The sequence below is a fragment of the Benincasa hispida genome, chromosome 6 (genome assembly GCF_027475165.1).
Source record: "Benincasa hispida cultivar pf3 chromosome 6, pf3_genome.v1.1, whole genome shotgun sequence".
Taxonomy (NCBI): Eukaryota; Viridiplantae; Streptophyta; class Magnoliopsida; order Cucurbitales; family Cucurbitaceae; genus Benincasa; species Benincasa hispida.
In genome coordinates this window covers 38,756,583-38,828,671 of record NC_143483.1, presented here as the reverse complement: position 1 = coordinate 38,828,671, position 72,089 = coordinate 38,756,583, and the positions used below count along the sequence as shown (strand labels likewise).

The 72,089-nt window shown below is 34.0% G+C and overlaps 1 protein-coding gene and 2 long non-coding RNA genes across 13 annotated transcripts; 1 reads left to right on the top strand and 2 right to left on the bottom strand.

Annotated features, from left to right (window-relative positions):
* The first annotated feature begins 2,978 nt into the window (after positions 1-2,978).
* On the top strand, positions 2,979-6,509 carry LOC120080312 (uncharacterized). Of its 7 annotated transcripts, none has more exons than XR_016530051.1 (8): positions 2,981-3,474; positions 3,925-4,119; positions 4,241-4,333; positions 4,538-4,627; positions 5,005-5,108; positions 5,396-5,465; positions 6,016-6,146; positions 6,232-6,509. It is a non-coding gene; the product is annotated as an uncharacterized LOC120080312 (long non-coding RNA). The 7 variants fall into 7 exon arrangements; XR_005482466.2 differs by having other exon boundaries at positions 2,982-3,474; positions 4,538-4,620; XR_016530050.1 differs by having other exon boundaries at positions 2,979-3,474; positions 5,005-5,465.
* A 4,376-nt stretch (positions 6,510-10,885) lies between these two features.
* On the bottom strand, positions 10,886-19,260 carry LOC120080270 (Protein kinase superfamily protein). Of its 2 annotated transcripts, none has more exons than XM_039034890.2 (10): positions 19,036-19,260; positions 18,823-18,950; positions 18,615-18,733; positions 18,392-18,516; positions 17,278-17,649; positions 15,557-15,811; positions 14,208-14,365; positions 12,892-13,107; positions 12,653-12,799; positions 10,886-11,184 (listed from the first exon to the last, which is right to left on the bottom strand). In XM_039034890.2, exons 1-10 carry the CDS (start codon positions 19,169-19,171, stop codon positions 11,029-11,031), a joined length of 1,812 nt encoding a protein of 603 aa, XP_038890818.2. In that variant the 5' UTR covers positions 19,172-19,260; the 3' UTR covers positions 10,886-11,028. The 2 variants fall into 2 exon arrangements, with proteins under 2 accessions (XP_038890818.2, XP_038890819.2); XM_039034891.2 differs by having other exon boundaries at positions 11,046-11,184; positions 12,896-13,107.
* Positions 19,261-40,717: 21,457 nt separating this feature from the next.
* Positions 40,718-53,124, bottom strand: LOC120080565 (uncharacterized). Of its 4 annotated transcripts, none has more exons than XR_016530269.1 (9): positions 53,041-53,124; positions 52,841-52,903; positions 52,534-52,587; positions 51,722-52,063; positions 51,465-51,560; positions 50,944-51,050; positions 50,777-50,862; positions 41,018-41,115; positions 40,718-40,933 (listed from the first exon to the last, which is right to left on the bottom strand). It is a non-coding gene; the product is annotated as an uncharacterized LOC120080565 (long non-coding RNA). The 4 variants fall into 4 exon arrangements; XR_016530267.1 differs by having other exon boundaries at positions 51,465-51,585; positions 53,041-53,121; XR_016530268.1 differs by having other exon boundaries at positions 51,465-51,585; positions 52,860-52,903; positions 53,041-53,101.
* Between the last annotated feature and the right edge of the window lie 18,965 nt (positions 53,125-72,089).

Genomic DNA, 72,089 nt, shown 5'->3' with positions numbered 1-72,089 from the left:
AATTAGCCTACCTTTAGAACTTTATTAGGTTTCTTGATCTAGTGGATAGAGAGAGGACCAATCTCGAGAGTCTAATCTTTATATAGACACTTCTCATCATGGTGTTTAACTAAGAAATTTACCTTCTACTTAATTAGTCCAATAAAATAATGAGTCTAAAAAATTAAAGAAGAGAATATATATAAGGACCGGTACCACATTAATGATAATATTAAATTTAAATTAAATATAATATCTTCACATAATCTAACCCTTTCGGATTCTGATATTTGTTGCTACTTTGTTTCCATTCATTACCAGAAAACTTTAAAACCAAACAATCATTCTTTGTTATTCTCTCAACGTTGAATGAAACATGAACTTAAAAATTGAATTATTACAAGAAAATATTCATAACTCGACATTGATATCTTATTGATATATTTTCATTGACATTTTCATAAAGATGAGACCCCTCAAATTTTTATCGATATCGACATTTAATAGTTTAGGATAAAATCTTAATTAATGATATTGAAAATGGGAGAGATATTTTTTCCCCTTAATCCACGTGGGTGGGACCAAAGACGAAAGAGACATAAGATTGAGAAAAATGTAAAATTGTTGGGTAGCATATGCACGTGAAGGGGAGGACCTCACCATGTCCTCTTCACGTGAACTTCCCTACTCTTATTGGTCCACTCACACCCCATGATAGTAAACTCTCATATCTCATTTTATCTACCAACTATATATATCTATATATAATATATACTCTTGATCGAATTCCAACCATATAATATAATTAATATATTTCTCATATCCATTACTTAAGTTTGGATGTAACTCTATGAAAATAAAATAAAATTGAGTGACGTGTAATCTATAAAAGAGATTGTATGGTGGTTGAAAAAGAAGCTACATTGTATACCATATAATATATAATGTTTGCCAACATTTGTTTGATGACATGATATATTATATATCGTATCGTTTAGTTAATAATATTAATTAAAAAGAGAAGGATATGCATATAATTATAATTAGGTTTAGGACCGATGTAACAAATTCTTATAAGGACTTAAGGAATACTAAATAGATATAACTATTAAAGCTAAAAGGAGCTCAATTTGTAGTTTTAACTTAAATAAAAATTAGATAAATGTGTAGAATACTCTAGGATTGGTGTTAGCTTTGTATGGCGACTTAAGAGCTGATAAAACAAATCTAATCAACTGAAATCGATCAATCCAAAGTCATTAGTCAACGAACCTAGAAAGATCAAATCTAATTAATCAAATTTAATTTTAAAATTAAAATAAATAGATACTTAATTATATTCAATTGATGTCAAACGTGTAATAAATTTTTTAAACTAAAATAAAGAGATACTACTGAAATAGGGTAAAATAAAAATAAAAATTAAAGAGAAAACTATATGGTATAATTTAATAACTTAAAAAATTCTTTGAAATAAATGTATAAAATTTAATATTTTAAAATATATGTTTTAAAAGGTGAAAAGAAAAATGAAAAGAAAAAATGAGAGAAAGAAAATAAGAGATTGATGGTTTGTTTCGAAGCAACCAATTAAAAATTCATTGGTGTCCATCCTACCAACCTTCTAAACCAAACCATCAATTTCAATTAGGTCGATTCGATATTGATTTTAATGTCAATCAGACTATAACTGATCAGTAGTCATCTCTATCACAATTACAATGATGATCTTAATCTCTTCTCTAGCAACATAAAACAAAAACAATCTTAACAACAAACATATATCCTACACATAGTAAGTATCCTCTAACCACATGCATTTAAGACACAATTTTGTGTTTTATGTTCATAATTGTTGCCTCTATAATTAATTACATTCAACAAGAAAACTTGAATTTACTTTTGAATGTCCACATAAGAAGAGTTATATAGGCACAAAGAGACAATGAATCAATATAGGTGGAGCCTCGTTATTGCCTCGTGTAGGTTAGATCTTTGGCACTCTATGAGGCCGACTACCTTGACTAAAAAAATTCAATGAATTGTCATTGACTAATGACTTGCTTACAAATAATATCTACTTTAATTTTATAATATTAATTTTTTATATACACATCGATCTACACATAGATGTGAGATGGTGCATAGATATTTTAGGAGACTAATCATATTTAACACTATTTGAACTTGTATGTGAAAACTAATCTATAGAACTTTTAACGCTTAAATTCCAAGTATATTCAATAATCAAACCGTGAGATATAAATTATCAAAGGTATTTAAAAAGTTAGAAGGGTTGATGGTAAAATTTAATATAGAAAACTCACTTGATATTCACGTGCTACTATAATAAATTTATATTTTAGAGAAAAGATCACATGAGAAATAATAACAATAACATATTAATGTGGTCCTTACCAAAGACACTCTAAAGTTTAACTTAGTTGTTTGCACAAGGTAAAGAACAAATTTTTAGGGAAGAAAGATAGACTTACATGATATAGAGTCAACATGTTCAATATTTAGTGGAGCTAAACCTACAGTATTCTCTATCATTTTACCAAAAAGATTTTGGAAGGCTGGATCAAACTTAAGCAGGGGGAACCAGTTGGGGCAAACTAGCCTTGACCTCGTCTTCAGAAGCTCGGACAAGCCTTTTGAGCTGAATGACTCAATCATACTGGCTTTATCTTCAAATTGTATTTTCTTCTCTTGGTCTTTCTCATAGGTACAAAATGACAGACAACAAGAAGAATTGTAATCACCTAAAAAAAGAGAGGGAAAAAAAAAAAAGAATAATTGTAATCATAGAACATTTTACTACTTAGGATTCACTACAAGAGTTTTGGACTTTAATGTCAGTTGGAAAAAGTGAAACTTGATGTATAATGTCGGTTAAAAAAAACGGATCTTTAATGTCGGCTTTAAAACAACATTGAAGATCAGTTTTAATGTCGGTTTAGGTCTCAATTTTTTTTCTTACTTTATTAAAAAAATTTCTTTCATTTTAAACAAATATTCTCCCTCCCTTTCACTCTCTCTTACCAAACCCTCTCTTCTCCAAATCTTCTCTTTTCCTTTCACTCTTTCTTACCAAACCCTCTCTTCTTCAACAATGTAGAGTCCGATCTTCAACAACGGATCTTTGATTTCGTGGGCGTTGTCATTGTCGTGGGTCTCTGTCCAGCGTCCAACGTCTCTTCTCGTCCGGCGTTCCGTCTGGCGTCTCTTTCCGTCCGGCCATACAGCTTTGTGGGCATTCTTTCTTTTCCGATTCAATGGGTCCAGCGTTCATGGCGTTCCATCCAACCGTCCATAGATCTATACATTCGATGGGTCTATAGATCTAGTGGATCCGGCGTTCGTGGCATTCCATCCGTAGATCTGTCCAGCTGTCCATATATACGACTTGCAAAAACAGTGACCACACCTTACACAGCGTCCGTAGATCTGGTGTTCCATCCGTAGATCTGTCCAGTCGTTCGTAGATCCTTGGTATATCTTCTCGCCGTCTGTAGATCTTCTCGCCATCCGTATATACGACTCGCCGTCCGTAAATCTTCTCGCCGTCTGTGGAGTACAATTACTTAGATTTTTGCATCTTTTTATTTGAAGAGTGATGCTTACTACAATGCTATATCTACTCAATAATTTTATTTGTTCTTTTAGCCACTTAATGTTCCGATCTACATTTTCCAAATTGTTGTGTTAATAGCAACAACTTTAAGCACTCATGGAGAGACTAAATTCTAAATGCTATATCTACTTTAAGCATTCACTTATTGGCTGTTTACTTGGTGAGGTTGATTTTAGTTTCCAACTAATGATTTATACATTAAAATGGGATTTTGTTGTTTCCCTATTTGAACTATATAAGCTTTTATAAGAATAAGTATATTCAAGAAGATTGTCCACTCATACTTTCATGGTTTACTATTTTTTTAGGTGAGAATCTTTGTGGCCTGAGTTGGATCAATTGCTTCGAAATGAGGATGATGTAACAATAGTGACCACACCTTACACGGCTGCCATATCAGAATATCGAGTGGTATTCTATGATCCTGTAGATGTGACTGATGACAACAAGAACTGGATGAATGCAAATGGTCATGTTGTACATGATGCTTAACTTCCATTCAGGTTCTGAGAATTTGATATATTGAGTTTTGAGTTTAACTTGCACCACCTTGCTCCATCTGCAAAATTTAAAAATATGGAAAAGAAGTAGAAAGAATCTAACTTATTGTTTTATTGCTTGAAGATCTAATGTGGTTGTGAGGAAGGAGCTCCATACACCTGCATCTGATCGTTCTTGTACTCATCTAAAGTTTGATATTTCTTGGTCTACACTCAAGTAAGCAGCCTCAATTGGTGTCTATGAGGGACTTTGGTGATACCATTTTCTTAAAAAAAAAAATAATTACTTTGATTATATACCCAAATTACATGGGGGTAGGCTGCATAGAATGAAATATACACTTAGTCAGGAAACGTGTTTTAAGAAGGGATTTTCACAATAACAAGTTGACTGGACCGATTCCTCCGCAAATTCTTGTAGTGAATGGACATGTTTTAAGAAGGTTAACAAGTGGAGAAGGTGCACCCAACACAAAAAGGACTTCATAACAACATTAATAATAGGTATAAGGTAATATTTATAATATGCTTATCTTAAAAGTCTATTTGTTCAAAAGTGTTGGATTAGATTCAGTGTTGGAATGCTATGACTATCCTGCAGTTATGGTAGTCATAGCTTAGTTGTTTATGACTTCCATTGAGTGGTTTATGGTAGTGAAACTTTTTAGGCATCATTTGGTAATTTATATTTATGCATTATTTGTCTAAATGAATCTGTTTGGTGTGCTTTTTAGTTGCTTGAAGTTTTGGTGTTGCTTTAGGGGTTTTTTTACTTTTTAGTTATATGGATAATGTAAAACTTTTTAGTTGGAGATGCTAATTTCCTCCTTTCCTATTATATGTTGAATTCTTATTATATGTTGTTTGCCCATTTTTCTCTGCTTGTAGGAAGTCATGCTTTCAATTTGGATCAAATCTATGGTGGATGGTGGAGAGAACATAACGAAGGAGTAATTGAAAGACTATTTGGAAAACACTATATAATGACTAGTGTGTGTGCAATTCTGTTTGTATTTTATAGTTTACAAGTTTTTGTTTGTATTCTATACTTTAAAAGTAAATTCTCACTCTTGTTTGGATCAAGATTTACAAGTTTTTGTTTTTTCTCATGGTTACATTTCCGTTTATGGAAGGGGGCCAACTTTAATAAAAGATTCTAATGGATAACATGCAATAACAATTCAAGCCTTCATGTTGATTGAAGTTTCCTCACATTTGTATTCTCTCAATCTCTTCCTCTACCATATACTTTTAATGGTATTGTTTGTGTGTTTTTTAGGTGTTTGGAAGGGGTGGGGAGGAGATGGATTTCTTGCAACAGCAAGGAATTCACGTAAAAATTGTCCAAGGTAAGTGCATTTTTTAATACTTGCAGTTTTAAGCACAGTTTCTAAGTATTTTCAAGTGACTCTAATGATATGGAAATTCCTGTTTGATAAGTTATGGTGTGCTTATTTCTCTTTGGACCATATTGGATTAGAATGTAACACCCATTTATGATTCATGGGTACTATTTATTTGTAGTTTAGATTTGATTCAAGGTGCTTGATTTTGTGGATTGCATTATGGTAGTTTGCAGGTTATTCATGCACTATGATAGTTTTTATTACAACTTTTGAGATTTGAAGTACATTGTGAGCTAAATTTGCTTATTGATGTATGTGTTCTTGAATATTCATTTTTTGGGAATTCTGATAGTTCTGTTGAGAACAAGTGATTGTGAAATATTTTTGGGAGTGTGTTTCTTTGAACAGGTTCAAGGTAAATTTTTGGTTTTGTTGTGGTAGAATCGTTATGCTGTCAAAAATTTTGAAAAAGAAGATTCTTGAAAAAGGATTAAAGATTTTGAAAAAGAAGATTCTCTCATTTATTCAACTATTGAGTTTTCTTGTTTTGCAGGTACAACAAAGAAGTTAAGATTTGGTATCGCAACCTCTTTATGCTTTTTCTTGGGGAACTCTAGATCCAACACATTCACTACAAGAATTTTGCCTTGAATGTACCATTTATGCACATTCCTAATAAACACGGTTAGTTGAATATAAATTCTGATCATATTTTCACTTTCAATCCTTTATTTTAAATCTTTTCTGTTTGTGATCCTTTGAACAATAGTGGTCAGACAAAGATGCCTATAACTAGACACTGCTGAAGCTGGAGGGGTCTGTTCAAGAAGAATTATGAAAGGATCCATACTTACCAAGTGGAGAGGGACAGTAAACTTATAGTGTTTGTAAAATCATAATGTTTGTATTACTTGTAATTTGTGTTTTTAAGGCCTGAATTATTGTACGGCCTTTTAAATTATAATGTTATAGCAGAATTTGTGGATTAAATGTAATATATTTACAATCCATACATGAATAATATATCATAGCCACAGCGTTCGATGATGATGTGTCATGTTATACTTTTTGACCAAAAAAATGGATTCGACAACGAAGTTTAAAAAAAAACGGACAGATTCGGGCTTTAATGTCGGTTAAGAATTAAAAAAAACACAGGCTTTAATGTCGGTTGAAAATTTCATTGAAGGTCTTTAATGTCGGTTGCAACTGATATTGAAGGTTGTGTTATTGAAGCCCTTTAATTTCGGTTTAAAACTGACATTAAAGGCAATCGACAATAAAGGGCTTTAATAACACTATCTTTAATGTTGGTTGTCAACTGATATTAAAGCCCGAATTTCTTCTAGTGATTTAATCAAATCTTAACATATACATACATGAAAGTTTCATAAAATATTAAATTAAGATTTAACATTATATGAGACTTAGTAAAAGAAGAAATACAAGTAAGCTGCATTCAATCCAAGATTCGATCTCAAACTAATTGACAATAAGAAGAGAATAACTCGTATATCTTATAAAAGTTGTCAAATCTCTCATCTTTTTGATGTGGGGATATCCTCAACATGTGTCATTAAGATGATGTCTCACTTTAAGTTTAATATTCTTGAACCGAACACATTTGAGTTCATGAACTTTGATATACCATATATATTTATATAGATATTTTTTTTCTAAGAACATGAGTTGGCATTGAGATGTAACCTATGTTTATCTAAAAATGATGGAACAGTAACAAGAAACTTAAGAAAATATAATTCTCCAATGCACAATCTTTATAATATATTTCATTGAACTAGAAATTATTCAAATTTTGTTGAAAAAAAAATAGAAAAAAAAAGTGTCATTCGAAAGATGAAAGGTACTAAAGTAGGATAGAGAGAATTGTTAAGAATTGCCGTGTGCAAATTAATGAGAGCTCTAATACATTTTCATGGAGATAGACAATGAAAAAAATCTTTCATTATCACCATAATTGTTACGTGCAAACAAGGGAAATTTCTCTCCAAGAGTTTTTCATTAGTGACAAAAATTAAAGTATATCTAGGGATAGCAATATATACATAAATTTCTCATTGGGGTATGTACCGACAAAATACTTCTTTTTATTCATTAATGACAAATTTGTTTCTATTACACCTCTGACTGATAATTCATGTTGTTCCTATCAGGTGTTATTGCGATTTTTTGAAACAAGTGAAAAATAAATGAATTTAATCTATTAAATTCATTCTTATATTATTAAAAACGGACATAGTTCAACTGATTACAGATGTGTTAGTGATCAAGAGGACTATGAATTGAATCTCCCTATCATTTATAGTACTAAAATAATCATTGTTATATTCAATTTGTTAATATTGAAAATTAATCATTGTCTATATATTTGGTCAAATAACTATTAAATTGAGTTATGTTTGACATATTATTCAATAGTTATTTTTATTTTATATTTTGAAGAGTTACGAAATTGTTAGTCTACAAATAGCAATCAGTTTCTTCTTTTTAAGTATCTCATTCCAATTTGAAGAGTTATCTTGTCCTCTTTTTTTCTTTCTTTTTGATATTGAGTTGAGTTCAGAGTAACTATTCAAAAACTCTGTTAGATTTGAGTCGTTTGAGATTGTTGACCTACCAGAATTAGTTGTTGAATCCTATAGAGATTTTCGATTTAGTATGCTTCCAACCGACATATGTTGAGTGAATAATCATCTTTAAAGCAATGCTTTCTAAACATGTCTTGATGATCTATTGACCTTTCACACGATCTTGAGGTTTTATTAGTTGTGGTTGTTGATGCCAAGTATTAGACAAGGTAAATATGTACCTAATCCTCTTATGGCAACAACCATGAATTTGTAATTCAGGTAAGATCATTACCTACAAGACAAGAAAAATATGCACATCAATGTGGTGTTTGCCACACAGGCTCTAATGATTAAGTTAGCAAAGAGATCTATGTAGCAAGTAGGAACTTTATGTATGTGAGGGGAATTACCCCTCTCTGGAGCTATTATGATATATCCATAGGTGTAGTTGGCCTAAGACTTTCCCTTTAAGGTTTCGAAGTTGCATTAGGATTGTCTTTTGGCTTTCTAGGCTAGAGTGTTGTTGAGGGGCATGCTCTATTTAATAGTTTTCTATAGTCAACCTCGACCTTAGTTGAGGCTGAACACTTTCTTTAGCCATTTTTCAAGCTTAGGATGATCCCTTAGGTCGTAGGGGTTTTGTGAAGCTCAGCTTCGGCCTTGGTCGAGGCCAAGCATGCTGGCTTAGGCTAGGTCCAAGACAACTCCCTTTCTTTAGGCCAATTTTTGTCCTAAGTGTCATTTTTGTCTCGAATTATATTATCTTGTTGATTTTGTTATTTCTGATTTTGTTAGGATGTCTTATAGGACATCTATGTTTTGTATGAGAAACCACATTCTATCATTACAGAAATTTAAGAGTGAAAAAATTTAGAGCTAAAGAAAAGTTTTTAGAAGAATGTGAGGCAGGGAGGGGCAAAATGGTTAGAGTGGAACAAAATTTAAAAGCTAAGGAGACAAAATTTTAGTCAAAGAAGCAAAAATTCAAATTAGATAAATAAACAAAGTTAGTGAGATACATATTGAGAAACTTCAGGAATACATACTTTAAAGAGAACAAATTAGAGACAAAATTTTGAGAGAAAAAAAGTGATCAAAGGAGTACATATAAAAAGAGGGAGAAAAAAGTAAGAGATATTTAAAAAAGGAAGTTATAGAGAGAAAAAAAAGTGAGGAAAAGAGATAGCATGCTAAAGTAGAGAGATTAAATAAAGTTGGAAATAGAGATTAGAGAGAAAAATTAGAGAATGAATATACATAATCTAAAGAAAAAATAAAGTGAAATAGGATAACATCATTTTTAATTTGAAATAATATTCATTTGAAAATAGAAAAACGTCCTATCTCCATTTTTAAATGGATCTAATTTTATAGACCTAAAAAAAATGAGTAACACCATTCTAAAATGATTATCAAACATGTCTTCATAAGTAGAATGTTGTAATGGGAATACAAAATAGCTATTGAAAAAGTTGTTTTTATATTAAAAACACTCAATATATGACATTGGGTGGGATTTTCTGTACATTTTCTTTACTTATTCCACTTCAACTCAATGTTAGCCACTTTTATGCTTTGCTGTTTTCTTCTAATGATTACATATGGACTATTATTTTTAGTTTTTTGTGGTTGGAAATTCAAAGGAAAGTTAGTTCAGATTTGGTAGGTAATCTAGATTAAGTTTTATATTTTTAGATCCATCAACAAATATGTTCGGTAAACATTTTCATCTTATTTTTAATTTTGTTATTCAAATAGTGTAGATTTTGAAAAGAAAAAAAAACAATATTTTTATGTTTTTCTCTATTCAGATTTTGAATTTTGAATTTCAAATGTATAATTATATTAAAATTGTTTTTTAAAAAAATTAAAACTATAGTATTTCATTTTATCAGATTTTGAATTTCTAATTTAGAATGTATAGTTATATTTAAAAAATTAAAAAATTAAAGAAAAATTATTTCAAACGATAAAACTGTTGAAAATATTTATAAGATATAACAAAATTTTAAAACTATCAATGATATCTATCAGTGTCCATCAGTTTATCATTGATAGTTCTAAAATTTTTCCATGTTTTGTAAATATTTTTATTCATTTTTCTATATTTAAAAACAACCCTAATTAAAATATTTAATTTATCATCTCAAAATTTTTAATTAAAATATGTATTATATAATGTATAATTAATAATATGATATTACCAAATAGTAATTATACATAAAATTAACATATATAAAACATACCGATAAACTAATTCATAGTAGTTTATAGTTAGGATTGTTATTGAATATGGAAAAATGAGTCAACTTATTTATAAATATAACAAAATGTGATTGTCTATGAATGATAAAAACTAATAGATATCTATTATTGTCTATCACTGACATTGATAAATGTTTATCAATGTTTATCACTGTCTATTAGTAATAAAAGTGACATTTTATTATATTTATAAATATTTCTGATAGTTTTATCATTTAAAATAATTGACCTTATGTTTAACCTAATATTAGGTTTGTTTATACGTAGTTATATAATTTATAAATGTATTATCAAATACAATTGCTTAAATTTATTAATTCCTGAATGTATTGCCTTACCCATAAGAAAATATTGTGTTAATTTCAAATTTTCTAGGACTCTATTTATTTTCTTGGTCTATGTTTTTAATATTAAAGTATTTTATTATTAATTATAAATTTAGTCCCATTATACATTATGTCTATTAATCTTATATTGGTATCTTTATTGTATAATAAATATATCAACATCAACCTCAGTTATAATTCTATGTGAACATATGAAAAAATATTAACAAAGTGGCTAATATTTAATAACTTTTAACAAAAATAAGCTTCATAAATAAAGGCTTAATTTGGAGGAATAAAATAATACAAGATTCTGAAATGCTAAAATTTTAAACTCTCACTTCCAATAATATATATATATATATATATATATATTAAATAATCTCATAAATAATCCTCAAGAAGTATGTCTATTGGAACTTCATATCCAAATATCATGGAATAATCATCCAGTTCATTATCATCATCAGAGGTGAACTTTGGGGCTCTCAAGCTCTTTGCAATCTCTGAATCATGGCCTTTATTTAGCACATCCAATACCTATAATTTATTCCAATTAAAAACCAAAACAAAAAAAACATTTGGAATTAGTTAAGAATAATTTAAAGGAAACTTTCACACATAAAATAAAAAAAAATGTGAAACTATTTACAAAAATAGTAAAAAAGAATACCGATAGACGTTGATAGATTTTCATCAACGTCTATCACTAATAGATTTCTATCTACGTCTATCATTGATAGACTTCTAACATTTTCTATCATTGATAGATACTGATAGACTTCTATGAGCACCTATTAAATAAGATTAGAATTATGCTTTTTAAAAATAATTTCTCTTACTTTTTTATTTTTAAATTCCACTGATTTAAATCTCCAATTGTTAGATAATAACTTGGTTTTTAAAAAAGACTTTGATGTTTTCCGAATTTGGCTAAAATGATCTTGTATATGTTTGTTTAAAAAGGATTAAATATTTCTGAAATTTTAGTCTAAAAAAACCAATACAGTTTTCAAAAACAAAAAATCGAAGATATAATTATCATCAAACCTTAGAGTTTTGAGCTTTAAAAGAGGTAATCGTTTTAAATCTCTAATCCTAGTCATTATGTGTGTATATATATATATAAGCCAAATTATTGATTACTGTTTCTTATTTTGAATATTTACAACCACATATAAAATTTATAATAATATAAAAAAGAGATCCAAATGACAAAAAAGGTTGAAACATGCATTAAAGTAATTAACAACAGATTTTCTTCTCTTTTATTTAATAAAAAATAATTTCCAAATAAGCAGTAAAACACATGGTATGTTTTGCTTTTTCCTTTTTTCAGAAAACTAGAACAGAAGAAATAGAGGGAAAAAACATGTTACAAACTTAATTACAAAGAAAATCTTCACCTGTGAAATTCTTTCTTATTTTGTACTAACAACAAAACCATTCCTAAATCAATTTTAACCATATTATTTCCAGCATATCTCGACTTAATTATGAGACAAATATATATAATCCAACGTGATAGATTGGAATCGATTTTTACCATACTAGTTTACTTATTCAAAATTAATTAAAACGTTCGTCAACTAATTAAGATATATTTTTCATCAAGATCAGGTAAAAGATTTGATTCATTATCTTGTTTAATTACCAATTGACAAATTCATAAATTATGATAAATTTATTTATATCAACACACTTTGAGGAGTTCCTCCAACTTCAAATGTTGTGTTTGAATTAAAAAAGAAAAAAGTTTGCTTACTCAGAACTCAAAGTTGAAATGATGGATCTTTTTATGACTTGAAAATTATGGCATTCTCTCTCTTCATTTAAAGGCATATAAAATGTCAACTTTAAAACATGGGATGGAGAGAAGACAACAAGAACAGTGTAACACTTTTCTAACTACTAATTGGGTCCCTTCAAATTCATAATTCAATTAATATCCCCACACACACACAACATTATATAATGACCTATGACCTATCATATTGTCGTAGCATACCTCGCTCATCGACGGTCGCTCAACCGAGGACTGTCGAACGCAGCAAGAAGCAGCCAACACGACTCTTTGCAACTCCTTGGCATCGTAGCATTTGAGCCTCGGGTCGGCCAGCTGCCCGATCTCGCCTGACTCCATAAGAGGCTTTGCCTGTTCAAAAATTCAAAATTAAACCCCTTTTTTTTAATTAGTGAAGATTGAAGAAGATGGCATAGATTATTAATTAATTAATTAATTATTACCCACAAGAGAAGGCTTTGTTTGGATGAATCAACAGGCCTTCTACCAGTGACAATCTCCAAAAGAAGAACTCCAAATGCAAAAACATCAGTTTTTTCATCAACTAAACCATGCATGAAATATTCTGGTGCTAAGTACCCAAATGTGCCTTCTATTGGAACTACTGCATGGTGTGTCCATTTGTTTGGAAGCCATTTTGCTAGCCCAAAGTCTGTTATCTGCCTCACCCACCAACAGTAATGCATATATAACCAAGTCAAAACTAAATATATATATATATATATATATATCGACCATTTCAACTTAATGTCTATTTAGTTCTTAAGATTGATGTGTTAATTAGTGATCGAAAAACATAAGTGATGGAAATAAGAGATTCGATTGAAAAGAAGAAATTGTATTTCATATTTTCAAATTCGGAATCCGAATCACAATTTAAACAATTTGTTCAAAATGTGGCTCACAATAGGTTTATAAACTATGGAAATAGTTCTAATTGCGACTAAATATTAAGTTTAATCTCAATTGTTATTAATTAATTTATATACATATTTTATGTTATAAATTTTATCATATATTATGTTAGGGATAACGAACCTTCAGATATGTTATATGATGTTGTTTATTTTGGTCATAAACACTTATTGTTTTGCTTTTAGTTTTACCCAAAAAACTTCATACCGTTGAAGATGCTTGTCTTCCTTTATAAACTTATGATTTTTTTTTCTATTTTAGATTAATGTGAGACTTTTATCACATTCTCAACATATTATACTTTATTTTAATTTAACAAAAGTAAAATAAGTTTATAAAATGTAACTATATGTTTTTCGGAACTTTTATTTTTTTTGTTTTAAATACAATTTTATATTTGAAGATTTTAAATTCAAATATTTTTGGATACATTGAAGCAATAAAAATATTGTTTCTCAAATTTTCACTATTTAAATAAGAATTCAAAAACAAACAAATATTTGTTGAATCCATCCGGCTCAATGAATCATAAAATATAAAACAAAATTCATATTGCTTAAAGCCCTGGAGTTAATTAAATTGATCTAAATAGTTCCTGCATTTAATCGTTAAACCGACTAACAATCTTTTACATGTCAAAATGATTTTTCTAAGATAAATGAGTTACTCATTTCATTGTCAATTGATTTTGAGATAAAATCCTATATTTATTTACATAATCTAAAAGGGTAAAAGAAAAAAAAAAAATAGATTCATATGAACTTAGAAAATACATTTTCAATAAATCTTATTACACTATAAAAAGCAAATAAATATTAGAATTTATAGATATATTATATATTACCTGGGGTTCATAATCAGGGCTAAGAAGAACATTAGACGCTTTGATATCTCTATGGATTATGCGATGTTTGCAACATTCATGAAGATAGTGCAAACCTCTTGCAATTCCCACAGCAATCTTGTATCTCACTGACCATTCCAAAATTTTGCTTGTTTTCCCTATCAAAATTATTTCACCACTTAAAAATGCTTTATTTTTTAATGTTATTCTTTCTCAATTCCATATCAACATAACATATATTTAGTTAAAAGGATGAATTGAATATAAAAATTCATGTCAAATCGAACATAATTTATTGGCATTCGAATGTTCTAGAAATTACGAGGTCTGTGGTTCGAATCCCTTACACCTAAATATACTAAAATAAAAAATAAAAAAAAAATTAGCAACCATGTAATTAAGCACTTCTTATGTAATTTCACGTACATGAAACTCATCTTCTATACTACATTACATGTCATTCTTAGCCCAATCACATAAATAAAATCTAGAGTTGCCTAACTTTTTTTTTTCTTTTCTTCTTTCATTTATAGGAACATTTGGATTGAGAGAAATCGTCCAAATGTTTACAGACATGGAGAGACCTTAGAAGAAGGTTTGCTCCGCAATAGGGTTTAAATGTCTTTCGATTTGAGTGTTTGTTTCATAAGTACGTCGAAATTATCTATTAGGTCTTGTCTTTTTTAATTGGAGCTAGCCTTTTGAATCTTCTGAGTAATTATAATTGATAGTACTTTTGGGACTAATAGTTAAATGTAACACGAAATTTATAAAGAATAGAAAATATAATAAAATCTATCAGTGATAGACTCTATTACTGATAAGCATCTATTAGTGATAGACCATGTCGCTTATAGAGTCCTCTTAATGATATGGTCTATTACTAATAAACTCTAAAAGTTGGATCTAAACTTTGTTGCATGCATTGTGTTATATTTTCTAATACTTTGAACAAGATTGTTATATTTGCACTTGTCACTTGGATCTTGTTTAGTTTAGGTCAATTTTTCGGCCTCTTTTTCTGGGCTGCTTTCCTTATAGTCCCATCTTTTTTTTTATGGCCCATATTTTTATAGTCCCATCCTATGAGATAGACAAACACACACATAGCCCAAAACTAGGGAAGTATGAAACCAAACAGGTTGGGTTACGTCATGTGTTTGTACAAAATTGACCTGGGTTAGATCGAGTTGTTTCTAAGGAAATCCGACCCGACTCAACTCAATTTCACTCCTACCTAAAATAGGTAAGTGAATTGGGTAAAATATTGTATAGTTTAATGATAGGATGTATGAGAAATGAAAGTAAGTAGAGGTCAGAGAAAGAAATAAAGTTGGTTAAATAATTACCATGCAATGCAGAAGAAAGGTTTCCATTTTGAGAGAAGTTGAAGATGAGATAAAGGCCATTTTCAATGCAACAACCAACCAAAGAAGCTGTGTTTGGATGAAAGACATGACCAATTATTCCAAGTTCCATAAGAAATTCCTTCTCCTTGTTACCATCTTTGTTGTCTTTTGTTAGTCTCTTCACAGCAATCATCTTTCCATCACATAGTTCTCCTTTGTAAACTTCTGAATACCCCCCTTGCCCTACCATGTTATCTGATTTAAACCAAAACCAAAAAAAAAAACCCTTCAAATATTAGCACAAAAATCCTACCTTTTATTTTTGTTTTTATTTTTATAATGGACTATTTTCAAATAAAGAAAAACAAGCCAACTTATTTATTAATATAGAAAAATTTTATTATCTATCCGTAATAAATATCTATGACGATCTATCACTGATAAACTATAATATTTTAAAAGTTCATAAATCAAAATATAAACATTAAGAGTTTAGAGATAAATGGAACATTTTAAATTTTTTCATAAGATTCGAGTTTTCCCCCTATCTTGTCCTTACTAAACGTCTTTAAATGCATATTATTTATTTTTTTTTTTTTAAAAAAAAAAAAAAAGCAACAAGAAAGAGGTAAAAGGGAAAATTACGCTTTTATCTCTCAAATTTAATCTATGATATCTACTTCTCTCTTGAGTTTTTAAAATATAGGTGCATTTTGTCTATAAATGTTTTAAAATGTAACTTTTTAATCTCCAAAACTATAAGAATGAGTTTAAAAAATTCGTAAATATTTTTTTTTTATTATTTTCAATTAGAAAAATAATTTTTCAATAATGTATTCTCTCTAAACTTATTTATAAAAATTAAATTTTTAATTTAAAATGTCATATAATTATTTAAAATAATAAAAATTACTTTAGTGGCTTTTTAGAGCTATTCTTAAAAACACAAGCATTAAAAGGTATATTTTGAAAACTTAAGTGCGAAATACACTTATCTTTAAAAATTTAGAGACTAAAAAGATATATTCTGAAAATCAAAGTATTAAATGTAACTATTTTTCAAAACTTGAGAATTAAAAAATAATTTTTCTAATAATTAATCTAGAAAATACATGTGCATATTTTTTATTGTCTCGATAAAATAAAAAAAAATCATAATTTATTTTTTGATAGTATGGGGAAGCTAGTTAAGTTTTGTTTCTTTCATGTTGCTAGAATATTTTACTATGTTTGTGCTCAATCATATAAAAAAAGTCTCTGTATGCATAAATACACTTTATACTTCTCTAAGGGAAAAAAAAAGTGATAAGGTTCATCTAAATTTCAATCTGGGTTTCTCATAAGGGGATTTTCAAAAATAAAAAAATTAGGAAAAATATTTATAGAAAATAACAAAATTTAATTATTTTAGTCTTTTATCCGTTTCTATCGCTAATAGAAGTTTATCGGTGTTTATCAATATTTTTTTTTCTATTTCGATAAATAGTTTGACATTTTTTATGTGAAATTTCCATTTTCATAACTTCGAATTTGTATCTAGTAGTTATTAAAAGCATGCAAATTTGTAAATCCACGTTCAAAAGATGAGAGGCAGCCACATTATGACTACCCTTTCAAATTACTTCTAAACAGAAAAAATGAATAATAAACTCCAAACAAAACCAAAAAAAAAAATTGTCAAATTTCATAAAAAAGGATAACAGAGCTTGTGAAAAAGAAACCTGGATGGAAATTATTTGTAGCATTCAAAATCTCCTCATAGCTGAAACATCTCAACAGAGGCTGAGCCGATTGCTTCTCAGAAAAGCTACAATTTCTCTTCCGAAAAGGCGACCCGATAAACGATGATATCAATTTACATGGCGACAGTCGCTGTCGTCGGTCACCGGATTGGGATTTGAAAGGGGAAATGAGTGGCGGAGGAGAGCCGATGGTGCTGCAGTCGCCTGACGTGGAGGAGTCGTCCTCCGTGGTGGTGTTTGAAATGGAGTCACCGGAAGCTTCGACCTCATCGTCTGCCACCACGAGTGGCGGAACCCTATTGTTCTCTGCCTTTTGAGCTCTGAAAACATCTCCCTCGCATTTTTCTTCTCCTGCCATTTGAAAATGATTTTGTTTTATTTATAAGTTGAGAAGTTTGAGACCCTTTGTTCCAAAGAAATCGTGTTTATGAAGGCTGTTACCTGATCATTGATTTTAGGTTTTACAATGTATTTTTTGAATTCAACCATTTAAGAAGTATGGATCAAATCATCCATTTTTTAGATATATAATTGATTACTTATCAATGGACCTATGTTCGGGTTCACAATTCAATTAAAAATTTGTAGTTATGATTTGGGCATCCTATAGTTTTAAAAGTTTTAACTTTATCCTTAAATTTAGTTACTATTATTTTTATAGTTTCGATCTAATTTTTCTAATTTAGTTAAACCCTAAAGATTATCTTTTTATTATAATTTACCTAGAGCAACTTACATCTATTTCTTTTTTTACTCAACTTTAAATTTTAGTTTAGTTTAACCGTAACGGACGATATGTTAACCATGTAATCCTTAAATAATAGTCAAAATTAAATTCCATTGATAAATTCATAAATTAATTTAATAATAATGACAAAACAACTATTAAATACAAAACTCAAAATTTAAACCATGGATAGAAACTTTTTAAAGTGCAAAAATGAGATAGTTACAATTATTAAAAAAAAATTAAAAAAAAATTATTAGAAACATTTTAAAAACAAAAATAAAATAAAAACAGCCTACTAAAAAACAAAATAATTATCAAACATCAACTTGTCTTATTTTATTTTATTCTTAATCTTCCTTGTACCTTTAGATGGAAGAGAATCAGAATCAGAATCCAAATTTTGCTTCAACTGTTCTTGCTTTCCCAAGAAGACCAGAGTACATTTCTCAGGAACATTCTCAAAACAATACCTTGCGATGCTGGGGGTTCTAATTCAAAAATTATAATAATATAAGAAACAAAATCATCCCTGATCAACCCAAATTACTAATTTACATTCTAAAACTCATACTTTTAGCTTCCTTACCTGTTTGACTTGTTTCTCGCACCACGAAGAACGAGGAGGTCGGCTGAAATCGACTTCGCTTCTTCAGTCAAACCTCTTCCAATGCTCGAGTTAAAACCGACTCTGGCTTCCAAATTTACCTGAAAATGACATTTTTCAGGTATGCAGGTTTAGGTTCAAAGTAGACAATATTATATTAAGTTCTTTGTTTTTAACATAGTTGATTTACCTGCTTGGATTGGCTAATATTGGCGAACTCTCCGAGAATCGATATGACGTAGGCTTTTGCTCGACGAAGCTGCGATTGAATTTTCATTGTCATGTTTGTCGATCCACGCTTCTTTGTATCGTCGCTGACTATCATTCAATTCAAAGAAAACATATCGAAATTGGAACAAAAAAAATTTTTGAATTGAAGAAAGTTGGGTGAAGTTAATCTAACCAAGAACATGAGTAGCAACAATGCAATCATGTTGATGAGCTAGAACTGTGATTGCCCAAGAAAGAAGCTTCTTGCTCTCGTCAATGTCGTCGGAAGGAATCCCGACGAGTATCTTAACCGGTGACGTGAACCCCATGACCTCTTCACCACCAAGAAAATGGCTTGGAAAAATTGAAATATTGGATTGTGAGTATGAGTGTAAGAGAAGTTCTTGTTATGTTTTATTTGTACATGTGAAGCTAAGGACCAGAATGGAAAGATAGGGTTTAGAAATAATGCAACAAAATGATTAAGTTTCAGTTGAAGTGTGAGGCCACCTTACCCTAGCTTTCATTCCAATATTCTTGTTTAAGAAGCATAAATGAAAACTTTCTCAAAGTATATAGGAACAAACATAAGTTATTATCTCTCTTCTCTCTCTTGTTTTCTTTTTGAATCTCATAAGGACATTTAAGTGTTGTGGTTGGGTGCTTTGAGGAATAAGCAAAGGAGGGGGAGAAATTATGCAATTTATGATTTTGTCTTGCCATGAAAGCCAAATAATTTTTTGAGAAGCCTTTTTTCATATAAATATTTATAAGAATTATATTGATTTGTGGGATTTGGTAGCAAAAGTTATAGCCACTTAGAAAGAGTTCTTTTTTCACTTTATTACAAACACAAGACTTGGGGATGCATCTTTCTTTCACTTTTTAATTGGTCCCATTTTATTTTTAATATATCTTTTTTCAACAAGCTAACAATGGATTTGAATATATTTTATGCTGGGTGTTGTTGAAAGCAATGATAAATTTTTATTCATACAACTCTGGAAAATTGATATGTGTGTATAATAATTTAGTTTTGATAGCTTATGTTTTGTAAAGTTTTAATCTTTGAACTTTATTAGTATAACAAATTTAGTTGCTATACAAACTTCATCCATAACATATATAATATTGCTAAGATGAAACGAGGTTTTTCTTAGGAGTGTGAACAAAATCTCACATTGTTTAGAGAAGGAAATAATCATGGGTATATAGATAAGAATAATTATCTCCATTTGTATGAATCTTTTTGGGTGGTACCAAAAGCAAAGCCATATGTGAAGGTCTGTTGTCCATATCGGGATCAAATATATTTACAAACTAACAAAAACTAAACCATTGTATAAAAAAAATCAGTACTTCACCATGATAAAGTTCATGGTACGGGACTATTAAACTTCTACAAATTTAAAAGGATAAAAGAAATAATTGTTGATCCTACACTTGGTAGGGTTGAATCAACCTTTTTTAATCTAAATTATAAATTTCATCCATCAAATTTGGTAGATTGTATCAGTGTAACCCTAAACTTGCAATTGCAGTTAAGAACATCAAACTTGAATAACCGAAGCAATTTACACCATTACTTAAATTTTCATTTCAATCGCAATTACAAAAGTTTTCCACATATGCCCAAAGTCATGTGTTGATCTATGATTTGTACTTCTTTGTTACTTAAGAAAAACAAAAGCTAAAAAATTATAGTGGACTCACCGAAGTGTTTTTCAATTTTAGGACATGGCTTTTATTCACTTCCTCCTATATGTTATATGATTATGCTTCTTTTTCCATTTTGGTAATGGATAAGTTTTCAAATTCATATCAAGATTATACTCTCTATCCATTGGCTTTTAGTTCAAACAAATATTATATGCAAAAGACTTTCCTTTAATGAAGTACTCTCATTTTCAACTCCATGGTTAACAATTGGTTTGTTGTTCTTTTTATTTTTCATCAGCCTCAAGCTCAATTTTTCCTCCATCACCAACAGGAAGCCCAATACTTTCAAAATTGCCTTAGTTGCCATCTTTCACCTTCATCGTCTCTGGAATAAATGTCGCCTTCATCATTCATAAGACCATCGACAGGGTCGACACAACAAATTCATTGTATTCATGCGCATCGCTCTATCCATCAATGTTTTTCCTTGTTCTCACCTACATTTTAGTCGAGGTCAAACTCCTCACAATCCAAGTCATCGAAACTGCCATTGTCATTAGTCCATGGTTCAAAATATTGATGTAAATAGAAATATTGAGACCATGATTTTATGGAAATATCGATGTAAATGTCATAAAACTTTACAAAAATTGATGAGAATGGTTATAATTAGGAAAAAATTTTAAATGACAAATATTTACAAATAATAACAAAGTATCACAATCTATATGCGATAGATCATGATAGACAATGATAGAATATCATCTGTGTCTACATATGGTATTCTATTGCTTGAAGGGATCGAATCCCGAGGGAAAGCGTATGAGTGCCTTGCATTTCGTTCTTTTAATTTAAACGAAACAAAATCAGCACAAAAATAGAAGCAAACAGGGGATAAACATTCAGTAAACCAACATGTTATTAAAGAAAAGGGGAAGAAGAATATCACATACCTTTGTCGCTTGAAGGGATCGAATCCCGAACTCTTCACGATTTCTTCATCGTCTTCTCCGAAACGATTTTGCAACGAACAATAGACACCACCACAAGTGAGACCTTGTTATTCTCTAGGAACCAATGAGAGAATAGTGGTCTCTCACACCTTGGTTGAAGAAGAATAATAGGGAATATGGAGAAGAGAAATTTTGAGAGGAGAATAATTTTTTAGGCTAGGATTTCATTTCACAAAATGAATTCCCTTGCCCTAATTTGGGCAAAATGATGAATTTATATGGAGACTTTCTTCATAGATTTTCTAATACTTTATGTGGATGATATTTTACACATTGGGAATGATGTAAGGTACCTTATTAACATTAAGAAATGGCTGGCAACCTAATTCCAAATGAAAGTTTTGGAAGAGGCGCAGTATATACTTGGGATCTAAATCATCAAGGATCACAAGAAAAAAATGCTAGCTCTGTCTCAAGCAACTTATATCGAAAAAAAAAAAAAATATTGACTCGATATTCGATGCAGAACTCTAAGAAGGGTTTGTTACCTTTCAGGCACGGGGTTCACTTGTCTAAGGAACAGTGTCTGACACTTCAAGAAGTTAAGTATATGAGACGTATTCTCTATGCCATGACTGTGGGTAGCTTAATATATGCTATGCTCTACATTAGGCTAGACATTTGTTATACAGTGGAAATTTTCAGTAGGTACTACTCCAATCCAAGGTAAGACTACTGGATAGTGGTAAAGAATCCTCAAGTATCTTAGGAGAAAAAGGGACTACAAGTTAGTGTATGAAGCAAATGATTTTATCCTTACAGGATACAGAGACTCTGATTCCCAAACTCACAAGGATTTTAGGAAATCCACGCCAGCATCAGTGTTTACCCTGAACGAGGGAGTTATAATATGGCGTAGCATCAAGCAAGGATGCATTGCATAGTCCGCTATAAAAGCTTAGTATGTAGTTGCTTGTGAAGCAGCAAAATAAGCAATTTGGCTTAGGAAGTTCCTAAGCGATTTGGATGTGGTTCCAAACATGATCTTGCCCATCACATTATACTTTGACAATAGTTTTGGTAGTAGCCATTGCTGATCTATTTGGAAAGACTCTCACGGCTAAAGTGTTTGAGGATCATCTAAAGAATCTAGGTCTACGAGACATGTACATGGGATAATCTAGGGTAAGTAAGAGATGTGTAATGGGTATACAGATTGAATGAACTCTAAAACTAGAGAACCAGTGAGCGGAAGTAGATCATTCCAAACTCCATTGTGAAAAAACATAAAAATTTACAATTATAGAGAAACAGTTATGCATTAAAGTCAAATTACAACATGCTTTTTAATTAAAAACAAGGGATCGAGTAAACAATACCTTTAAAGAACTCTTTTTTCATGTATTTCCCTCGATCGTTTAGCAACTCAGAAAATAAGCACGAAGGCAACGAGCCTCTGGAAAATCCTCGATCACCAGCGAGTACAAATCGATCCTCGATCCTCGAATAGAACTCGACACCACTATAAGGTTACCTTGGTATTTTAGGTGTGAGAATCCAAGAGTTGTAGGCTCTGTATGAATTTGGATAGAGGGATGGAGGAAGTAGAAGGAGTAAGCGATCGAGTAAAGGAAAGAACAATTGTGTAGAAGATATCAGTCTGTCGCATAGACTCGATCCTTGATCTTGTTGAATTAGGCACTATCGTATAGTGAACTCGATCTCTATCGTCTAGCGTCTCAACAAGCAATATAATTACTTGATGTGTAATGAAAAACTATTTTTCATCCTTATCCCATTTAGCTATAAACCGTCTAAAACCACCCACTAAGGTTGGTTATCGAAGAAAAAGAAACTAATTATTTCATAATTAATAAATTATAAATAAATATAATAACTAACTGATCATATTATATTTATAACATAGAGTTTTAATATTGCATCATATGCAACATATAAAGCATGGTTCTTTTTCTCTTTTTATGGCATTTAATATAAATCATATTTATATTAATTCCTCCAATCAAATAATAATATATCAAATACATTAAATCAATTATATCATATATAATCAAATTCTCTTTTGTTAATTTGAACATTTCAAACTAACCCAAAAACTGATTCTAAACTTGAATCCATTGAGCTACCAAGGGGACCTTATGGACCAGTAGTTTGAAGCTCCAACGGTACGTGAATAATAGACTAAACTCTTTAATTATGATATCCACCATCCGTTAACTTTCGGGCACTCCACTAAAGACCAACATCTGCACTTTTCGCACTATATATATATTTCTATGTCCATTGGATATAACCAATCAATAGTACGATGACCCTTCACAAATCGCTAGATCGATTTTACCGTTTTACCCCTGTAGTTATATCTAACTCTTTAATTACCACTGATCCCTTTAATGAACAATAGATCATAGTCCCACTATGACTAAACTCTTCTCGGGCCAAGAGAAGATGTGGTGCCATATTGTTCAAGCCCCAAAATCAGTCCTTAAGGGAGCAATTTATCTACTTACCCCTGCTTTGGGGAAGGAGTGAATTCCATCTTGTGTACCTGAGTTCCCAGCTCCCCAATCAGACGAATCCCCAAAGTGGTAGGATTGAGTCGGCGATCTAGCCACTCGCATCTATGCAAATCAAATGTCCACCCTCATAGGTAAGAGTTCACAACTCATTCAGGATTAAGGTCATGTTATCTATGGTCATCCTAGTGAAATGAAAGTCTCTGTCATGAACGACGTTATATAACGAGACTAAATATTCTGTGGTCCTGTCTTATACAAACTCCTTTGTATAAGATATCTCCACTCGCATATCTCCACATGAATGATCAGGATCAGACCATTTGTAGCACTTTACACCATTTGTAACACCTAGAAAGCAGGTCACACTCGTAGTGTCACAATGATAAGGTATTCCTCTTTTATCTATATACTACAGACCATTTAGGTTATCACTTAAAGCATGATCCACTTGTATGTCTCCACATACATGCATAAATTACAACGATAACCATGGATCTTAGTTTATTGGTTTGTGGTTAATGAAACTAAAATATCTCATATTTCATAGATTGAAATGAATAAAATATCCCATATTATAAATCACAAAATATTTGTTCATACATGTGTTTACAAACTACAGAACCCTACGAGATTTAGGGCATCAACTCCAACATAGATGCCCTAGTTTATTCTATTTATCATTATCTCACCTTTTGGATTGTGCACAACCCACTTACTAAAGTTTCAGTTCAAGTGGGAGTTTGTTGGGTTTTACGCCCTACAACTCGTAGATAGTAAATGTTATTAATTGACCATCATCAATAAAGAGTTATAGATATTAAACCACTAAATGTTATTGTTTGTATTGTTGTCTATTTTATCTTAATAACCCTAAATCCAATAAATTAGCATCCAAGGTTGTCTTATGAGTCTTGAACTGTATGTGGAGACATATAGGGATCAATGTTCAATATACAGCCTAAAGGGTCTATGGTATAGTGATAAGACTAGGTACTTTATCCTGGTAACACTATGGATACGACCTACTTTGTATTTGATACAAACATAATGATCCAACGTATTCGTGTAGGTAACACAGGAGTGGGGGTATCCTAGGAAATGAGTTTGCATTAGACTGGACCGCGAAATAGTAATCGCTAGATGCAACACCGTTGGCAAGTTAGATTCCTATTTCAATAGGATGACCTAGGCGATTTATCTTAATCTTGAGTATATTATGAACTCTTGTTCACGAGGGACTATCCTTTGATTTGCATGAGTGAGAGAGGCCAGATCACTAACCAATATACCTACCATTTTGGGGACAAGACCGCATGTGGAGCTAAAAACATAATAATACAAGATGAAATTCACTCTTTCCTGCCTTAAGGGTAAGTAGATTATTTGATAGAACATGGAAGTCAATCCCAACTCTCAATACCTCATACACCTCAGCAAAACAGTGTATCAGAAAAGAGAAATAGAACCTTATTAGATATAGTTCGTTCTATGATGAGTTATGTTCAATTGCCTAACTCGTTTTTGGGGTATGCAGTTCAAATTTTGAACAATGTCCCCTCAAAGAGTGTTTCTAAAACACCTTTCGAGTTATGGAGAGGACGCAAACCGAGTTTATGTTACTTTAGAATCATAGGTTGTCCTACACATGTGTTAGTGATAAATCCTAAGAAGTTGGAACCTCGTTCAAAATTGTGGCAATTTGTTGGTTACCATAAGGAGACGAGAGGTGGTCTATTCAATAACCCTCAAGAATATAAAGTGTTTGTATCGAAAACAATACATTTTTAGAGGAAGACCATGTGAGAGATCACAAACTACATAGCAAAGTAGTATTAAGTGAAGCTACTGACATATCAACAAGGGTTGTTGATGAAGTTGGTCCTTCATTAAGAGTTAATGAAGGAGCCAGCACTTCAAGTCTGTCTAGTCCTTCTCAATTATTGAGAGTGCCTCGACGCAGTGGGAGGGTTTTGATACAACCTGACCGTTACTTGGGTTTAACTGAAACTCAGGTTGTCATACCAGATGATGGTATTGAGGATCTATTATCCTATAAACAAGCGATGAATGACATAGACAAGGACCAATAGGTCAAAGCCATGGACCATAAAATGGAGTCCATGTACTCCAATTCGATATGGGAGCTTATAGATTTACCTGTAGGGGTCAAACCCATAGGATGTAAGTGGATCTACAAAAGAAAGAGAGATGTAGTTGGAAAGGTATAAACTTTCAAAGCTCAACTTGTGGTAAGGGTTATACACAAAGGGAATGGGTTGACTATGATAAAACTTTTTTCCTTGTTGCTATGCTTAAGTCTATAAAAATTTACTCGTCCATAACGACATATAATGACTATGAGATATGGGAAATAGATGTCAAGACGGCTTTTCTGAATGACAATCTTGACGAGAATATCTTTATGTCTCAGCTCGAGGGGTTTGCAAGCTAAATTGATCCATTTATGGGTTGAAACAGGCATCCAAATCTTAGAACATTAGATTTTATACAGTGATCAAATCTTTTGATTTCAATCAAAATGTTGATGAACCTTATATCTACAAGAAAATCATCAAAGATAAAGTAGCTTTTCTAATACTTTATGTGGACGATATCCTACTTATTGGGAATGATATAGGGTACCTTATTAACATTAAAGAATGGTTGGCAACCCAATTCCAAATGAAAGATTTGGTAGAGACGCAGTATGTACTTATGATTCAAATCATCACTGATCGTAAGAACAGAACGCTAGCTCTATCTTAAGTAACATTAGACTCTAATTCCTAAACTGACAATGATTTTAGAGGATCATTATTTACCCTAAACGAGGGAGGTGTAGTATGGCGTAGCATCATGTAAGGATATGCATTATAGATTCCACTATGGAAGTTGAGTATGTAGTTGTACATAAAGTAGCAAAGGAAGCAGTTTGGCTCAGGAAGTTCCTAAGCAATTTGGAAGTGGTTCCAAATATGGACTTGCCCATCACCTTATATTGTGACAACAGTGGGCAGTAGCCATTACTGATCCATTTACAAAGGCCCTCATGGCTGATAACGGGCAGAAATGCACGTTATCATAGTACTAAGTTCTTAAACAATGTTGGATTGTGTTGATGAAATATGTTAATTTGCGTCCATTAAGCATCAATTTCATAATATTGCGGTCGCATGCGTTTAGAGCATTAGAACAGTTGATTTTTGTATTTTTGTGCAGAATATGCGTTGACGCAATGCAAGAATTGCGACCATAGAAAATCATTGGTCTAGTGCAACTTCACCGCAAGGCTTTGCGATGATCATGCTCGCAAACATTTGCCCAAGAAGGATCGTCGCAACTTGGTCAGTGCAACATGGTGGGCGCATCTAGGTGAAAGGCCAATTAACCGTGATGGGGCAGAAAGTTGATGACGCATCAGTCAGAAACTAAAGCTGTCCAAATTAAGTTGACAGCCGATAACGGTCACAAAGTACATTCAACTTTTCGGTGACAATTATTCGGCGCATCAGTCAAGAATTAAAGTTGTCCCATCTGTACAACCATGAGAGAGAAGCCGCCTTTCAGCGTGGATGCTCTATAAATACCAAGGGTATTCTCCAGAGAAGGAGTTCATCGTTCTTACAATCTTTTGTTCCACAAATTCACGCTGTTGTCCATAGTTTTCCTTTTCATTTTAAGGTGGAGCAAGAGAAGAGTGGTGGCATCGGCCCACTCTCTATTCCTACGCCGCAAGGTTCTCTCTCGAGTTGTTCTAAGAGCTTATATTGTGACAACAGTGGGCAGTAGCCATTACTGATCCATTTACGAAGGCCCTCATGGCTAAAGTGTTTGAGGGTCATCTAGAGTGTCTAGGTCTACGAGACATGTACATTATATAATCTACGAAAAATGAGAGATGTGTAATGGATATATGGATGCCTTAGTTTATTGTATTTAGTATTATCCCGCCTTTTGGATTGTTTACAACCCACTGACTACAGTTTTAGTTCAAGTAGGAGATTGTTAGATTTTATGCCCTAAAACTCATAGATAATAAATATTATTAAATGATTGTCATCAAGAAAGAGTTATAGATGTTAAATCAATAAATGTTATTGTTTTTATTGTTGCCTATTTTGTCTTAATAACCCTAAATCTAATAAACTAACATCCAAGACTATCTTATAAGTCTTGAACTATATGTAGAGACATACAGGGATCAAAATTCAAGATACAACCTAAAGGTTCTATAGTATAGGGATAAGGCTAGGTACCTTATTTTGGTAACACTATGAATATGGCCCACTTTGTATTTGGTACAAATGTAATGATCCAACACGTTCGTGTAGGTGACACGCAAGTATAGGTATCCTATGCAATGAGTTTGCATGAGGCTGGACCGCGAAATAGTAACCATTAGATGTAACATCATTGACTAGTTAGATTCCTATTTCAATAGGATGACCAAGGTGACTTAGTCGTAATCTTGAGTATATTATGAACTCTTGTTCACGAGGGATTTTCCTTTTATTTGTCTTGGTGAGGGTGGGTAGATCACCGACCTAATATACCTACCATTTTGTTGAAAAGACCGAGTGTAGAGCTGGGAACATAATAATACAAAATGGAATTGATTCCTTCACCCTTTAAGGGTAAATAGATGAGTGTTCCCTTAAACGGTGTCTTCAGGGCTTGAACAAATGGCCCAACCCTCTCATTAGCCTGAGAGGGTTTTCTGTTTATTGGTTGGATCATAAATATGTTGTTGATTAGAGGAGCACTGGTACTTAAGAAGTTAGAGGTAACCCAAGGGTTAAACGGTAATTTAACCCTGATGGAGTTACGAACACTCGTGAAAGACTAACTTCCTAGTATTGGTCTATATTCGCGGACACAGAAATATATCTGTAGTGAGAAGAGTGCAATTATGGGTCTTTAGTGAAGTGTACCCAAAGTTAACGAATACTGATTAATTTGGTTAATAAGTTTAGCCAATTAATCTCATATTGTTGGAGTTTCTAATCTACAGATCCACCAGGTCCCCTCGTTAGCTCACCAAAGGATACGTAAGAGGGATAATTTGAATTTTTCAAATTAATTTGAGGAAACTATATATTAATGTGATTAATATATAATTAATTATGGATATGATCTATAATTAAATTAGAAAATAATATTTGAATAAGATTCGAATTAATTAACACAAGTGTATTAGATTCACAAATAATTAATTAATAAAGAAATCTTGCACATATACAGGGGATGTATATACTAATTAAATATATACATTAAATTGTGTCTAATGTATAAATAGTTATTTAATTATTGTGCAAATTAAAATTAAATAAGTATTATTTCATTGGGCTAATTAATCAAATTAGTGTTGTTTAATTAAATGGGTTAATTAATTAAATAAATGATATTTAATTAATTATAGAAAAGGAAAATATTAGGAAAAAGGTAGGTTTGACCCTTCTCTATATAAAGACCTCCTTATGGCCCTTTGGGAAGACAGTGAAACACACAACACAATACACAATACCATAGTGTTATTGTGCAGAATTTTCTCTAAGCCATAAAGAAAATCCTCTTTACTCTTCAGAAAATATTTCCTCCTCTCGCTCTCCCAATAGTTGGATATAACCTATCCCTCTATTGGAATCCCAAAGAATAACGAGGTTACTCTTGTGGTAGTCTTTGAGATTGTTAAAGAAATTGTTCGTGATCAAGATCGATGGAAATCTGTTCGTTGGAACTAGAAGAGGATTGTTCGTGGCACTTGGGAATCTACAAAGATAAAAATCGTTCTAATCTTTTCCCTAAAGCAAGCTAATTTTACATGTTTATATTTTGTTTAAATTCAATGGTTATGTTTATGTAAAAATCGTATTGCGTGATGGAAGACGTTCTAACAAAATGCTTCTGCTGTGGGATTCGGTCCCATCCCTTCACCTAGCTCCGTACTCGGACAAATCCCCAAAATGGTAGGCTTATTGAGTTGGCTAATTTAGCCACTCTCATCCATACAAATCGAAGAATCGCTCTCATAGACAGGAGTTCACAACTCATTTAGGATTAAGGTAAAGTCAACTATGGTCATCCTAGTGAAATATAAGTCTCTTCTATCAACGGTGTTATATAAAGAGTCTATTCATTTCGTGGTTCAGTCTTATATAAACTCTTTGTATAGAATACCCCCATTTGCATGTCTCTACATGAATAATCAGGATCAAATCGTTTGTAGCACTTTACAACAATTGTAACATCTACAAAGAGGGCATTATTTGTAGTGTCATCAAGATAATTTATCCAGCCTTATCCATATCCTACAGACCATTTAGGTTATCACTTAAATATGATCCACCTATATGTCTCCACATACATGTCTAAGTTTTATCAGATAACCTTGGATCTTAGTTTATTGGATTTAATTAACGTAGTTTAAACATCAATAAAAGACCTCTTATTTTATTAGATACATAATTTGTCTTTACAAACCACAAGATACATGAGATTTAAGACATAAATTCCAACAATCTCCCACTTGTCCTAAAACGAGTGGGTTGTACAGTATCAAATACATTACAAAAAAATGGAGTATAACTAGTATTAAATACCATGAGTGGGATGTACAGTATCAAATACAATACAATAAACTAGGGCATACAATACACCCAACAAAATTTCCCACTTGCCCTAGATTAGGTGATTCATATCTCGAAGACTCATACTCTCTAGGTCCCTCAAACATTTTAGTCATGAGAGCCTTTGTAAATAGATCAACAACATTGTGCTCAGAGGCCATCTGTGTGACAGTCACATCTCCCCGTTGCACAATCTTTCTAATGAGAAGATACTTGCGATGAATATGTTATCCTCATTTATGGCTGTGAGACATCTTGGAATTCTCCACTGCACCACTATTTTCACAATAAAGGGTGATAGGCAGAGTAATATTTGGAACGACTTCTAAATTCATCAGAAAATTCCTGAGCTAGACGACTCCATAGTGGAATCCGCAATGCAACCTTGTTTAATGATACACCATACTATTGCCCCTCTATTTAGAGTGAACACTAATCCTAATGTGAATTTTTTAGAATCCTTATCAATCTAAAAATCAGAGTCAGTGTATTCTGTAAGGATTAAATCCTTAGCCTCACACATGAGCATATAACCCCTCGTTCTCCATAGATACTTGAGGATCGTTTTGATCGTTGTCCAGTGATCTAATCCTGGATTGGATTGATATCTACTTACAATCCCTACTGCATAACAAATGTCAGGTCTGGTACATAACATTGCATACATAAAGCTACAACAACTGACACATAGAGAACTAATAGCTTGTAGAAATGCAAGTAATTGCAACCTTTTACTTAGAATTATGAATGTTGATGAGTATAACATGTGTCAATATTTCTAAAAAATCATGTGGAATAATGAAATTGCGTTGATTAGAATTAAAAATCCCCACTAACCCTATATCATGTGTTATCTTGCGTCAAAATGCCTATTTTGTAGTTGTCGCAAGAGTCGATCGCATGCGTTGATCTCAATGAAGAAAAGTTGGTAACATGAAACGTCGCAACTACAGAGTGATAGCCATGATAGGAGTACGATCGCAAAGAGTGGGTGGAATGTGTTGATCCTTCATGAAGAAGTGAATGTGAACGCATACCTCGAGATGTCTGAGCTCTTCAGTAGACCTTCTGAAAAGCGGTCAGACCATGATGCAGCGCTAACATTCTCACCTACTGCGTCAGTAATGGCAATGATTCAGAGCGGGACTATTAAAGTTGTCAGTATTTGGCTCTATAAATAGAGCCTTAGAGCTCAAGATCAAGGTATCCAAGACTTTTGACTTGGGCAGATTCCTGTGATCACAGACGAAAGCATGAGCAAGAAATTCTTTGAGAGTTCTTCACTTCCACAACTTCATTCAATTGACTACCAGAACTTCATTGGAGATAGTCTCGAGAGGGAGTACTCCACCGTCCATCTATTGCACCACCGGCAGCCTTGACACACATCTGATGGAAGCAAAAGATTGCCTACATCTAGCCAACCACCTCTCTTCTCACCTCTGTATTGTATTATATTTTGGCTTAAGACATTAATACATTTTGTAATCAATGCATCTCTTTAATTCCTTCAATATCATTTACATCATCTTCTTCTACTCCATCTTTTACTTTCACTGTTATGAGTTAAGTACAGATTGCAAGATATCGCATACTCAATCATGCGACATAGAGATATGACGCATGTAGTAAATCACCGAGAGGTTTGTGTTGTGCCAGTATAGTGAGTCAATCCTGCTTGCTTAGTGTAAAGCTATCACAATGCTTGTCTATGCGGAGTAACTATAACCAAGTGTCCGAGAGGGTAAGTAGTGGAACTCACTAAGCAAAGTAAGCAGTATTCCTAGAGATAGGAATAACCTTATACTCAATGCAACCATGCGTTATAGAGATATAAAGCATGTGGCTGACCATCGAGAAGTGTGCGATATACGAGTGTGGCGAGCTGGGATTACCCTTGCAACCAAACTTAAGAACTTGTGACCTCTCCTTCCCAACCATAATTCTCCATGCATCTTATTACACGTTAAAAGTTGCCACATCTCTATCGCTTCTCATAGCCAAACTTCAATTCTTCAGTCTGTTTAGCTAGGAGTAGGAGTAGCGCATAGTTAATCAGCTTCTTTCTTTCATTTTTATTCTCTACCTCAAACACATTACTTTACAATCATCTTTTAGTTGCAAGTCCCTGTGTTCGACCTCAGATCATCTCGAGAAACTTGTGATCTCATTATACTTGGCGAGAGAGTAAGAAAACTTGTGACAGGAATGCATGATCATCACATAAACGATTGATGCATACTGTATATTCGTTAAATCTACGCATGATCATCGCATGATCATCAACGCAAACCAATTATTTCCCCAACAGGAACCAGTCTCATTTCCTCAACCTCTAGAGGGTCTTAGGACACTATTCCTTAAACGAAACAATTTAATGCCTGAAAGGTAATAAATCCTTATTGGAATTGTGCGTCAAATATCTGACAAACATCTTGTCAATATACGATGCCTAAGACAAAGCCAATATTTTGTTCTTACGATCCTTGATGATTTGGATCCTTAAAACAAATTACGCCTTATCCAAATATTTCATTTGGAACTAGGCGGCTACACATTCATTTACATCTGTCAGTAAGCATACATCATTCCCAATGAGTAGGATATCATCCACATACAATACAAAGAAAGCTACCGAATTGTTGATTATTCTCTTGTTGACACAAGGATCATCAACATTATGATTAAAGCCATAAGAATTGATCGCAGTATCAAATATTATATTGAAAGATTGAGATGTTTATTCCAATTCATAAATGGACCGATTAAGCTTGCAAACCTTTTGCTCTAGACCTTGTTCAATGAATCCCTCTGGTTGAGTTAGATAGCCTCTTCAAAATTATCATTCAAAAAACCAATCTTGACGTCCATTTGCCAAATCTCATAGTCATAATATGTGGTTATGCATAAGAGAATTTGAATAGACTTCATGACAAAAGGTGAGAAAGTCTCAGTATTATCATCAGACATTGTTCTTAAAACTATTTTGCTTCGTAGTTTGTGGTCCCTTATATGGTCTTCCTCCAAGAAAGTAGCATTTATCGATACAAAAATATTATTTTCCTTTGGATCACAGAAGTACCCATCTCTCGTTTCCTTAGAGTAGCCTACAAATAGGCATACTTTCAAATGAGGTTCCAACTTTTCAGGATTTGTCACAAGCACATGGGTTGAACATCTCCACATCCTGAAGTGGCGTAAACTACCTTTACGACCTCTCCATAACTCCAAAAGCGTTTCAAAAACACTTCTAGATGAAACGTTGTTCAAAATGTAAACAGCAGTCTCCACTGCAAATCCCCAAAACGAGTCAGGAAGTTAAGCATAACTCATCAGAGACCGAACCATGTTCAACAGAGTTTATTTCTCCTTTTCGATATACCATTCTGCTGAGGTCTACCAGGAGTTGAGATTTGGGACATTATTCTATGTTCTATCATATAATTCTGGAACCTTAAGTTCATATACTCTCTACCATGATCAGATCGTAGTATTTTTACTTTTTTACCTAACAATATTTCAACCTCAGTCTTATATTCTTTGAACTTTTCAAGTGCTTCAAACTTGTGTTGAATTAGGTAAAGATACCTATATCTTGAATAATCGTCAATGAAAGAGATGAAATATTCATACTCTCCTCTTGCTTTTATATTCATCGGACTACAGAGATCTGAATGTATAAGCTTCAAGGTCTCTTTGGCTTTATAACCTTTTCCATTCAAAGGTCCTTTCCTCATCTTGCCTTCGAGGCATGGCTCACATATAGGTAAAGAGTTTTCTTCTAAACGATTTAGAAGTTGACTTTTCTCCCATCTCATAATCTTATTAAGATTAATGTGACCTAACCTTAGATGTCAAAGGTGGACATTTTCTTTAGGAGAAATATTTGGTCTCTTCGCAATTGTTGCCATTATGAACATTTCAGTATTTAGAACAAACTTTGTAACTAACGACCTTAGTATATATAAGTTACTTTCTTTTGAAGCGAATTTTATCTCCATTCCATTCTTAAAAATAAATAATTTACTTCCAAAAAAGGAAAGAGAATGATTTTTCTCAATCAAACAAGAAACATAGAAAAAAAATCCTTTATATATTAGGAACTACATATTCGTCATTTAATAACATATATCGTTTATTGTCCATGAGTAACTTAAGACTGCCTATGGTAGCAGCTAGAACGATCTCACCAGTACCGACTCAAAGAGTCATCTCTCCAGCTTCCAATTTTCTCCAAGAATCAAATCCCTAGTGGGAAGAACACACATGATTAGTAACCCTTGAATCAATTATCTAGTCATAATCATTATTCTCTACTAAGCACGACTCCAGGACAACTAAATCAGATTTGTTGTCATTCGATCTCTTCTTATGCTGAAGAATAGTGGGATCAGCTTGAACACTCTTATTATGAATTCAAAATTTTTCTTCCAAGGTCATACCTCTTTGATAAACTTCATTAGAGTTAACAAATTTTGCCTTCTCTGTTAGTCCATTGACATTCAATATGGACCCTAGTTCAAATAAGGAGCTAACATTATTGGTTTCATCTATATCAGCCCCATCCTGTTTGAGTTTTGAGGACATTCGCTCAAATAATTCTCGCATTGATTGCATGATCTAAAATGCAGTGACCATGCTATCAAATCTCTTAGCCAAGAAATCGGGTATGCTTGCCAAAATGTGAACTTGTGCTTCAAGATTGGCCTTCATCCACCCTTCGTATGCGTCACAAACACTTCGTTTTGCATGAAAGGTTAGGACTGGAGGACATTCCTCACTCAAGACGAAGTTAAGATCATTTACCACAAATATTGTTTTAATTGATTCTTTCCAAGTTGTGTAATCAAATTCATTCAACATTTTAACTTTAGGAAGGTTCATAAAAACGCTAGACATGTTTGCTGATACAAAACAGATTACTCGTTTTAGACACTTATGCAAAAGTTCATTTTAGTCAAATCAATTTTAACAAAACCTTAATAATGAACCCCAATCTCCATTTTGCAATAATACTTCAATGGTTTAGGAAAAAAGCCACCGAAGGATGGTCAGTCACCCCAATACTGAATTGAGACATTTCTCAATCAATCATCACACCAAAATAACTCTTATTCCTATGACGATTAATCACCATTGATTTAATCAAGAAATCACTAACTTGCTTAACAATTTCTTGTAAGTGAGACCCTTCATTTTAAACTCTAGTGTTCCATCCCAATGAGCCAATCGAAGGGAAAAGCCAATTGGAAAAAAAACTAAAGCAATCCTATCCAGAAACCATTTCTAGAGTTCGCCTTAATATCGACTTAATGCACAAACCATTCGAAGGTGGATGCTCTGGGGTGTCACAAGGCCGTATAAGGTCTCACGATAGAAACCAATGAAGGAGAACATAGGACATGTTAACACACATCTCTCTCCGACTTACTATAAACACTCTCTCCATTCACCTTGATATTGACCCATTCAAACACCATTCGAAGAGGGACACTCCCAGGACCTACGAGGCCAAGCATGAGTCTTACTGTGTGAACTTATAGGGAGAACGTGAGTGAAAAAATTGACATATCGTATACATTTTTTTCCTCCCACTAAGTATTTTAAAATTTTAAGGTTTCATAATTAGGTAAATTCAGTTAATTCATATTATCTAAGTCCTTGTTGAATTTTCTCAATATATAACACTTATATTGAATAGTTTAACAATATGTTATTTTATTCATCAAAATCTTTAAATAAATTAATCACCTACTGCATGCTTATAAAATATTTGCCAATTCACCTTCCAGATCGGTTCTCGAGTAGAGATGTTCCATTTCCGCCACTTAAAAAGTCAGTCTAGACAGAACATTTCTTAGACAAAGGTCCCTTGTAAGCAATCATTTGAATTTAATCTTTTAAATGGAGTTCATTTTAATCCTGTTAAAATGAATTAAACGATTAACCTATTTTAAATCTCATTAGAAATGCGTTTAACATAAGTTTAGGTGAATTAATTTTAAATCGTTTAAAATTAATTTGGACCTAGTTTACATGCAACTCTTGATTATATATTTTAATTCCAATTTCATTATGATTATAACCATTTTAAAGTAATGAAAAAAAAAATGTATAAATTTGCATTTGTGATATTTATTAAATATAACGCTTATATTAATCTAAGTAATGTCATGCTCAATGTATAATCCTTTTCCATTATAAAATATAAGTTTTATATTAAACAATCATTAACCATCATTAACCATATATTACATGATGCATGAAATCTAAATAATATGGCATTTATATTAAGATGCATGAGCATGTTAATTTAATCATGATCCAAAAACGTAACAATTATATTTAGATATGATGTATGAACATGTTTATCCTAAGGTGGGATTTCACAAAATGAATTCACTTACCCTAATTTCGGCAAAATGATGAATTTATATGGAGACTTCCTCCATAACTTTCCAAAATTACCCTTATGGCTAATTTAACTAAATAACCATTATTTAATAATTTCGGAAAAATCTAATTTAATATATATTTAATAAATATCATATTTTTATTTTCCTCCACCTCTCAAAATTAATTAATTAATTAATTCTTTATGAATCAAATTCATAAGAATTTAATACTAGAATCCTATTCAAATATTTCTCTCTTAATTATAGATCAGATCTATAATTAACCATATCATATTAATCCCATTAATATGTTATTCCATCAATTGATTTGAATAATTCAAATCATTCATCTTTTCCTTTCATAAGCTAACAAGGGGACCTTATGGACATACAAATTTGAAGCTCCAATGATATAAGATTAATTAATTAAACTTTTTAATTAAATTAATCCATATTCATTAACTACCGGACACTCCATTAAAGACTAATAGTTGAACTCTTCGCATTGTAGATATATTTTTGTGTCCACGGATATAACCAATCAATGGTAAGTCAACCTTTCACAAATCGCTCATAACTACAGTTGGGTTAAATTACCGTTTTACTCTTATAGTTACATCTAACTCCTTAAGTACCATTGATCCCTTTGATGAACAAATAGTTTATAGTCCAACTATAAACTAACACCTCTCGGGTAGTGAGAGGTTAACAATTTAATGTTCAAGACTCAGAATCAGTTATTAAAGGTGTAATTTATCTACTTCCCCTAAAGACGAGAAGGAGTGAATTCCATCTTGTGTAGTTGTGTTCCCAGCTTCCCACTCAGAAAAATTCCCAAAATGATAGGTTAGTTGAGTCGACTAATCTGGCCACTTTCACCCATACAAATCAAAGGATCGCCCTCATAAACAGGAGTTCACAACTCACTCAAGATGGTCAAGTCACCTACGGTCATCCTAGTGAAATGTAAGTCTCTTCTATCAACAGTGTTATATAGAGAGTCTATTCATTTCGTGGTCAGGTCTTATATAAACTTTTTGTATGGAATACCTCCGTTTGCATGTAGAGAATAATCACGATCAGATCATTTGTAGCACTTTACAATAATTGTAACATCTAGAAAGCGGGTCATATTCGTAGTGTCACTAAGATAAGGTACCCAGTCTTATCCATATATTTTATACCATTTAGGTTATCATTTAAACATGATCCACTTGTATGTCTCCACATGCATGTTTAAGTAACATCAGAATAACCTTAGATCTTAGTTTATTGGATTTAATTAATACAGTTTAAACGTCAATAAAATACCTCTCATTTTATTAGATATATAATTTGTCTTTACAAACCACAAGATACATGATATTTAGGACATAAACTCCAACATCGTTATCTATCGCGGTCTATCGCAGATAAACTGTGATATTTTGTTATATTTGTAAATATTTTGATTCATTTTCCTATATTTGAAAATAGTCCTTATAATTAGTTAATGAAAATTTAATTATTGTGACTTAATTAGACTATTAATTGACCATTTTTAATTATTATTTTTATAAAGTAAGATGACTTTTAGATGTATTTTGTAAATGTATGTGTAAATGTTTATACGAGAGCGGAAATTTAGAAAAAAAAAAAAAGAAAAATAATCACAAAACAATATCAAATATTGGTAATTAGTTACAAAATTAAAGGAGACAAAATATTTGCTTCTAAAATAATTATAAATTGTTTATTATAAAATTTACATGTCTAATATAAAAAAATGACCTTGGGGCGTCTAATCCAAAATCTTGATAATTCTGATAGAAATTAAAAATATTTCTCTCATATCATTGTGGATTTTTGAGAAAAATGATGTTACCCCCAATATCTCAGTCGTTTACTCGATTTTATGGATATTTCAGCGAAATGTCGCGATATTTTCATCATTCATTGGAAATAACAATGGTGTGTGAAACTATACAATTGATATGTAATTGGACCATAAAATCGAAAAAAACTTAACTAAGCTAATGTAGCTAATTACTAAAAAAAATTGAATTTTTCTTGAAATTTCGAAGTTTGTCGAAATTTTCTCGAAATGGGGGAAAACAAAATCCTCCCTGACAAAATTTTGAGGCCTTCAAATTGAAATCTCGAAATTTCGAGATTTTCATCAAAATTTTAAACCATAGTTGCCACCACCACCTTCAACGAAGTCGTCGCCTAGAACTTCCATACACTTGTCATCATTGGTAACGACATCGAAGGCAAGAGGAAACAAAAGAGTTTGTTTTTGTTTGGGAATTTTCAGGAGCCGAGTTCGTGGTTTTCCCGATGGTGGTCGCGCAATAAAAAAAATGATTTACTTATTTTTAATATTTTTTCAATAAAATAACAAAAAATACCTATAATATTGAGCAACATGTGTCTTTTAGGTGTCGAAATTGTTTATAGTGGTGATTGAAACAGAAATTTTACCGATAGTGTAAATTGTTACATTTGTTTACATTTGAAGTTTTAAAGTGATAAAATTTAAAAGTTAGGGTTAAAAGTGATACAATCTACCAATTTTGACGTCAAAAATATTTTTTCGTTTAAAATTATAGGAATTATATTAATGTTACATACACCCATGACTAAATTGTTATAAGTTTGAAAGTACATACTTAATTCATTGCTTAATGAAATTTATGGACTAGATTATTATATGACGAAGATTGTTTGTTAATCAAAGAAGGTACCATGTACTTTTGTTTTGCTAATGTATTGTCTATAGTGTTTGTGTTAGTAATCACATTATATTGTTCCAACATGGTCTATATTTTTATTTTGAACCACCATTTTACTATTTTTGTACAACTTCTACTCATGAAGACCTTATTGTGTGAATGAGGGACTGCTTTGATACGCCGAATTGAGTTTATACCAATAAAATTTTACCAATTCTGGAGGTTTTCCCTATAAAAAGAATATACATTTTCTTAATATATCAAAAACCACAATTAAAAAGTAAACATCACTTCAATTTTGCTTTTACTCCTATACAAATATTAACATTAAAATTTAACTCAAAATTAAACATAATTATGCATTTGCTCCTATACCAATGGTAACATTAATATAAAATTTAAACATAATTGTGCTTTTATCTATATACCAATCCCAAACTTACAAAACTTTAAGTACAATTACACATGCAACAAACAAACAAAACAATTTAAGGTTAGACCTACGATTTCCATTCCCAAACCATTATAGGGGTACAAACAATTTTTATTGGTCTATTAAAAAAGAACAAAAACTTACTTTTAAGAAACTTTGCTATATTGGGGAGTGTTTTTAACAGTTGAATAAGGAAGAGTTAAAAGTCCGGTTAATATTGGAGACATTTTACTTAAAACTATACGTAAACTAAGTACATGAGAATAAAGTAACAAAACTCATGAACATAAACTCATTGAGAAACAAACTCATGAAAGGTTAGTTAGTAAATTAACTTATGGAAGACTAATGAACTATGTACAAGGAAATCGAATTAAGTGAAATAATTGATTAGTAAATGACTCAAGAGATTCTTGCACATAGAAAAAATCAAATTATGTTGATAGTTTTAAGTAGTAAGTAGTAATATTTTCTTACATACTTGAGCAAGAGGTTCATAAAATGTCCACACACAGGATCTTGTTTCTCATGTTACCAAAGTTAGTGGTCAAAAAAGAAAGATACGTAGTTCCTTTGTGTTGAATGAACTCAATATTCCAATACAATCTGTCTTGCACTATATGAATAATTAAATGAATAAATACATCATACAACAAAGATCAAAAGGATTATATTACCCCTGTGAAACAACACACATAGTACTAAAAAGAACGAACCCATCTCACATTGTTGCTTACCAATTAATACTTGGATGTTAAACTGACAGTACACCTGACAATAAGCAAGAGAAAAATACAATAAACAAAAAATGACAATTAACATATAAAAATAGAAGTATAGTGTTACAGAAAGAACCGAAGACAAGAAATAAAGTTGCAGGCAGTTGAATGTTGTCGTCTTCTTTCTGTTATGTTTGTTATAACTACTAGAGCTTCTTCGTTGACATTGAGTGTCTGTATAAAAAGAAAACGAATGTGAGAAGAACGATAGAGAGAGCAAGGCATTTATTCTGTAATAAATTTGAAGAAGAAGTAATAAAAGAAACCCTTTCAATTTGCACAAACGTAGGCCTTTGGCCGAACCACTTAAATACTTGTGTTCTTTCTTTCTTTCTCTACGATCGTCTAGCATTTACTTAAGTATCGTGTACACGATCGTTTAGCTCCGCATCACATCGTCTATACGATCGTCTAGTACCATAGTTGTTGTCTATACGATCATTTAGTTCTTCACAACTATCGTCTACACGATTGTCTAGTGATTCTTACTATCGCTTACATAATTGAACTATCGTCTAGTTCTTTGGAGCTTTGTCTATACGATTGAGCTGCCTTCAAGTAAATGATTGAAGAGTTTTGAAGCTCGAAGCATATAGCCTTCCCTGAGTCTTGAAGTGTACTTAACTGTTAATTCTGAGTAGTTTGTGACTGCAAACAAGAGTATCATACTTATCTAAGACAACAAGTGGTATCAGAGATCAGAGAACAATTCAAGACAGATCCAAGATACAAATTTTTGCATACTTCGAATCAGATAAGTCAATCTTGAAGTTCAAAAATGGCTACAACCAGGTATGAAATCGAGAAGTTTGATGGAAAGACAAACTTTGAATTATGGAAAGCGAAGATCAAGGCAGTTCTGGGACAGCAGAAGGCACTTTTGGCCATTACAGACCCTGCAAAATACCCTAAAATAGTCATCGATGCAGAGAAAGAGACAATAGAGGTGAATGCTTATGGAACCATTGTCTCAAAATGTCACATATAATGTTTTAAGGCAGATTATTGCCCAGCCTATTGTTTATGCCCTCTGGAACAAATTGAACGTGATTCATCTCAACAAAGACTTGCCTAATAAAGCTTTCTTGAGGGAAAGATTTTTCACATACAAGATGGATGTTGCAAAGTCCCTTACTGATAATTTGAACAAGTTCAAGAGATTGTCAACAGAATTTAGATAAATAGGAGATAATATTGGGGAAGAAAATGAGGTTTTTATATTACTTAATTCTCTACCAGAATTATTTAAAGATGTCAAGATAGCCATGAAGTACGGTAGAGAAAGAATAACTACAGAAACAATCATTTCAGCAATAAGAATCAAAGAAATAGAGTTACAAATGAGCAAGAAAGATCAGCAAGGAGGAGAAGGCTTGTTTTCAAAGAGGAAAACAAATAATAATAGGAAGGGCAAGCAGAATGGTGGTGACAAGTCTAAGATCAAGTGTCATTTTTGCCATAAGCTTGGACACATGAAGAAAGACTGTTATGCCTTGAAGAGGAAGTTGAAACAACAAAACAAGGGAGGAAAATAGACTGAGGCTATTGTGGGGGGAAATTCCCTTGTGTATTCAGATGTCTTGGTTGCAACTGAAGATAGTGGAGAGCAGAATTCTATGGAGACTCAAGACTGGGTGATAAATTCTGGTTGTTCAGTCCATATGACACCATCTAAAAGGTAGTTTTGTACCTACAAGAAGTGGGATGGAGGGCTGATCTACATGGAAAATAATAATACTTGCATGGCTGTTGGAATAGGGTCTGTTTCCTTGAAGATGCAAGATGGTTCAGTAAAGTTGATTAAGAATATGAGGCATGTTCCTATATTGAAGAGGAATCTCCTATCATTAGGGATGTTTGACTCCATTGGCTATGAAAACAGAGGAGTTGGAGGTACTTTTGAAATAATTATAGACTCAAAAGTAGTATTGGTGGCAACAAAAGTTAATGGCTTGTATGTCATTAAAGATGTGCAAATGGAACATTCAGCCTTGATGGCAAATGATGAAGAACATACAGAAGATGAGCTATGGCACAAGAGGCTATCTCATATTAGTGTGAGAGGGTGATGAAGGGCAGGAATGCACGTCATTATAGGCCTTTTATTTACAATTATGAAGGTTGTTAAGTAGAATATATGGCGATTATGTTAGGAATTCATGAGAAAATGAGTTTGCATCAATCGACATTAAGAATCTCGGTTAACCTACTTTTATGCGTTATTATGCGTTCAATTGTTTATTTTTATAGCAACCGTAGAAAGCGATCGCATGCGTGGAAGCCAGGCTATCGCAAAGACGACCGCATGAGGGGATCTCCCCATCGAAGAGACGAACGCATACGTACGACGCATGGATGTTGCAACCATTAACCACGTGCGTCCATCGCATAGAAGTTGCGGAAGTCAAGCGAATGCGGTCATCACAGAGAAATTGCGGCTAAAGAATAATAATCATAATAGAAGGATGACCGCAAGGTTGGTGGAATGCAACATGAACACATACCTTAGGAGTATTAAAAGATGATGTTGACATTTCACCTACCACGCCGTTAGCAGCAGAGATTCAGAAAAGGACCATCGCGCCGCGAGTGTCAGATTTAGAGCAGGTCCATAACTATTGTCGGCGATCAAGCTCTATAAATAGAAGCCGTTGAGAAGAATTTCAAATCATCTAAGGTTTTTCGCCTGAGGCTCCCTACCTCAGGGCGGATCCTTTTGATCCAAACCAAAGCGTGAGAAAATAGCTTGAGAGTTCTTCATCCCCTTCAATCATTCCGAGTGACGACCGAAGCCTTTGCCGGAGATAGAGCTCGAGAGAGTCTACTCCACCACTCATCCATGGCACTACCGCAGCCTTGACACACATCTGCTGGAAGCAAGACATTACTCCTAACTGGCCCTCCATTTCTTTTCTTTCTTTGTATTGTGTTACATTTTGGCTTAATGAATTAATACATTTTGTGATCAATGCATTTCTATATTTCCTTCGATTCCATCTCCATCTTCATTTACTTAGTATCCTTTACTTTCATTGCATCACTGAGTAAGATTGCTAGAGTATCGTATACTTAATCATGTGGCATAGAGATATGAAGTATGTAGCAAACCATCGGGAGGTGTGTGTTGTGCGAGTGTTGTGGGAAAAACTTATTTGCTTAGTGTGAAGTTGTAGCAACGCTTGTCTATAAACGGACGCAATGCTAGTCTATGAGTATAATCAGTAGCAACTAACTGCTCGGGAGGGTAAATGGTTGGTTGCATTAAGCAATGTAAGCAAGTGTTTACTAGAGATAGGAATAATCTTACGTCAGCCAGGTTTATGCGATTACCTTGTCTTATGAGCGCATCATTCATCATTTAGGCAGACTTGGGAGAGTAGTCTAAAAACCAAATCTAAGACTCGAGAGAGCGGATTAGATCGCATAAGCAAGAATGGGAAACTTAGGAATAAGCTCCGTTTTCTACTACACAGCGTATGCACCCTTTAAATAGGATATGGTGGTATGCGGTCATATAGAGGCTTAGAAATAAGCTTCTCGACACTATCGCATATACATCACATGCATCTACGTCAAGTGTGTATAGCATGATCACATAGCTTGCGTTTGTTGAGGTTGCCCTTGCGGTCAAGCTTAGTGTTGTAATGAAGATATCCTCACCTTTTCATCTATTTTTCCATGCATTTACTACGCGTTAATAGTTGTCGTGTCTCTACCTCTCAATCATACTTCACCGCTTAATCTGTTAGTTAGAAGTAGGAGTAGTTCATAGCTTATCACCCTCATCATTCTTTTATTTATTCGCCGCAAACACATCACCGCATACATTTAACTACAAGTCCCTGAGTTCGACCTCGGATCACCCGAGAAACTTGCGTTCTCGTTATACTTGGCGAGAGTGCAAGAAAACTTGTGACAGGATTGCATGGTCATTGCATAAGAGATCAATGCATACATTTCATCCTAACACATGACCACCGACGCATGAGAACCAACGCATAACCTAAGATATGCATTGCATAATTACGTTCACAAATTTATGCCACCAAGTTTTTGGTGTCGTTGCTGGGGACTTGGCAGCTAATAGTTTGTTGAGTTTTATGTTTTTGCAGGCAACCTTTTTACCTTGGGAGTATTGTAGCTTGTGCGACCAAGTTGCAAACAGTATTGAAGTGTAGGCAATGCGCCGAAAGCCAGTATTGACCCCAAGATAGAAGGGCAATCAGTCTCATGAGCATAAGGTAGTTATAAGTGCATGACGACTAATATGCGCCCAACAATTGTCAGAAGTTCTAATGGTCAGGGTGAGCCTCTTGACCTAAGTAGTTGAGAGAAATCTCCTGCATGGAAGACTCCTTGTAGTGACATCACTCCAATTTCTCTAGGGACGTCTTCTACTCTATCTTTACCTTGCTTTCCTAGTTATTTTATTTTTATTGTTATTTTGGATATGCGGCTGCTTCCTTAGTTGTGGTGCATTTGCTCCTTGTAGATGTAACAATAATTCTCCTTAGTGCGCAGTACAACGGAAGAATCCTCCCCATCATTCAATGCATGGCTTCGACCGCATGAATTTCAAAGCATGGTCGCAAGTGTGTTCTACTTAAGGTTTTTTTCTTGTTATCTTTTATGCATTATCCTTTTGAAATTCTCTTTGTCTGATTTCTTTCCTTTGTGATGTCTCTATGATGGTACGTATAATTCTCTACATCTGCCAACTAAGTATCATAAGGCTCTCCTTACTTTTAATAGCTTCTTCAAAATTTGACAGTCTAATTTTTATTATGTGTAAACATCTGTTCAAACATTTGTTACCGCATTCCTGTTGAGTTTTTCTTTAGCTTTGCGGTGAGAGCACTGCCAACCTCTAAGTTTGGGGGTGGCAGCGATCCCGAAGAATTGCGTTCACTACATTTTGATGCTATTTAATAAAAAAAAAATTGGGCATAACAACTCGACTTCCAGCGCAATGAGGAAACCCATGCTGATAAGAGTTAAGTTATGAAAGGCACTTACCCATAGTTACATGTCCGCATGACACACATGGGGGCAAGCCAAAACGAAAGTAAGTCTACAGGATCAATGCATAAGTGCAACTCCTCTGTCTGGCGCAAGCCAAATCAAGCAAGACAAGAGTTGAGTTGAATATGGCACGTAACCGAAGTTGGCTGTCTGCATGACACACGTAGGAGCAAGCTAAAACGAAGGGCGTAACTAGGTTAAACGCCGCATTTGAATAAGAAATCGCAAAGCTTTGAATTGTCTCAACGAATGCATTCTTAAAAGCTAAATGAAAAATTGCGGGGAATGAATAAAAAGTTTTTTAGCAGAGGCTTGCTAAATTTAAGCTTAGAAAAAATCTTTTTGAAGAAGCAGCCAAAGTAGAGGAGAGCGTTGCTACTATGGTTAGAGGTAGGAGTAAATTATATTTTGGGAGGCTGGTCATCGCAAAGGAAAGCCTGGGGGTGAATTGTTAATTTCTTGAGTATAAGGCATGCTTGAGGACAAGCATGATTCTAAATTTGGGGGTGTGATGACGGGCGGTCTTTTATTTAGAATTATGAAGGTTGTTAAGTAGAATATGTGGCGATTATGTTAGGAATTCATGAGAAAATGAGTTTGCGTCAATCGGCATTAAGAATCTCGGTTAACCTACTTTTATGCGTTATTATGCGTTCAATTGTTTATTTTTGTAGAAACCGCATAAAGGATCACATGCGCGGAAGCCAGGCTATCGCAAAGACGACCGCATGTGGGAATCTCTCCATCGCAAAGGAGAACGCATACGTTCGATGCATGGATGTTGCGGCCATTAACCGCATGCGTCCATTGCATAGAAGTTTCGGCCGTCAAGTGAATGCGGTCATCGCAGAGAGATTGCGGCTACAGAATAATAACCATAATAGAAGGATGACCACAAGGTTGATAGAATGCAACATGAACGCATACCTCGGGAGTATCAAAAGATGATGTTGACATTTCACCTACTACGCCGTTAGCAGCAGAGATTCAGAAAAGGACCATCGCGCCGCGAGTGTCAGATTTAGAGCAGGTCCATAACTGTTGTCGGCGATCAAGCTCTATAAATAGAAGGCGTTGAGAAGAATTTCAAGTCATCTAAGGTTTTTTGCCTGAGGCTCCCTACCTCAGGGCGGATCTTTATGATCCAAACCAAAGCGTGAGAAGATAGCTTGAGAGTTCTTCATCCCCTTCAATCATTCCGAGTGACGACCGAAGCCTTTGCCGAAGATAGAGCTCGAAGAGTCTACTCCACCGCTCATCCATGGCACCACTGGTAGCCTTGACATACATCTGCTGGAAACAAGACATTGCTCCCAGTTGGCCCTCCATTTCTCTTCTTTCTTTGTACCGTGTTACATTTTGGCTTAAGGAATTAATACATTTTGTGATCAATGCATTTCTATATTTTCTTCTATTCCATCTCCATCTTCATTTGCTTAGTATCCTTTTTTTTTATTGCATCACTGAGTAAGATTGCTAGAGTATTGCATACGTAATCATGCGGCATAGAGATATGAAGTATGTAGCAAACCATCGGGAGGTGTGTGTTGTGCGAGTGTTGTGGGAAAAACTTATTTGCTTAGTGTGAAGTTGTAGCAACGCTTGTCTATAAATGGACGCAATGCTAGTCTATGAGTATAATCAGTAGCAACTAACTGCCCGGGAGGGTAAGTGGTTGGTTGCATTAAGCAATGTAAGCAAGTGTTTACTAGAGATAGGAATAATCTTACGTCAGCCAGGTTTATGCGATTACCTTGTCTTATGAGCGCATCATTCATCATTTAGGCAGACTTGGGAGAGTAGTCTAAAAACCAAATCTAAGACTCGAAAGAGCGGATTAGATCGCATAAGCAAGAATGGGGAACTTAGGAATAAACTTCATTTGCTACTACACAGCGTATGCACCCTTTAAGTAGGATATGGTGGTATGCGGTCATATAGAGGCTTAGAAATAGGCTTCTCGACCCTATCGCATATACATCGCATGCATCTACGTCAAGTGTGTATAGAATGATCGCATAGCTTGTGTTGGTTAGGGTTGCCCTTGCGGTCAAGCTTAGTGTTGCAGTGAAGACATCCTTACCTTTTCATCTATTTTTCCATGCATTTACTACACGTTAACAGTTCTCGTACCTCTACCTCTCAATCATACTTCACCGCTTAATCTGTTAGTTAGGAGTAGGAGTAGTTCATAGCTTATCACCCTCATCATTCTTTTATTTATTCGCTGCAAACATATCACCGCATACATTTAGCTACAAGTCCCTAAGTTCGACCTTGGATCACCCGAGAAACTTGTGTTCTCGTTATACTTGGCGAGAGCGCAAGAAAACTTGTGACAGGATCGCATGGTCGTTGCATAAGAGATCAACGCATACATTCCATCCCAACACATGACCACCGACACATGAGAACCAATGTATAACCTAAGATATGCATCGCATAATTGCATTCACAAATTTACGTCACCAGAGGGTTGCAAGTTCTCTCAAAATAGGGAATTCTTTCTAAAAGTGTTGGAGACAGCTTGAAATTTTGTGAACATTGCATACATGGCAAGGTAACAAGGCAAGGCTTCCCTAAAGGACAACACACCTCCAAGGAGATACTTGAATATGTGCATTCTGACTTATGGGGGCCAGCTCACTCTTCATATCTAAGTGGAGCAAGGTACTTTCTTTCCTTTATTGATGATTACTCAAGGAAGAGTTGTGTTTACTTTCTATCCAATGCTCTTTTGCCTAAGAAATATTGGGCCGAAGTTGTTTCTTACACGATTTACACTCTAAATAGGTGCCCACATTAGTCAATTGAGCTGAAAACTCCAAAAGAAAGGTGGACAGGACAGCCTTCCAAGCTGAAACACTTGAAGGTGTTTGGATGTATAGGCTATGTGCATCAAAGCCAAGGTAAGTTGAAACCTAGGGCTGTCAAATGAATGTTTTTAGGCTTTACACCGGGAGTGAAGGGTTATAGACTATGACATCCTGTTGAGAAGAGATGTGTTAATAGTAGAGTTGTTGTGTTCAAAGAAAATGAAATGTTTATGATGTCCGAGCAACCATCAACATCTATGTTAAAGACTAGTAGCACAAGGTTTGAGGTGGAGCCTCAAAATGATCGAGGAGTTCTCAAAATCTAGATGTTGAAGGTGATGACACTACTGAGACTAATGAACTTATGTCAAGTGAACAAGTAGAGACACATGGAGATTTATAGAATTATTCCTTAGCAAGAGATAGAACTAGAAGAACCATTGTACCTCCTTCAAGATATCAAGAATCTGATTTTGCTAGTGTTGCTTTAAGTGTTGCCATTTCATTAAGCAACAATGAACCCACCAGTTTTGAGGAAGCAACTAACAGCCCTGATGCTAGACAGTGGATTGAGCTAATGAATGATGAAATGAAGTTCCTCAACCAAAATGATACCTGAAAACTAGTACCTTTGCCTAAAGAGTACAAACCTATTTCATGTAAGTGGATTTACAAGTTCAAAGAGGAAATTCCAAGGGTTCAAAAGTCTAGATTCAAGGCAAGACTAGTTGCTAAAGGTTCACACAAAAGGAAGGGATTGATTACACTGAGGTCTTCTGTCCAATGGTGAAACATACATCCATTAAGCTACTCCTCTCCTTAGTTGTTCAAAAGGACTTGGAGTTAGACCAATTGGATGTGAAGACAGCCTTTTAACATAGATTATTGAATGAGACTATTTACATAAAGCAACCTCAAGGATATGTGAAGAAAGGAGAAGACTTGGTATGTTTACTAAACAAGTCTATCTATGGGCTCAAACAGTCACCTAGGTGTTGGTATGAGAGATTTGATGAAGTAATCTCCAAAATGGGATCAAGAGAAGTTCCTATGATTGGTGTGTCTATACAAACTCTAAAAGCTTCAAGGAACCAATTTATCTACTCCATTATGTAGATGATATGCTGCTGACCAGAAGTTCCAAAGAAGAGTTAGGGCAAGTCAAGATGCTCCTAAAGAAAGAGTTTGACATAAAAGACCTAAAGGAATCTAGAAGGATTCTAGGCATTGAGATTGAAAGAGATAGACGACATGACAGATTGTATGTGAATCATTCAGAATATTGTGGAAAAATACTGTAGAGGTTCAAAATGGAAGATGTTAAATCAGTTGGCATTCCACTTGCTCCTCATTTTAAGCTCTCAAATGCAAACAGTCCTAAAAGCACAAATGAAGATCACATAAACCATATGAAGGTTGTTCCTATTCCCAAGTAGTGGGATCTTTTATGTACCTAATGACTTCAACCAGACTAGATCTGTCCTATGCTACAAGTTTGGTCAGTAGGTACATGGCAAATCTTGGTAAACGACATTGGGAAGCAGACAAATGGATACTGAGGTATCTCTATTCATCAAAGGAAGCAAAGATCTTTTATAGATAGAATGAGCCTTCCAATGATGAAATGTATGGCTATGTGGATGCTGATTATGCAGGGGATTTGGAAAGGAGGCACTCACTATCTGATTATTTTTCCTATGGGGAAACAATCTGATAAGTTGGAAGGCTAGTTTGCAGTCTATTGTGGCTCTTTTTACAATAGAGGTTGAGTTTATAGCACTGTTTAAGGTTGTGAAAGAAGGTTTGTGGCTGCAAAGTTTATTAAACGATTTCGGCATTACACAAACAAATGTGAGAATATATTGTGGCAACCAGAGCACAATCTACCTATCTAAAAACCAACAGTTTCACAGTAGAACCAAGTACATTGACATCAAGTACCATTTTATCAAACAGGAGATTGAGAAAGGGGATATTGAGGTAGTAAAGATACATACCTCAGATAATGTTGCTGATATACTGACCAAAATAGTTCCACTAAGCAAGCTTGGTCGATGCTTGGACCTCCTCGGGTTCAAGTTACCTGAAAAAGGTTAGCTCAATTCAGCTCAACAAGCAAAGAGGGAAAGGTACTCTGAATGCTTACAAAGGTGGAGATTGTTACAGAAAGAACTGAAGACAATAAATGGAGTTGCAGGTAGTTGAATGTTGTCGTTTTCTTTCTGTTATGTTTGTTGTAACCACCTGAGCTTTTTCGTTGACATTGAGCGTCTGTATAAAAAGAAAACGAATGTGATAATAACGATAGAGAGAGCAAGGCATTCATTCTATAATAACTTTGAAGAAGAAGTAATAAAATAGACCCTCCCGATTTGCACAGTGAACATAGGCCTTTAGTCGAACCACTTAAATACTTGTGTTTTTTCTTTCTTTCTCTACAAACATCTAGCATTTACTTAAGTATCGTGTACACAATCGTTGAGCTCTGCATCACATCGTCTATACGATCATCTAGTTCCTCAGCTGTCGTCTATACGATCGTTTAATTCTTCACAAATATCGTCTATATGACCGTTTAGTTCTTCACAACTATCGTCTACACAATCGTCTAGTGATTCTTACTATCGTTTACATAATTGAACTATCATCTAGTTCTTTGGAGCTTCGTCTACAAGATTGAGCTACCTTCAGGTAAACGATTGAAGAGTTTTGAAGCTTGAAGCATACAACCTTCCCTGAGTCTTGAAGTGTACTTAACCATTAATTTTGAGTAGTTTGTGACTGCAAACGAGAGTATCATACTTATCTGGGGCAACATATAATGATATGGAATAACAATGAGTAATCTTGATGTTATGTCATCACGCCTAGGGATAAGATCATAACACTGTGTTGTTTCAATGAGAAAAAAATACATACATAACGGCTGAACCTTAAAATACCTGGTTTGTTGCAACTTTTTTCATCCTACAAAACTCTTTCTTCATCTAAGATTGAAGCAAAGAAGAAGGTTTGTTCTATTTCTTGCTCTTAGTTGTTGTAAGCAAAATGGATTGATCTTTGCCTCCGTGTTGAATTTTAACGGTTGTTTGATTGACCAAACCCAAAACACCAAACCCGAAACACACAAGAAGTGAGGATTTTGAGAGCAACATGTTAATGGTAACACAAAACAACCAATATACAATTTTCTCACCTTTACCAAATAAGAGAAGGCAAAGCTGAAGCAATCGAAGGCAAACTTTGGAGAGAGCATTAACACACTAGTAGTATAGAAAAAAGCCCTACAAAAACTTCACATTAAAACTAATCATATTAACCATATTTCTGTTCAATAAAGTTCTAAAAAAGCCATACTTCTTCCTTCTTGCCTTCAGTGAAGAACTTATACGCCCCATAAAGAACTAAAACCCATCCAGTCCAAGACACAATCACAAAGTGTGAATATAAAGTAATATATGTAGTGCTTATAGAAAAACAATGTAAGAAATCAATCAATTTAAATTCAAATTAACTTCGGATAATAATAGGTTAAGCTAATGAGCCATATGGAATAGGCAAGCTAATTCAAAGTGTTGAAGAGGTTGAAGAAATTAGCATTGTTATACAATCCCAGTTCATACTTGGAATGGAACTAAGAAAAAACGTGTTCTGAAACTTTGTATTTAGTTTAACAAAATGATACTCAATGAGAAATTGACAATTGAAGAAGCTCCGAAAGGGCACAAGTTAAAAACAGAGAAAAACTACTTACCTAATAAGTGTTTTGCCCCAAAATCGATTCCAATCCTCACGCGAAGATCCCAACCTAGCACAAAAACCACAACTAAAGTTAGCAATCCCAAATCTTCAAGACTACAAGTGAATACAATGATCCAAAAATGGTTTTGGAGCCTTAATACTCCCCAAAAATTCACCAAAAGACCTTTAATCCTATTGTACGATATTTTAAAAGTCTGCAAAATTCAAATCTAGCATCAACGCATTATGGTTAATTCAAAACTTTTACCAAACTCTCAATAGATTTTCAACAACTACAAGAAAATCCCACAAAAACTTACCGAAATAACTAGGACAAACCTTAGCACTGCTAGACAGTATCTAAAACTTCAAATCTCTCAAATCTAGCATCCAAACATTATGGATAAATTAAAGTCCAAACCAAAAATTAAATTGAATGGAAGAAAAAAATTGATAATTCAGGATGGTGGGAAATAAAATTTAATTGGGAAACGAAAATGGGAGAGGGAAGGAAACAAACTGTTTTTATAATGTTTGTGTTTAGAGTGTTTAGGGTACTGAGTTTAGTTCATATATCAGAGCAGTTTTCTTTACATAAATAATTTGTTTTTATAGTGATTATTTTTATATAGAGCTTTTTCATTCAATAATTGTAACTTTGATACATGTCATGAAATGCATGTTTTTTGTCTTTATTTTGATACTTTCCCTAATTGAAAATAGTGAATTTCATGTTATATACCCCAATATGTGGTCCTAAATTGATAAAGTAATCAAAGATTAGTTAGCTATCTAAAGTATTTTTGTACTAGTTTAAGTTGATTTTTACGAACTTTTACAAGGATTTTTTTTTTTTTAACTATTTTGCAGATTTTGTTGACAATGCACCCACATTGCCAAAACATGATGCACTCGTATCAAAACCCTAGCTAATTTTCATAATAGTACTCGATCGTCCACATTTGCTATTTTCCTGGTCCTCAGTCGTTTTTCAACGTTGAAATTTGCTGGAAGACATTCAGAACAACCAATATATATCCCTAAAATGTAATTATGCGATAATGACCCTATTACTATCATGTTACATGGTTGGCACAAAAAATATATATTGCACTTGGTTTTATTGTTTTTTATTTTTTTTAAGTACACATGTATTATTAAGAGTTTCTAGGGTTTAGGGTTTACTTTTGGATCATAAATTTCAATATTTTTTAATTTAAACAATCATTTCACAAATTTGTGTGTGTGACGTTTCTAGTTCACTTGGACATAATTATATTGGATTCATTAGGAAAAAACAAATTTGGATTTATATTAATGGTCATGCTTTACATGGTTGAAAAATATGTAACAAAGATCACATTCTCCAACCCAGTTATATGATACAATAAATATATATATATAATAACAATTGGCCAAGTCCACTTACAAAAAAATACATAAACACCCATCCAAAAATTCATTATCTGATGGATATATTCAACAACTTACGTCTGCCTCCCACTCTCCAATTCATACTTATCCTATTGTCATGTTACAAGCATATATTTGGATTAATTTGGAAAAAAATATTTTTCAAAAAGTCATTTTCATTTAAACAGTTCTAATAAAATAAAAAAATGTGTTTAAAATAAAAACACTCATGTATTTGACAACTATTTCTCAAAAGTGTTTTTATATACAAGTTAATGTGATTTGTTATATGCTAAAACTGTTATTATTAATGTCAAATTACCTTTAAAAAAAGAACTATAAAATAATTTGAACTAATCAATAAACCTAGAACTCACTGTTTTAACAAAACTTGTGTACTTTTATGTCTACATATGTGTTTTTATTGATGTTTTTGTGCGTCAACTATAATATAAACATTTATTGACATTTTATAAGAATCAAAATATGTATTTTCAAATTAATAGTTATTTTAAAACTCTAAATTAAGGGGGTTTTTTTTACGATTTTATATCACGAACATCAACAAAACAAAAAATTCGTACATCAACAAAGCTCAAATTTGTAGTAGCAATAATTCTAAATATTGTTTGTTCAAGTTAGTGGAGTGGTCGCCATCACAAGTCACTAAAGTTGGCTTTTAACGATTGAATATGGCTGAAGTTGATTATATGTAGAAGAAACCATTGTTAAAGGGATATGTTCTAAAGACATGTGGATAGAATGTTAGATTTATGTGTTTTTGTTTTATCTTTCAAGGTAAGAAATTCAAAATACACAAATTCAAAATCAAAAATAAAGTAGGTAGTATGTTTTTGCAGGTCCTATGCTTTTGAAATATAAAGCAAAAGTAGAAATCAACTAGAAAAAAAGATGCATAGTATAAGATCAGATAGAGGTGATGAATCTAGTGATAAATCTTTTAAGAGTCTTACGAAGTAAATGGCATAATTCTTAAAATGATTACACCTTATTCCCCTCAACAAAATGGTATAGTTGAAATTAAAAATACAATACTTTAGGAAATGATGAATATTGTGCTTTTAATTTTTGAGTTTATATGATAATATATGGGGGAAAGTGTGCTTTCTGCCTGTCTCATTCTTAACAAAATTCCTCACAAAAAACTAGATAAGACACCATACATACAGAGGCTATTCACCTAACTTAAACTACCTGAGAGTGTGTGGTTTCTTAGCTAAAGTATCATATCCCACGTTCAAGAAACCTATGATTGGATCTAAAATCTTTGACCGGCTTGTCATTGATTATGCTTATAATAGTGTTTAATATGGATTTATGTGTTTGAATGATAAATCAATTTGTGAATATGGAGATGCTAAATTTCCCATGAATAAAGTAGTTAACAAGTGAACTAGTACATACCATAGTGATAAAATATATGCCTTTTATCTTCTTCTAATAGTATGCATGAATGATAGATGTCAAAAAGTGCATGTTTACAATCTATTTCGCTACTTTTCTCTAGTAAAAAGATAATTTATGTAATATTTGGATCTCGGGATGCCCTAAATTAGATAAATTGAACAAGTATAAATCCTTTAATTGTCTAAAGTGTATTTTTGCTATTTTGGGCTAATTTTATGGGCATTTACTCAAAAAAAAAAATTTAACTATTTTGTAGAAATCTGTTTTCATGCATCTGCATCTCCCAGGATGATATGCCCGCATAAAAAACCCTAATTTTCTAGATTCGTGCCCAATCATTCTAATTGTTATTTTATCGATCCACAACTGTTATCATACATCAGAAATAAAGGGAATCGAATCCCGTTGAAGTGTGTGATCGCGGTGCAATTTCAAAGTCGATTTTATAGGAAACAAAAATATGTAAATAATTTACACTAAATAGAGGATAAACATCAAATTTTAAGCATACTATTAAAGAAGAAGTAAAGGGAAAAAGGATCTCACCTTTGTCGAATCCCGATCTTCATGATTTCCTCTCCCTTTTCTCACGAATGCCTCTTCAACGAACAAGGACACCACCGTAAAAGTTACCTTATTATTCTCTTGGATCCCAAGGGATAGAAGTGTGGGCTCTAAAACTCTTGACGGGTAAAAATGCACGTCATCTTAGGCCTTTTATTTAGAATTATGAGGGCTGTTAAGTAGAATATGCGGCAATTATGTTAGGAATTCATGAGAAAATGAGTTTGCATAGTTCAGCATTAAGAATCTCGGCTTACCCACTATTATGTGTTATTATCCATCAAATTGTTTATCTTTATAGTTAATGAAAAAAGCGGACACAAACACTGAAGCCGGGCTATTGCATAGATGACCTCATGCGGAGAAATTCTCCATCGTAAATGCGAACGCACACGTTCAACGCATGGGTGGTGCGATAATCAACTGCATGTGTCCATAGTATAAGAGTTGCGATCGTCAAGCGATTGCGGTCATCATGTAGAAGTTGCGGCAATCAAGCGAATGCGGTCATTGCAAGATTGCGGCTACACGATGATAACCATAATAGTGGGATGAACGCAAGGTTCGTGGAATGGAAGCATCAACGTATATCTCAGGAAAATCAAAAGATGATGTTGACATTTCACCTACCACGCCATTAGTGGCAGAGATTCAGAAAAGGACATCACGCCGCGAATATCAAAATCAGAGCAGGTCGATTAATGTTGTCGGTGATCAAGCTCTATAAATAGAAGCTGCTGAGCATAACTTCAGATCATCCAACTTTCGGCCTTCGAGCGAATCCTTGTGATTCAGACGAACGCAATAGAAGAAAGCTTAAGAGTTCTTCATCTCCTTCATCTATTCCGAGTGACGACTGAAGCCTTTGCCGGAGTTAGATCTCGAGAGATTCAGCTCCACCGCCCTTCCATGGCACCATAGGAAGCCTTGACACATATCCGCTGGAAGCAAGACATTGCTTCCAGCTGGTCCTTTCATTTTCTCTTCTTTTCTTATATTGTATTGTATTACATTTTGGCTTAAGAAATTAATACATTTTGTGATCAATGCATTTTTATGTTTCCTTCTATTCTATCTCCATCTTCCTTTACTTAGCATCTTTAACATTCATTGCATCACTTAGTGAGATTGCTAGAGTATTGCAAACTTAATCATGCGGCATAGGAATATGAAGCATGTAGCAAACCACCGGGACATGTGCGTTGCGTGAGTATTGTGAGAAAACCTTATTTGCTTAGTGTGAAGTTGTAGCAACGTCTGTCTATAGGCGGACACGTTGCTTGTCTATGAGTAAAGTCAGCAATAACTAACTGCCCGGGAGGGTAAGTGGTCGGTCGCATTAAGCAATGTAAGCAAGTGTTCACTAGAGATAGGAATAATCTTACGTTAGCCAAGTTTATGCAGTTACCTTGTCTTATGAGCGCATCATTCATCATTTAGGCATACTTGAGTGAGTAGTCTAAAGACCAAATCTAAGATTCGAGAGAGCAAATTGGAATGCATAAGCAAGAATGGGGAACTTAGGAATAAGCTTCATTTGCTATTACACAGCGTATGCACCCTACGGAGAGGATATTGCATGCGTCCAAGAAGTAGCATACGGTGGTATGCAGTCACCTTGTTTATGTGTCGGAGCACATGAGCAGAAATAGAGACTTAGATAAGGCCTCTCAACACTTCGCATATACATCGGATGCGTCGTAGAGTTAGGCACAAGTGTTTTAGCATGATCGCATAGCTTGCATTGCCTGAAATTGCCCTTTCGATCAAGCCTACGGTTGCGATGAAGACATCTTCACATTTTATCTATTTTTCCATGCATTTACTATGCGTCAACAGTTGCCGTGTCTCTACCTCTCATTCATACTTCCAATGCTTTGTCTGTTAGTTAGAAGTAGGAGTAGTTATTAGCTTATACCCCCCATCATTCTTTTATTCATCCGCCGCATACACATTACCACATACGTTTAGCTACAAGTCCCTGAGTTCGACCTCGAATCACCCGAGAAACTTGCGTTTGCGTTATACTTGGTATGAGTGTAAGAAAACTTGTGACAGGAACACATGGTCATCGCATATAAGAGTAATGCATATTTTCATTCCAACGCATGACCACCGACGCATGAGAATTAATGCATGGCTTAAGACATGCATCGCATATTGCGATCACTAACTTTCATCACCAAGTTTTTGGCTCCGTTGCCGGGGACTTGGCAGCTAATTTTTTGTTAAGTTTTGTGTCTCTGCAGGCAACCTTTTTATCTTGGGAGTATTGCAGCTTGTATGATCAAGTTACAACCAATATTGAAGTGTAGGTGATACGTCGAAAGTCAGTATTGACCCCAGGATAGAAGGGCAATCAGTCGCATGAGCTGAAGGTAATTCTAAGCACATGGTGGCCAACATGTGCCAACCATATGCCGGAAGTTCCAGTGGTCAAAGTGAGCTCCTTGACCTAAGCAGTTGAGAGCAATCTCCTTGGGAGACTCCTTGCGGTGACATCACTCCAATCTCTCAAGGGACGTCTTCTACTGTATCTTTACCTTGCTTTCTTAGTTTAGTTTATTTTTATTTTTATTTTTATTTTAGATATGCGGCTGCTTCCTTGGTTGTGATGTGTTTTCTTCTTGTAGATGCAATAATAATTCTACTCGGTGCACAGTTGCAACGGAAGAATTCCCTCCATCCTTCAACACATGGCTTCGATCGCGTGAATTCCAATGCATGATCGCATGCGTTATTCCACCTAAGGTCCTTTTCTTGTTATCTTTTATGCATTATCCTTTTGAAATTCTCCTTGTCCGATTGTGTTCCTTTGCGATGCATCTATAATGGTACGTATAATTCACCGCATCTGCTAACTAAGCATAGCAAGGCTCTTCTTACTTTTAATAGCTTCTTCAAATTTTGAAAGTCTTAAGTTTTATTACGCGTAAACCTTTGCTCAAACATTTATTACCGCATTCCTGTTGAGTTTGTTTTTAGCTTTGTGGTGAAAGACTACCAACCTCTAAGTTTGGGGGTGGTAGCGATCCCGGAGAATTGCGTTCATTACATTGTGATCATTCCAAAAGAAAAAAAAAATGAGAATAACAACTCCACTGTCAACGCAATGGGGAAGCCCATGTTGATAAGAATTAAGTTGTGAAAGGCACTTACCCATAGTTGGATGTCCGCATGATATACGTGGGGGCAAGCCAAAACAAAGGTAAGTCGCCAGGATCAACGCATAAGTGCAACTCCTCTATCGGGCGCAAGCCAAATTAAGCAAGACAAAAGGAACACAACCGAAGTTGGATGCCCGCATGACACACGTGGGGGTAAGCCAAAACGAAGAGTGTAACCAGGTTCAATGCCACATTCTAATAAGTAATCGTAGAGTTTTGAATTGTTTTGAACGAGCGCATTCTCATAAGCTAAACGCAAAGTTGCGATGAATGAATAAAAAGTTTTTTAGCAAAGGCTTGCCAGATTTAAAGTTAGAAAATAGCTTTTTGAAGAAGCAACCGAAGTTGAGGAGAGCGTTGTGGCCATGGTCAGCGGTATGAGTAATTATATTCTGAGAGGCTAGTCATCGTAAAGGAAAGTAAGAAGGTGAGTTAAGAATTTCTTGAGTATGACGCATGCTTGAGGACAAGCATGATTCTAAGTTTGGGGGTGTGATGACGGACAGAAATGCACGTCATCTTAGGCCTTTTATTTAGAATTATGAGGGATGTTAAGCAGAATATGCAGCAATTATGTTAGGAATTCACGAGAAAATGAGTTTGTGTCGTTCAGCATTAAGAATCTCGGCTAACCCACTATTATGCGTTATTATGCATTAAATTGTCTATCTTTGTAGTTAACGCAAAAAGTGGATGCAGACGCGGAAGCCAGGCTATCGCATAGACGATCGCATGCAGAAAAATTCTCCAACGCAAATGCGAATGCACACGTTCAATGCATGGGTTTTGTGGTAATCAACCGCATTCGTCCATCGCATAGGAGTTGTGATCGCTTGCAAGCAATTGCGATCATCGTGTAGAAGTTGCAATAATCAAGCGAATGCGATCATTGCAAGATTTCGGCTACACGATGATAACCATAATAGTGGGATGAACGCAAGGTTGGTGAAATGGAAGCATCAACGCATATCTCGAGAAAATCAAAAGAAGATGTTGACATTTCACCTACCACGCCGTTCGCGGTAGAGATTCAGAAAAGGAGCATCACGCCGCGAATGTCAAAATCAGAGCAGGTCCATTAATGTTGTCAGTGATCAAGCTCTATAAATAGAAACCGCTGAGCATAACTTTAGATCATCCAACTTTTGGCCTTCAGACGGATCCTTGTGATCCAGACGAACGCGTTAGAAGAAAGCTTGAGAGTTCTTCATCTCCTTCATCCATTCCGAGTGACGACCGGAACCTTCGCCGGAGTTAGATCTCGAGAGAGTCAGCTCCACCACCCTTCCATGGCACCATCAGAAGCCTTGACACATATCCGCTGGAAGCAAGACATTGCTTCCAACTAGTCCTTTCATTTTCTCTTCTTTTCTTATATTGTATTGTATTACATTTTGGCTTAAGAAATTAATACATTTTGTGATTAATGCATTTCTATGTTTCCTTTGATTCCATCTTCATCTTCCTTTACTTAGAATCTTTAACATTCATTGCATCACTTAGTGAGATTACTAGAGTATTGCATACTTAATCATGCGACATAAGAATATGAAACATGTAGCAAACCACCGAGAGGTGTGTATTGCGTGAGTATTGTGAGAAAACCTTATTTGCTTAGTGTGAAGCTGTAGTAACGCCTGTCTATAGGCAGATGCAACGCTTGTCTATGAGTAAAGTCAGCAACAACTAACTACCCGGGAGGGTAAGTGGTCGGTCGTATTAAGCAATGTAAGTAAGTGTTCACTAGAGATAGGAATAATCTTACGCCAGCCAAGTTTATGCGGTTACCTTGTCTTATGAGCGCATCATTAATCATTTAGGCATACTTGAGTGAGTAGTCTAAAATCCAAATCTAAGACTCGAGAGAGCGGATTGGAATACATAAGCAAGAATGGGGAACTTAGGAATAAGTTTCGTTTGCTATTACACAGCGTATGCACCCTACGGAGAGGATATTGCATGCGTCCAAGAAGTAGGATACGGTGGTATGCAGTCATCTTGTTTATGTGTGGGAGCACATGAGCAGGAATAGAGACTTAGGAATAAGGCCTCTTGACACTTCGCATATACATCACATGCGTCCTAGAGTTAGGCGCAAGTGTGTGTAGCATGATCGCATAGCTTGCATTGGCTGAGGTTTCCCTTGCGGTCAAGCCTAGGGTTGCGATGAAGATATCTTCACATTTTATCTATTTTTTCATGCATTTACTACGCACCAACAGTTGTCGTGTCTCTACCTCTCATTCATACTTCTAATGCTTTGTTTGTTAGTTAGGAGTAGGAGTAGTTATTAGCTTATACCCCCCATCATTCTTTTATTCATCCGTCGCATACACATTACCACATATGTTTAGCTACAAGTCTCTGAGTTCGACCTCGGATCACCTAAGAAACTAGCATTCACGTTGTACTTGGCGTGAGCGCAAGAAAACTTGTGACAGGAATACATGGTCATCGCATATAAGAGTAACCCATATTTTCATTCCAACGCATGACCACCGACGCATGAGAATTAATACATAGCTTAAGACATGCATTGCATATTGCTCACTAACTTTCGTCACCAAGTTTTTGGCTCTGGTGTCGGGGATTTGGCAGCTAATTGTTTGTTAAGTTTTGTGTCTCTGCAGGCAGCCCTTTTATCTTGGGAGTATTGCAGTTGTTGCAACCAAGTTGCAACAAATATTGAAGTGTAGGCGATGCGCCGAAAGCCAGTATTAACCCCAGGATAGAAGGGCAATCAGTCGCATGAGCTGAAGGTAATTCTAAGCACATGGTGGCCAACATGCACCCAACAATTGCCAGAAGTTCCAATGGTCAGGGCGAGCTCCTTGACCTAAGCAGTTGAGAGCAATCTCCTGCATGGGAGACTTCTTGTGGTGACATCACTCCAATCTCTCCAGGGACGTCTTCTACTCTATCTTTACCTTACTTTCTTAGTTTAGTTTATTTTTATTTTTATTGTTATTTTGGATATGTGGCTGCTTCCTTGGTTGTGGTGTATTTGCTCCTTGTAGGTGCAATAATAATTCTCCTCGGTGCGCAGTTGCAACGGAAGAATTCCCTCCATCCTTCAACACATGGCTTCGATCGCGTGAATTCCAACGCATGATCGCATGCGTTATTCTGCCTAAGGTCCTTTTCTTGTTATCTTTTATGTATTATCCTTTTAAAATTTTCCTTGTCTGATTGTGTTCCTTTGCGATGCATCTATGATGGTACGTATAATTCACCGCATCTGCTAACTAAGCATAGCAAGGCTCTTCTTTCTTTTAATAACTTTTTCAAATTTTGAAAGTCTTAAGTTTTATTGTGCGCAAACCTTTGCTCAAACATTTATTACCGCATTCCTGTTGAGTTTGTTTTTAGCTTTGCGGTGAAAGCGCTGCCAACCTCTAAGTTTGGGGGTGGCAGCGATCCCGGAGAATTGCGTTCATTACATTGCGATCATTCCAAAAAAAAAAATTGAGAATAAAAACTCCACTGTCAACACAACGGGGAAACCCATGTTGATAAGAGTTAAGTTGTGAAAGGCACTTACCTGTAGTTAGATGTCCGCATGACACACGTGGGGGCAAGCCAAAATGAAGGTATGTCGCTAGGATCAACGCATAAGCGCAACTCCTCTGTCGGGCGCAAACCAAATTAAGCAAGACAAGAGTTAAGTTGAATATGGAACGCAACCGAAGTTGGATGCCCACATGACACACGTGGGGGTAAGCCAAAACGAAGAGCGTAACTAGGTTCAACGCCACATTCTAATAAGTAATCGTAGAGTTTTGAATTGTTTTAAACGAATGCATTCTCATGAACGCATTATTCATCTTTGTCAAGATCCTAAAATGGCATAAACTACCTTTATGACCATTCCATAATTCCAAAGGTATTCTTGTAACACTTTTGGAAGGAATGTAGTTCAAAATATAAGCTGCAGTATGAATTACATAACCCCAAAACGAGTCAGATAAGGAAGCATAACTCATCATGGACCGAACCATGTCTAACAAGGTCTGATTTCTCCTTTCTAATACACCATTCTGCTGAGGTGTACTAGATGCTGAGGGTTGGGATACAATTTCACGAACTATCAAATAGTCTTGAAATTATAAAGCTAAATACTCTCCACCTCGACTAGATCGAAATGTTTTAATCGTTTTATTTAATGCATTTTCAACCTCAGCCTAGTACTCATTGAACTTTTCAAGGGTTTCAGACTTATGTTGCATTAAATAAATATACCTATACCAAGAATAATCATCAGTAAATGTGATGAAATATTCATTCTCCTCTTTCCTTAACATTTATCGGACCATAGAGGTCTGAATATACAACTTCTAAGGGTTCTTTGGTCCTATGACCTTTTCCAGTAAAAGATATTTTAGTTATTTTGCCTTTAAGGCATGACTCACATACAGGTAAAGAATTTTCTTTTAACCCACTTAGAAGTCCACTCTTGACCAATCTTTCAATCCTATTGAGATTTATGTGTCCTAATCTTAGATGTCAAAGATGGACATTTTCCTTAGGAGAAATTTTAAGTCTTTTATTTTGAGTCACCACAATTTTAAACAGTTTAGTATTAAGAACAGCTTTAGTTGCTAATGGTCTTAGCACATAAAGATTATCTTCCAGCTTAGCAAAACAAAGCTTGATACCATTTTTGTAAATAAACACTTTATTTACTGAAAAATGTACAAAATAATTTTGTTCAATTAAACACTTTACAAAAATTAAGTTCCTCTTTAAATCAAGTACTACATATACATTGTCCAATAAAATATAACTTTTCTATAAAGTCAGCCGAAGTCCTCCCACTGTCCTAGTTGAGATGATGTGTCCAGTTCCAACACGCATCGTCATTTCCCCGGCCTCCAGTTGCCACTCTCAATACCTAGAAAAACCACTTTGAAGTATTCATCCAAACTGGCCACGCTCACCTATACAAATCAAAGAATATTCCCTCATGAACAAGAGTTCATAATACACTCAGGATTAAGACTAAGTTGTCTAGGTCATCCAATTGAAATAGGAATCTAACTATCTAACGACGTTACATCTAGTGGTTACTATTTCGCGGTCCTATCTTATGGAAACTCATTGCATAGGATACCCTCACTCACGTGTCACCTACATGAATGCGTTGGATCATTACGTTTCTATGAAATACAATGGGTCATATACATAGTGTCATAAGGATAAGGTACCAAGCCTTATCCCTATACTATAAACCCTTTAGGTTGTATCTTGAACATTGATCCCTATATATCACCACATATAGTTCAAGGCTCATAAGGTAGTCTTGGATGTTAGTTTATTAGGTTTAGGGTTATTAAGACAGAATAAAATACAACACAATCAATAACATTTATTTAATTAACACAGATAACTCTTTATTGATGACGGTCAATTAATAACATTTATTGTCTATGAGTTTTAGGACATAAAATACAAACTCCCACTTGAACTAAAATTCTTGTCAGTGGGTTGTACATAATATCAAAATCCAAAATAGGGGGATTATGGTAAATAAATACAATAAACTAGGGCATCTATATACCCATTACACACCTTCCACCTGCCCTAGATTATACAATGTACAAGTCTCACATATCTAGATTTTCTAGATGATCCTCGAACATTTTAGTCAAGAGAGTCTTCGTAAATAGATCAACAATGTTATGCTCCAAGGCGATCTTTGTGACAAACATATCTTCTTGCTGCACAATCTCCCGTATCAGATGAAACTTCCTCTCAATATGCTTTCCTCGTTTGTGGCTGCGAGGTTCTTTAGAGTTGGCTATTGCCCCATTATTGTCATTGTATAAGGTGATAGGCAAGTCCATATTTGGAACCACTTCCAAATCACTTAGGAACTTCCTGAGCCAAACTGCTTCCTTTTCTGCTTCATAAGCAGCTACATATTTAGCCTTCATAGTGGAATCTGCATTGCATCCTTGCTTGACACTACGCCATATTACAGCTTCCTCATTTAGAGTAAACCCTGATCCTGACGTGGATTTCCTAGAATCCTTATTAGTTTGGAAAATAGAGTCAGTGTATCCTATAAGGATTAAATCTTTAGCTCCATACACCAGCTTGTAGTCCCTTTTTCTCCTAAGATACTTGAAGATGTTCTCAATCGCAGTCAAGTTGTCTAACCCTAAATTGGACTGGTACGATTCTCTATGCCTCAGCTGTGGGCAGCTTAATGTATGTTATACTCTCCACTAGGCAAAAAATTTGTAATGGAATGGGAATAGTCAATTGGTACCAGTCTAATTTAGGTTTAGACAACTTGATTGCGATTAAGAACATCCTCGAGTATCTTAGGAGAAAGAGAAACTACAAGCTGGTGTATGGAGCTAAGGATTTAATCCTTACAGGATACACCGACTCTATTTTCCAAACTAACAAGGATTCTAGGAAATCCATGTTAGAATTAGTGTTTACCCTAAAACGGGGGAGCTGTAATATGGCATAGTGTCAAGAAAAGATGCAATGCATATTTCACTATGAAAGCTAAATATGTAGCTACTTGCGAAGCAACAAAGGAAGTTGTTTGGCTCAGGAAGTTCCTAAGCGATTTGGAAGTGGTTTCAAATATGGACTTGCCCATCACCTTATATTATGATAATAGTGGGGCAATGGCCAAATCTAAAGAACTTCGCAGTCACAAACCAGGAAAGCATATTGAGATAAAGTATCACCTGATATGGGAGATTGTGCAGCGAGGAGATATGATCATCACAAAGATCGCTTTAGAGCATAACATTGTTGATTTATTTACAATGACTCTCTCGGCTAAAATGTTCGAGGATCATCTAGAAAATCTAGATCTGCGAGACTTGTACATTGTATAATCTAGGGCAAGTGGAAGATGTGTAATGGGTATATAGATGCCCTAGTTTATTGTATTTATTTACCATAATCCCCCTATTTTGGATTCTGATATTATGTACAACCCACTGGCAAGAAATTTAGTTCAAATGGGAGTTTGAGTTTTATGCCTTAAAACTCGTAGATAATAAATGTTATTAATTGATTGTCATCAATAAAGAGTTATCGATGTTAATTCAACAAATGTTATTGATTGTGTTTTATTTTATTTTGTCTTAATAATCCTAAACCCAATAAACTAACATCCAAGGCTACCTTATGAGTCTTGAACTATATATGGAGATATATAGGGATCAATGTTCAAGATACAACCTAAAGGGTTTATAATATAGGGATAAGGCTTGGTACCTTATCCTTGTGACACTATGGATACGACCCACTTTGTATTTCATAGAAACACAATGATCCAACGCGTTCGTGTAGGTGACATGTGAGTGAGGGTATCCTATGCAATGAGTTTCCATAAGACCGGACTGCAAAATAGTAACCACTAGATGTAACGTCGTTAAATTGTTAGATTCCTATTTCCACTACTACAAAATCTACATTACTTGACACTTGTAGTTTTTGATTACTTGACGTTTCTTTGGAAAAAAGTCAAGTAATGACCTTTTATTAAAGGAAATGTCAAGTAAAAGGGTTAAAAAAGTGGAGATTGACAGAATGTTTTTGATAATTTCACACAAAGCATTACTTGACACGTTTTTCGTGTCAAGTAATATAAGGTGTTACTTGACACGTTTTTCGTATCAAGTATAAAAAGCTCTTACTTGACATATTTTACGTGTCAAGTAAAATATAAAAAATAATATTTTTTTTTCATCTTTATTTATTGTTTCTCTCACTCCCCCATTTTCATTTCCCTCTCAAGTTCGGTTTCTCTCCTACCAAAATTATCAAATAAAGTATAAAAAATAATTAACTTCCCCCTAGTAAAAAAAAAAAAACCCCAGACGCCCTAGATAAACCCTCCCCCTTCCCCCCTTCTTCGTTTTCTCTCACAACCCTCCTTCCCCCCTCCCCCCCCCCCCCCCCCCCCCCCCCCGAAACCCTCTCTTTGATACACCACCGGATCCACACCCAACCTCTATCGTACAGACGCCCTAACGCCCAACCTCGTGCCAGACCTCCGTTCACGTTAGATCGCAGCCGCACCGGCCAATCCTCCACTGTACAGGCACCCAGATGTCCAACCTCGCACCAGACCTCTGTTCACACTAGATCGCAGCCACACCGGTCAGTCCTCTACTGTACAGACACCCAGTCTCGCACCAGACCTCCGTTTAATTCAAAGATAACTCCATCTCAATCCATATTTATTAACTTCATTTCAAGGTTTGTCCAAGTTATACAATAAAATTCATATTTTATTCTTTACAATCCTGTTTCCCCATCTCTTCTCTATCACTATTCAAACCCCAAGTTTTCTTGCGTGGTTGGGTGAATAGCTTCTCTGATTGATTTTCCAGCTCTAACGACTATAACGATTTTGGCCCTGTTATCAACGCCACCCAATTAATCATGGTATCTCTCTTCTTTCTTTCTCTTCTCCTCTTGACTTGATGGTGGATCGATTTCTAAGATAATGACAAATGAATATGGAATCATGAATGCATATATATAATCTTGACTGATGTTAATTTTATCTGAATTATTATGTTTTTGTCTCCTCTTTTGGGTAGTTTGTTTCCATATTGATTATAGATTATGAGTTTAATTCATAGTTTCATGTCGGGGTAATCGAAATGGCCAGCATTTTTTAGATTTGTCTTATTCAGTTTGAGAACTTCCTACAATAGAGCCTCTTTGCTTATATGTATTTGGATAGGCTGCAAAAATTCTGACCAATTTAATTGTTGTGGGCTCTGGGATACTTACAAGGGCATTTATTCAAGCCTACCATCAAACTCTTGCAAGTACGTACTCTTTTTTCCTTTCCAATAGGAAGTTGGTCAATTTGTCCTCAATATCTTGGTCATTGGTGTAAAGTTTTTTGGCTGGCTTGATGGAAACTTGGCATATGGAATAAAAGAAACTTTCACCTTGTCTTTGAACTATTAGAAGCTATAATGTAAATGTGAGCTTGAGATGTACAAGCATTTTGCCAATAAAAACAAAGTTCTGTGTGCACATAGTTTAATTCTGCTTCAGGTGATTGAAATAGATATCAAAACTCTTATTTGTTTAATGTAGTTGGGAGATGTTAACATCCTGAATTTCTATCTCTTACATCCTTCCTCATCTTTGAAAGCCTGAACACTGTCTTCTTAGATCTTCGGCGAATCGTCAAAAGAATTTGTTATTTTTCGCCTGTGACATTTCGATAAGCCATTTGCAAATGAAAACTGTGTTTTATATTGCACATATTTTATAATTATTAGTCTTTCGTTGACTAATAGATGTAGAAGTTTGGGAAAAAACCTTTTCAGTCCCTAAGTTCTCACTAATAATAAGTGTATTTGGTCAATAAATTTTCTAAACGTACTTTTTTATTACTAAGTTTTGAGAATAGGTTTAAAAGGTCTTTGGGTTAGATTTTTTGTTTGCTATAGTAACAAAATAAAATTTTATTATACTTTAATGTTGACATGGAAATTTAAAATGTAAAAAACAATAAAATTAATTAGTGTTGGTCTAATAATTGAGTTATTTTCAATTTTTGATGTTCAATTCAAAGATTTCAAGGGATTGAAGCTACTGTCCAACAAATTTAATGATGTTTGGACATTTTGATAAGTATTGAGGTCTTGAAACTCTTTTGGAATTGTTACGTAGTTGCTGGAATTTGTGTTTTTGTAACCATTATTATTGAACTTTTCATAGATTGGATTACTTTGTTGTAGTTTTGAAATGGCATTTGAATCAAGGCACACTTTGGGTAATTTATTTAGAGTTAATGTGTTATTTTAGTGAATGAAAATTTGAAGAAATTTTTTATTGCTTGTAGATAAGATTGGGCTTCCTTATTCTTTCTTTTTTGTGAAAGTTGTGAAAGTTGGGGGACAGGTATCTGCATTCTTCTATTTTAAATTTTAGCATATGCTTGATTTGTTGATAATCTTCTTCCTCTTTATTATATTTTCTCAAATCTCTCCCATCTTCCTTTGTTTTGCAGCAAAAAGTCATTGTTCCTCTGGAGGCTGGATATGGTCAAAAGAGAATGAATGAAATCCCAGTAAGTCCCTAACTTTAAGTTATAGATATTTTTTGAGTTTCGAGTATGATAGTTTTTTCATTGCATCAAGTAAGTCAATCATGTATATTTTTCCTTGTGTGTGACTTTTTGTCATTGTTGTATCTTAACACTTATTTCTATATTTTGAAATTTGATGTTATCGCCCTTTATTCTATTTTGCAGGTTGACTTGCTTAAACATGGCTTGCTTGACCCTTAATTCTCGATCTTTAGATTTCAAAACTCAATGTATAGATTAAATAATGTACTTTGTTGAGAGGTTACTTATTAAACAATTTGTCACTTTTGTGTTTGTTGAAAATTGTGTTTTGTATACAAAAGAAATAGTTGAGATTTTATTTTGTTCATGTACATGTGAAAGAGAAATATTGTTGTAATTTGTGAGGAGTGTTCATATGAAAGATCATAGTTGAACATATGGAATTTTTAGTGAATATATCGAGTTGATAGATCTTAAATGTATAATGTTTATTTAGTTGATTTAATTATATTATTGGAATATCAATTGGGACATTTAATTTGAAAAAAAAAAAAAAAAAGACATATACTTGACACATAAAAAACGTCAAGAGTTATCATATATGATACATAATCAATGTCAAGAATCAATAAACTTGACATACCACCAATGTCAAGTGTTTCTTGACACAAAAATTGTATCAAGAAACATTTGTCTTGACGTTTTTTGGGCGTCAAGTTATCACACTATACTTGATAGTCGAATATTCAACACTTTTATAAGCGTCAAGTATACCCTTTACTTGACATTGGAAAAACGTTAAGTAATCCAATTTTTGTAGTAGTGTTCAATTGGATGACCTAGATAACTTAGTCTTAATCCAGAGTGTATTATGAACTCCTGTTTACGAGGGAATGTCCTTTGATTTGTATGGGTGAGAGTGTCCATTGAGTTGTTCCGACTCCCATTTTTATCACTCATACACATTTTGTCGATCACAAACTTGATGAAGTTGGTCTTAGTACGAACTAGATGTGAACTATTCATAGCTCAGTTTTTGAGTGGTTTGTCTTTGATAAACTTGATGGAGCAATTAATGATTGTGAAAGTGTGATTTCCTTCTATGAAAAAGTTTAAGGGCTTGTTCTTAGAACTTTTAGGGTGACTCGAGATTCTATGTGCATGGCCTTAAAAAGCACATATTGTATCATCAAATCAAGGGAAAATATAAGAAGTATATTATAGTGGTCTCAACCATAGTTATTGAAAGTTCAAGAGGTATACTTTCTCTAATCAAGTTGTAGCCCTATTTCACTATGCATCAATTCAAACCATAATGATGCTTAAGTTTATTCTCCTTTCATTGCTTAGAAATAGTCTTTTAAAATGTTTTTTTAATTTGTTTATTATACTATCCATTCATGGAGCATTGTTGGGAATGACTTGGGCTTTTAGCCTATAGCAAAAGCAAAACACATTTTGAGGGAAAAAGTAGTATGTTGTCCTACATTAGAAGATTTTGATTTGCTTTGCTAAGTGGGTTTATATACAAATACTAGCATGGGAACTTCCAAACTGTGGTTGTGGTGGAAGTAGAAACTTTCCCACACCTATGTCGTGTCCGATCAGCTGGTGGGTACTGTTTATAACATTACAGAAATATTTTATTAACGTTTTCAAACCAAATTTATCAAAACATTTTATTATCAAACTGAGTTTTTAAAACTGAAATTTATTCTCAAATATAAAGTCCTTCATTCCTTCTTTAGTATAGCTCTGTTCTTTTATTTTGGAAAACATAGAATACAAGAAACATTCTTCTTCTTCCTCATTCTCTCTCTTATTTTGTACTATCGTTTCTGAGCACTTTTTCATATGATTCAACCCTTCTTTGATGAGTGCACATCAAAGGTAGGGTGTTATGTTAAACTTATGGAACAATCGGCTTACAGTGATTTAATACTGAGGTCACATCGTATATTTCTTTCAAGACAGTAGTTCTTCCATGGCAAAACTACAATGATCTGCATTTGGCCTTACACAAAGTAAAATCTAAAGTCTCCTTTATTTTAGTGGACACGTTGTTGACTCCATGAAGTGGCTTTGCAAAACCTCAAATGCACAAGGTATGGGCTCAAAGATCGGCTCGTACAAAATATTATTGCCTATAATATAATGTGACATCCTCTACTGATTAAGTGAACATACTACAAGGATGAATTATATATGTCTTTCTTCAAAGAAAATCAATCACCATCTCCCCTAACGAGAAGGACACATAACTTTGGCAATATCTTATCCAAAGCCCTTTGATGAACTCGTTATGCTAGGACTCCTTTTTTATGTATCCATGTTGTTTGCATTCTCAATGGTGTTTCTTCTGTATGAAGTATTTATTCTTCATCCAATTGTTAGTTACTACAACCCTTCTGTTAAGTATGTCCTTCACTCCCTAGTCTTTTTTTTTCCTCCAATAGAAGTTCACTAATAACCATCAGCAAAATCTAAAGTCTTTATCGTGTAGATCAAGTTGGATTGATGTTAATGAATTGAGTTTATAATATGAAACACTATATTTATTATTACACTACAAGAATTCTAGGCTTTAATGTCGGTTTAAAATGATATTAAAAGGCAACCGACATTGAAGATCATATTATAAAAGATCTTTAATGTCAGTTTTAAATCGACATTGTATACCATCTTCAATGTCGGTTTAAAACCGACATTAAAGATAACTAACATTAAAGACCTTTTATAATACAATCTTCAATGTCGATTATCAACCGACATTAAAGCCTTTTAATGTCAATTTTAAATCGACATTAAAGCCCAAAATTATTGTCCGCTTTTTTCAATTATTGTTCGTTTTTTTAAATTCCATTGTCCAATCTATTTTTAATATCGATCAAAAAAGTTATAAACAAGAATTGTTTTTATATATTA

Bases quoted from the DNA above. Each gene is read 5' to 3' on its own strand.
- LOC120080270 (XM_039034890.2), bottom strand. From the start codon at position 19,171: ATGGGGTTCACGTCACCGGTTAAGATACTCGTCGGGATTCCTTCCGAC. The intron at 18,951-19,035 runs GTTAGATTAACT...ATTGAATGATAG, and splicing joins TGTTGCTACTCATGTTCTTG to TCAGCGACGATACAAAGAAG. The intron at 13,108-14,207 runs GTAATATATAAT...TGGGTGAGGCAG, and splicing joins GCCCTGATTATGAACCCCAG to ATAACAGACTTTGGGCTAGC.